This window comes from Erigeron canadensis, chromosome 1, assembly GCF_010389155.1.
Source record: "Erigeron canadensis isolate Cc75 chromosome 1, C_canadensis_v1, whole genome shotgun sequence".
Lineage (NCBI taxonomy): Eukaryota > Viridiplantae > Streptophyta > Magnoliopsida > Asterales > Asteraceae > Erigeron > Erigeron canadensis.
In genome coordinates this window covers 2,719,843-2,791,931 of record NC_057761.1, presented here as the reverse complement: position 1 = coordinate 2,791,931, position 72,089 = coordinate 2,719,843, and the positions used below count along the sequence as shown (strand labels likewise).

Here is a 72,089-nt window from a genome sequence, read left to right as displayed (position 1 = left end):
CAATCCCCGGCAGCGACGCCAAAATTTGATCGCAAGCGAAAGAAGCTTCACAGAAAGTTAATTTATTTAGTGTTAGTTAAGTGGAGGCATACTAAAGGCAAAAATATAACTTGTCGTACTTGATGAAGGATCGTTACTATCAATTATATTTAGATGATTTGATTTTGGGACAAAATTGTTTTAAAGAGAGAGTAATTGTAACATCCTAAATCTTTTGTCGATTATGTTGAATTTGTCTTTATTCAACTTTTAGTTTCTCTATTGAGTTGTTATATGTGTTTATATATGGCTAAGTAATGTGTCATTAATTTGTGTATTATGTGTGATTAAATAAGTGATGTATTCCTTTGGGCACCAAGCGAAGTTAAAAGGTAGTAATGTAGCTCGGTCGCTTGAATATTAGTATTTAAAACTCTCAATAGTTATAGTTAGTGATTAGTGCAGACCAATATCATTTTTCAATTTAGTTAATACATGCAACAAAAACTCTAAAGTTGACATTCTCTCAGTTTAAGTCAAACCGTAAATTATAAACAACCCTTTAACACGATAATGATGAAGTTTTTGAGACAATGTTTAGTTCGGCCCAAAGCTGATATTGAAAGGTCAAAAGGCTGCATTGTGCTTGAGATTGTGCTCAAGGAAAGAATAAGGAGTAAACAGGAAAAAAAAAGAAAAGTAAATTCCTTACTTGCTATTATAATATGATACTGGCAGTACACCCAAGGTTTGTTGTCTTTCAATTCTTGCTTTATTAATATCAAAAATCTAAAATATAGATATATGTAGGGAGTAGTAATAGTATATTATATAGGCTGTTGAATTGTGTAAAGCGAATAAAACTGTGGTTTTATGTGTGAGGCTGCGGAAAAAAAACAAATAAAAGTATAAAACTAGTCAGGTCATGCGTGCTACCTCAACATAAAAAGCAATGTATAGTCCTTTTTATTTGTGATGACAAAAAGAAAATAAGTTTGAGTTGTATCCTTGTTTTCTTAAGTTTTCTACAATGAAATATATATGTATGTATATAAATGTTAGTTCCTTCGTTAATTGTAAAAAGTTTGCGGTCTATAGTTATGGAAAGAAAATACACACACATAATATATATATATATATATCAGATTTCTTAAGGGGAAGTCATTCTTTTAAATAAAATAAGATAGTTGGTTTTGTTGATGGACACTTGTGATTAATATACATGTAGTGACATGAATGATTGTATGAAAAATGAGAAATAATAGTTATACGTCGTAGTGTTGATAAATTGGTTGTTATGTCTAATAACAGTAAGCATACGACATTTTAATCCAATTTGCAAGTGTCATAATTGACTAAATAACTATGTTTATGTGAAAATCCAAAGGCTAATATTATAAAGTGTAGAATATATGATTAAGATATCATATAAGCAATTTTAATTTCGGTTAGCTAGAAAATAGGATTCATTAAGGTGAACGATATAGGAGAGACATTCAGAGTTGTTAGAGACTGTCAGATGGCGTAAGCTAGACTATGGCATGTTTCTTTTGTTGAGGGTATTATGTTGAAAGTTTCGCTATAGAATAACATTATTCATAGCAAGGGCGAGAGACTAAGTATTTGTTTTATTAAAGCGTTAGAGATTTGGAAACGGGCAATCATATTTGGATCTTCCTCCTAAATTAAATTGTGATTATAACACTTTTCATTTATGTTATTTCTGGCAGAAGATATGAGTGTAATTTCTGTGGAAGGCATTAGCATTAGTCCAAACATATAAAAAAAAAAAAAAAACATTGTAGGAAGCAAATTTGGCCTAGTGTTGGTCAAAGGGAGACACAATAAGGGAAGAAGTTTGACGCGAGAGACTTAAGTGGTGATAGGGAATTGTTACCCCTGTTAAATGCTATTAAGTAGATTCTGAGGACAGAATCCTGTTAAGGAGGAGATAATTGTCACACCCAAACTCTTTTATTCATTTCGTTGACTTTGACTGTCAGTCAATGTTGACCTATCGTTAATTGGCTTTGTGTGGGTTTTATGTAAGTAATTACGTGGTTTTTAAGGTAGCTTAAAATGCGTGCCCTTTAGTGGATGTGGTATGTGTTCCTGTATAGTGTGGTTAAAATGTCTATAAATATTTATCATTAATGTTTGTTAATAATGGTATGTATTTTGATGAGCTACCATTTGGTCGAATTAATACTTGATGTTTTAAATGAGATTATTCGAGTTGCAATTTGGTTAATAAGGTTAGAAGGGTGTGAAGTGTAGATTAGATTAAATTCATTTAACCACCGACTATAGTTAAGAATTAACCAAGGCTAATGATGTATTATAAACCTAGTTGAAATATATATATATATATATAACCTATATACCTATCTGCCGTCGAAATAAGAAGAAAAAGAGAGGACATGCTCGTTTGATTCTTAGCCGCAAGTCATCAAAAGAAAACATAAATAATTCATAACAAAAGGGTTTGTTGTTGCATTGTGTTACTCGCTGTCAAGAAGGAAGAAAAAGATTGTTGGCTACAAATTTGTATATACTCAGCTCGTGGTGTTTTCGCAGGCAGCCACAAATGAAAGAAAAGTAAGAAAAAATGATTGTTTCTATCCGTCTACTCCATTGTTTGATACATATATATATATATTATATAAAATTGTGGTGTTGTTTTGCGGATAGCTGTACAGAAAGAAAAAAAGTATTAAACCTGTTTGTTTTCTTGTTACTTTATAATAAATAAAATTGGTTGTGGTATTCTTTTAGCTATAAATAGTACTAGCATCCTAAATTATAAAATGATTTCATAAAAAATCTAGTGTGTGTTGGAAGTCGAATGAATTGTGTTGTATTTTCTTGATGGTGGGGCCGAATTTTATATATACAAAAAAAAGGTGTTGTCCATCTGATGTATAGTGGTCGAAAATAAGCATTACTTTGTAGTTACTGCCATTTTGTGATGTACTAACAAAAGAGGTCATCACTTTTATTGATTTCTTTTTTTGCAATAAAGAAGAACATATTTTCTTATATAATAATATCATACGTTTGGTCAGTTGGTTGTTTGGTTTTGTGAGCTCAGTCAAATTGAAAGGAAAGTGTTATTTTGCTTTAGGTTTCCTTTCGGTCACTAGGCAAAGAAAAGATAAGACCAGCAGTACATGTATTTTAGTTTTGATTTAAGAAGTCTTTAGCATTTGTATTTATTCTTTGATTATTTGTCGTTTATAGGTTGTTGGGAATACATAACAAGCTTGGTAAACTAATAGTATTTTTGAAGCTGCAAAAAGTAAGATAACTTACTTTTGACACCTGGGGACACAACAAAACTTAGTTTTAATAGTTAAACTCCCTTTCTATGTTGTTTCAACTATCTCATGCATATGTTGGGTGTGAGATATATGTGGGAGGTTTATTGGGTGTTGTTAAAGCATGCTTGGGTAGATATGAGTTTAATATTGTATTGTTAATATATGTAGCTTGTTGATTGTATGGTGAATGATTTATGTGGAATTCTACACATAGTACACTAGACATGATTTTGGTTGCCATGTCATGTGCACATTTAAGGGTCCTCAAATATTATGTAGATATTGGTGTGATATATTTTTTTAATATATCTTTTGGTGAAAGTCTCGAGCATTGGTGTAAGAGTTAAGTTTAACCCACATGACGTCTATTTAGGCAGAGTGTGCTATGGCGTCACTTGGGTCCCTGATCATGTTCTCTTGTGAATACAACCTGGTGTTTAGAGTATTTCGGGTGTCGTGGTTGACCACCTGGTGTTAATGGAATACTCATGAATTTGGTTATGCCTATCCATAACGACATAGATGGACCACCGTAAGGTCTACCCATCAAGTCGGGTGTGAGGTTCCATATTTGGCTATTTAGCCGCCTCACACAACCTTTTTATGTAGTTTATTATGGCATAACCTTTGGTGATTTATGCAGCTTAAGTAGTTATGTGGATATTGGTGATTATGGGAGATTGCTAGGCACATTATAGGATTTGATAATCCTTATTATGCAGTTTATGTTGTTTTGTTGTTTGTGTCTTTATATATGCATGAGTTGTTTAATTAAAGTGTTTTAATTGGCAATCCTTTTATTTATACTAACATGTTATCTTACTCAACTTTAATAGCTGACACCTGTTTTGTGAAAATGTGTTGTGCCTTCAGGTTAGGCGTTGATCGGTGGCTGGTAGCTTGCTTGTGAGATGGGTAGCTATTATTGGAGCTTTTTGACGTTGGCTTTAGTTACCCATAGTTGCACTATTTAAGTAGACCTATTTATTTAGCCCTTTTGGCTTTTATTACGTTAACTGTCTTTATTGAGGTTGATTGTGGATCTCTTCTTTTCTTCTAGCACAAGAGCGGATATGAACTCAGCAGAAAGAGCGGTAATTGCTCCAACAGCTTTCATTTACATTATTGTGATGATACTGGTTGGTAACACCTTTTTAAGACATTCATTATGTTTTATTGGTTCCGTTAGGAATCAATTGGGATTTTTAAAAATCGCTTCCGCATTTTATAAACAGTTTTATGTTTAAAGTTGAAATTTTTTTTTGAAATCCACATTTTTATAAAGCAGGGTGTTCCATGTTGGTATCAGAGCAGTAGTTTAAGTGAACCATTGGCCTTAGGTGTAGCTCATGGACTTAAACTAGTACTGTTGTTGCGCATTTGAGTTTAGGTGATTTTACCTTAACCTTAAGTAACTTGCTTTTAGGACGAGTTTGGATTGAGTGTGAGAGTAGTATTAAGTATGTTATGTATTTAATTGTTAATATGTAAGATTTTGTAGATTAACCATATTTCTGATATTTCGTACTTACTCCCTCGCTGAATCATTTGTGTTATTATTTGGTGGCTCCTTTTAAGATATTATGCACAATTTACTTTGTCAAAAGTTGATAAGTGTCTGCTAATTCGGTAGAGTAAAGAAGTAATTAAGTAGGAAGATGGAGTCTTGAAGCTTGATATTTTATGTAGCAATAAAGATGGTGACTGATGAATGAAATTCATAAAATATGGCTCAAGTGGTGGTCATTATGGTCCAGGCCATTGTGTTAGTAATAATAACCGGTAGGGATAAGTGTGGGTGTAAGGTGAATGAGTATATCTGAGGAGTCTCAAAGGAGGAGGTGTAATCGGTGATACAAATGAGGTAACAAACACATATGTGTATTGATACCGTTACAATTATGGTCCAGAACATAATTGCAAATGTATCATGACGCGAACTTGTTTGTGTGTCCATACTTGTGTTAACCGGTGTGAGATGAATTCGAGTCAGTGACATTACTATGTAGTGTTTATAAACTTATGTAGTTAACGGCGTTTAATTATCATGCGCATATTTATATGTGACATGTAATTATATATGCAGTTACATTGTGTAGGGTAATGTAGAGTAATTATATTTATATAGTGTTAAATTATGGTCATTTACAACATGTAGAGTTTTGTGGTAGTCTATATCAATTATAATAATAAAAAGATATGTTGCTGTATATGTAGTTTGTCGAATTCAGAGAGAAGGATGGAATATTAGTTTACAATAAGATGGTTATTGGTCCATGTGCTAGTAATTAGTTTCATGATGGCAAAAAGGGAAAAAAAATGAGTCAAATATGATCTATGCTAGCATTATTAATTGTTCAAATCAAAGGTATTAAAAGGGACGGTTGTTTTGTTATAAGGTTGTAGTCTTTTTATTGAAATAGAAATGAAGAACGACATATATTTCGAAGGTAGTTAGTAGGTCTACTGTTGTCCCATTTATTATGTGGTTGTCGAAAATTTTGAGAAGGGAATGATAAATTTTTGTTGTTATTTTCGTTGGGATAGGCACACACAAAAAAAAAATAATAATAATATATATAATTTTGGTGATTGGAGTTGCCGGTGTTTATCCACTTTATGGTCTTTAATGTTATATCATTATGTGCTTTAAATATAACATGATCAATGTTTCGTTAAATACAAAGTTATTTATAAAAGGTCTAACAAACAAGATTAATTAGTGGTATTCCCGTGTAAGACGTAAGTGTTGATCCAAGTGAGAAAATAGTAGAGAGCCGGTTAAAATTCTTGATCGCAAGCGAAAGAAACTTTATAGAAAGTTAATTTATTTAGTGTTAGTTAAGTGGAGGCATAGTAAAGGCAAAAATATAATTTGTCGTACTTGATGAAGGATCGTTACTATCATTTATATATAGATGATTTGATTTTGGGACATAATCGTTTTAAAGAGAGAGTAATTGTAACATCCTAAATCTTTTGTCGATTATGTTGACTTTGTCTTTATTCAACTTTTAGTTTCTCTATTAAGTTGTTATATTTGTTTACATATGGCTAAGTAATGTGTCGTTAATTTGTGTATTATGTGTGATTAAATAAGTGATGTATTCCTTTGGGCACCAAGCGAAGTTAAAAGGTAGTAATGTAGCTCGGTTGTTTGAATATTAGTATTTAAAATTCTCAATAGCTATAGTTAGTGATTAGTGCAGACCAATATCATTTTTCAATTCAGTTAATACATGCAACAAAAAAAATCTAAAGTTGACATTCTCTCGGTTTGAGTCAAACCGTAAATTATAAACAACCCTTTAACACGATAATGATGAAGTTTTTGAGACAATGTTTAGTCCGGCCCAAAGCTGATGTTGAAAGGTCAAAAGGCTACATTGTGCTTGAGATTGTGCTCAAGGAAAGAATAAGGAGTAAACAGGAAAAAAAAAAAGAAAAGTAAATTCCTTACTTGCTATTATAATATGATACTGGCAGTACACCCAAGGTTTGTTGTCTTTCAATTCTTGCTTTATTAATATCAAAAATCTAAAATATAGATATATGTAGGGAGTAGTAATAGTATATTATATAGGCTGTTGAATTGTGTAAAGCGAATAAAACTGTGGTTTTATGTGTGAGGCTGCGGAAAAAAAACAAATGAAAGTATAAAACTAGTCAGGTCATGCGTGCTACCTCAACATAAAAAGCAATGTATAGTCCTTTTTATTTGTGATAACAAAAAGAAAATAAGTTTGAGTTGTATCCTTGTTTTCTTAAGTTTTCTACAATGAAATATATATGTATGTATATAAATGTTAGTTCCTTCGTTAATTGTAAAAAGTTTGCGGTCTCTAGTTATGGAAAGAAAATACACACACATAATATATATATATATATCAGATTTCTTAAGGGGAAGTCATTCTTTTAAATAAAATAAGATAGCTGGTTTTGTTGATGGACACTTGTGATTAATATACATGTAGTGACATGAATGATTGTATGAAAAATGAGAAATAATAGTTATACGTCGTAGTGTTGATAAATTGGTTGTTATGTCTAATAACAGTAAGCATATGACATTTTAATCCAATTTGCAAGTGTCATAATTGACTAAATAACTATGTTTATGTGAAAATCCAAAGGCTAATAGTATAAAGTGTAGAATATATGATTAAGATATCATATAAGCAATTTTAATTTCGGTTAGCTAGAAAATGGGATTCATTAAGGTGAACGATATAGGAGAGACATTCAGAGTTGTTAGAGACCGTCAGATGGCGTAAGCTAGACTATGGCATGTTTCTTTTGTTGAGGGTATTATGTTGAAAGTTTCGCTATAGAATAACATTATTCATAGTAAGGGCGAGAGACTAAGTATTTGTTTTATTAAAGCGTTAGAGATTTTGAAATGGGCCAATCATATTTGGATCATCCTTCTAAATTAAATGGTGTTTATAACACTTTTCATTTATGTTAGTTCTGGCGGAAGATATGAGTGTAATTTCTTTGGAAGGCATTAGCATTAGTCCAGACATAAAAAAAAAAAAACATTGTAGGAAGCAAATTTGGCCTAGTGTTGGTCAAAGGGAGACACAATAAGGGAAGAAGTTTGACACAAGAGACTTAAGTGGTGATAAGGGATCGTTACCCCTGTTAAATGCTATTAAGTAGATTATGAGGACAGAATCCTGTTAAGGGGGAGATAATTGTCACACCCAAACTATTTTATTCATTTCGTTGACTTTGACCAGAATCCTGTTAAGGGGGAGATAATTGTCACACCCAAACTATTTTATTCATTTCGTTGACTTTGACTGTCAGTCAATGTTGACCTATCGTTAAGTGGCTTTATGTGGGTTTTATGTGAGTTATTACGTGGTTATTAAGGTAGCTTAAAATGTGTGCCCTTTAGTGGATGTGGTATGTATTCCTGTATAGTGTGGTTAAAGTGTCTATAAATATTTACCATTAATGTTTGTTAAGAATGGTATGTATTTTGATGAGCTACCATTTGGTCGAATTAATACTAGATGTTTTAAATGAGATTATTCGAGTTGCAATTTGGTTAATAAGGTTAGAAGGGTGTGAAGTGTAGATTTAATTAAATTCATTTAACCACCGACTATAGTTAAGAATTAACCAAGGCTAATGATGTATTATAAACCTAGTTGAAATATATATATATATATATATATATATATAAATATATATAACCTATATACCTATCTGCCGTCGAAATAAGAAGAAAAAGAGACGACATGCTTGTTTGATTCTTAGCCGCAAGTCATCAAAAGAAAACATAAATAATTCATAACAAAAGGGATTGTTGTTGCATTGTGTTATTCGCTGTTAAGAAGGAAGAAAAAGATTGTTGGCTACAAATTTTGTATATACTCGTGGTGTTTTCTCAGGCACCCAGAAATCAAAGAAAAGTAAGAAAAAATGATTGTTTCTATCCGTCTACTCCATTGGCTGATATATATATATATATATATTATATAAAATTATGGTGTTGTTTTGCGGATAGCTGTACAGAAAGAAAAAAAGTATTACACCTGTTTGCTTTCTTGTTACTTTATAATAAATAAAATTGGTTGTGGTATTCTTTTAGCTATAAATAGTACTACCATCCTAAATTATAAAATGATTTCATAAAAAATCTAGTGTGTGTTGGAAGTTGAATGAATTGTGTTGTATTTTCTTGATGGTGGGGCCGAATTTTATATATACAAAAAAAAGGTGTTGTCCATCTGATGTATAGTGGTCGAAAATAAGCATGACTTTGTAGTTACTGCCATTTTGTGATGTACTAACAAAAGAGGACATCACTTTTATTGATTTCTTTTTTTGCAATAAAGAACATATTTTCTTATATAATAATATCATATGTTTGGTCAGTTGGTTGTTTGGTTTTGTGAGCTCATTCAAATTGAAAGCAAGGTATTATTTTGCTTTAGGTTTCCTTTCGGTCACTAGGCAAAGAAAAGATAAGAGCAGCAGTACGTGTATTTTAGTTTTGATTTAAGAAGTCTTTAGCATTTGTATTTATTTTTTGATTATTTGTCGTTTATAGGTTGTTGGGAATACATAACAAGCTTGGTAAACTAATAGTATTTTTGAAGCTGCAAAAAGTAAGATAACTTACTTTTGACACCTGGGGACACAACAAAACTTAGTTTTAATAGTTAAACTCCCTTTTCTATGTTGTTTCAACTATCTCATGCATATGTTGGGTGTGAGATATATGTGGGAGGTTTATTGGGTGTTGTTAAAGCATGTTGGGTGTGAGATATATGTGGGAGGTTTATGAGTTTAATTGATTGTGTGGTGAATGATTTATGTGGACTTGTACACATAGTACACTAGACATGATTTAAGTTGTCATGTGCACATTTAAGGGCCCTAAAATATTATGTAGATATTGGTGTGATATATTTTTTTAATATATCTTTTGGTGAAAGTCTCGAGCATTGGTGTAAGAGTTAAGCTTAACCCACATGACGTCTATTTAGGCAGAGTGTGTTATGGCGTCACTTGGGACCCTGATCATGTTCTCTTGTGAATACAACCTGGTGTTTAGAGTATTTCGGGTGTCGTGGCTGACCACCTGGTGTTAATGGAATACTCATGGATTTGGTTATGCCTATCCATAACGACATAGATGGACCACCGTAAGGTCTACCCATCAAGTCGGGTGTGAGGTTCCATATTTGGCTATTTAGCCGCCTCACACAACCTTTTTATGTAGTTTATTATGGCATAACCTTTGGTGATTTATGCAGCTTAAGCAGTTATGTGGATATTGGTGATTATGGAGGATTGCTAGGCACATTATAGGATTTGATAATCCTTATTATGCAGTTTATGTTGTTTTGTTGTTTGTGCCGTTATATATGCATGAGTTGTTTTATGAAAGTGTTTTAATTGGGAATCCTTTTATTTATACTAACCTGTTATCTTACTCAACTTTAATAGCTGACACCTGTTTTGTGAAAATGTGTTGTGCCCTCAGGTTTGGCGTTGATCAGTGGCTGGTAGCTTGCTTGTGAGATGGGTAGCTATTATTGGACCTTTTGGACGTTGGTTTTAGTTACCCATAGTTGTACTATTTAAGTAGATCTATTTATTTAGCCTTTTTGGCTTTTATTACGTTGACTGTCTTTATTGAGGTTGATTGTAGATTTCATTTACATTATTGTGATGATACTGGTTGGTAACACCTTTTTAAGACATTCATTATGTTTTATTGGTTCCGTTAGGAATCAATTGGGATTTTTAAAAGTCGCTTCCGCATTTTATAAACAGTGTTATGTTTAAAGTTGAAATTTTTTTTGAAATCCATATTTTTATAAAGCAGAGTGTTCCAAGACATGATAAGTTGCCTAAATGATAAGGCTAAGTTTCCTGTCATGAAAGCATACAACACCACAAGGGTGTTCCAACTAAGAATTGACATGATCAAACGGGGCAATGGCTTCAACAAATTACGCTCTAACTTAAAATTTGCACTTAAAGCGTCTCGAGGAACAACAAAAACTTCAGCCACCATATCAAGCCAATTATCAAGCTTTTCCATCCCCATTAATTTTTTATCACTCAAGAAATCAAAATCCCTCCCTGATTTGGCACCCGTGTCAAACTTAGCGATTCTATCTAATGTAGCAAAAGACATTGTTACATTCTTTTTATTCACAGTGCCAACTAGCTTAGTGGTCACTGGAGGGTGATTATCTAAAGTCATCACTAAAGTACCCATCCACTCAATAATACCATCTAAATACACTTCCGAATCATCCTGATTATTCCAAAGTAATGCTTGTTTCCAACCCATATTTTCAAAAGCTTCAACCATCCCAAACCCCCTAAAATCCTCTAAGACAATTTTTCTTTCACCCAATAATTGGCTCACAACATTATTGGCCTGAGCCATCTTTTCCTTAAACAAATTAATCAAATGCCATTTAGCAGGTAAAGTGTGTAATAGTGTACCTTGTCTCCAATCCGGTTTTTCGACTTCCACATCCACCTCCATCTCCTCACTTCTCAGAGGTGAGTTGTCTTCTTCTTCATCTCGAATAACCATTTTTCTCTTTTTCTTTTGTTGCCTTAAAGAGTGTTCGGTTGACTTAGTCAAGCTTTTTATCAAATTTCCTGCTTTTTTCTTCATCCTATCAACAAAACTAACCAACAAAAATAAACATTAGTAATGGTTAGTAATTAAAAGCAAAATCAAGAAGAAAACTTGAAAAAATTCGATTTTGCACTCACATCAATCTCGAATGATAGACTGAAATTAGAAAATCAATTACGGAGGTTTTGTAGCCCTTGAAAAGTTATTCAATTTAGCTTCAAGAGTTATTAAAATTGATGGAGAATCGAAGAAGATATGGTGGATTGAATTGTTAGGGTTTTTAAGAAATTGAATGGGAGGAAGAAAAGAACGTGAGAGAGAGATTGAGAAAACTGATATAAAAAAATTAAATGAGTAATGGATCGGTCATTGGCTGCGATTAAAAAGAGTTTATGATTTTTGAATTTTATTAAAATAAAATAAAAGATAATGAATTTTTGGTTGGCCCCGACCCCACCGTAACATACGCCTGAAACGACATAACCTACGCTACCTCCTAAAAGGTGTTTTTGGCGTTTCCTTGGTTCCAAATCAACGTAGATCAAGGGTTCTTGGCGTAAGGCCAAGTTGGCTGTTCCAGTCTGGCGTAAGCCACGCCACGTGCAGCGTAACCCACGCCCCTTTGACTTGAGTGAGTGTAACCTATGCTGATATTACCGTACCTTACGCCTCTCTACACTTCACGTTTTTGGCGTTTTGTTCATGAATATCAGCGTGGGCCAGGATTTATTAGCTTAAGGACAAAATGGCATGTTCCCTTGACTGTAACAGACGCCTGGACTGCAGTAGGCTACTCCAACACCTGATTTTTTTTTTTTATTATTTTATTTTATTTTTTAACTACAACCACAATTCATTTAAAACTTTAAAAACAAATGCCATTCATATTTAAACTTTAAAAACAATTGACACTTGATTTAAAACAAATTGCTTGCAATTATATAAAAATGAACCCCTTCCCCAACTTAGAGGTACATTGTCCCTAATGTACACTTCAAACTAGAGATAAGTTAACGGCTCAATTAATTGCAAAAGACGTTTTCTTTCTCACCCAAACGACCTTCCCCAACTTAATTCTCAAGCATGGATGCCGAGAATTATCCAACTTGTGTAACTATACGACAAAACAACAAAACAACTAAATAAAATTGCACAAAAGCGAAAACATACCGAAACCGAAGATAGGACACAAACAAACAACGGGTTGCCTCCCGTTTAGCGCTAAGTTTATTGTCCTCAGCTGGACATTACCTCAAATGATTCATGCAACCTCATATGATGGTGGACTTGAGATAAAATTCACCATTTCTTTTGTTGCTCCATTGATGTCGGTTGCATCCAAATACGGCTTCAAACGGTGTCAGTTGACCATTTACTTCACCCCATCTTTCGGATCTTCAATTTCAATCTCACCAAATTTCTCAACTTTTGTAATAACATATGGACCCATCCATTTGCTCTTGAGCTTTCCAGGAAAGACTTTCAATCTTGAATTGTAAAGACAAACCTTTTGGCCAACTTCAAACACCTTTTTCTTCAATTTAGCATCATGAACCGCTTTCATTTTGTCTTTGTAGGTTTATGCGCATTCATATGTTTCATTCCTCAATTCTTCCCATTCGCACAATTGCAACTTTCTTTCTTTGCCTGCATTCGCAAAATCCATGTTAACTGCCTTAACGCCCCACGATGCTCTATGTGCAAGCTCAATTGGAAGATGACAACCTTTTCCACAAACCAACCGATATGGTGTGGTTCCAATAGGCGTTTTGAAAGCGGTACGGTAGGCCCATAAAGCATCATTGGGTTTGGTAGACCAATCTTTTCTATCGGGCCTAACCGTTTTTTGCAAAATTTCTTTGATTTGCCTATTGGAGACCTCAACTTGACCACTCGTTTGTGGGTGGTAAGGAGTAGCAATTCAGTGATTTATGCCATACCGTTTGAGAAGTTTGCCAAATTGAAAGTTTTTGAAATGAGAAGCCCTATCACTTATGATCACTCGGGGAATTCCAAACCTTGAGAAAATATTGCTTTGCACAAACTTATAAACAACGGTATGGTCATTTGTTCTAGTGGCAATGGCTTCAACCCATTTTGAAACGTAATCAACGACCACTAGAATGTAGTAATTACCAAAGGAATTAGAGAAGGGACCCATAAAGTCAATCCCCCAAACGTCAAAAATATTAACAACTAAAATTGGTTGCATGGGCATTTCATTTCTTTTGGTAATACTACCTAGTTGTTGACACCTAACACACTTTTTAACAAATTCAACGGCATCTTTAAAGATACTAGGCCAAAACAAACCACACATCAAAACCTTATAACCCGTCTTTTGACCGCTGAAGTGACCTCCACATGCAAATGAGTGTGCATGAGTTAACACATCCTGAATTTCTTCTTCCGGAACACATCTTCTCACCAATTGATCCGGGCCAACTTTGAACAAATCCGGCTCATCCCAAATGTATTGCTTTGCTTGTTCCAAAAATTGTTGTTTCTTCCTCTTAGCCCAATGTTCCGGTATCTTACCTGCGGACAAAAAGTTAACAATATTTGCATACCAAGGGACAACAGAAATGGTTAGTATTTGCTCATCCGGAAAAGTCTCCATAATCTCTTTGGTAGAGTCATCCTCGAAAACTTGAATTCTTGACAAGTGGTCCGCCACCACGTTCTCACTTCCTTTCTTGTCTCCGATCTCCAAGTGAAACTCTTGTAATATCAACACCCATCGAATTAGCCTTGGCTTTGCATCCTTCTTCTCCATCAAATGCTTAACCGCGCTATGATCTGTATACACTATAACCTTGCTACCACAAATGTAAGAACGAAACTTGTCAAGTACATAAACAACTGCAAGCAATTCTTTTTCGGTGGTCTTATAATTCAGTTGGGCATCCCATAAAGTTTTGCTTGCATAATAAATCACAACGGGTTTGTTGTCCACCCGTTGTCCCAAAACAGCCCCGATTGCAAAGTCACTTCCATCACACATAATTTCAAATGGCATAGACCAATTAGGTGATTGCAAAATGGGGGCTTCAACAAATTTTCCTTCAAAGTTCTAAAAGCTTTTAAGCACTCATCATCAAAAACAAAAGATACATCTTTTAGTAACAAGTTACACAAAGGTTTTGTTATGACACTAAATCCCATGATGAACCTTTTATAGATTGTGACGTGTCCAAGAAAAGACCGGACACCCTTAACATTGGTTGGAGGGGGTAAAGTAGAAATCACTTTGATTTTGGCCCAGTCAACTTCCATGCCTTTGTTTGAAATTACATGACCCAAAACCGTCCCCTCTTGAACCATGAAGTGGCTCTTTTCCCAACTTAAAACCAAATTTGTCTCAACACATCTTTTTAAAACTTTGGTTAGTTCATTGAGACAATTACCAAAAGTTTGACCAAAAATTGAAAAATCATCCGTAAAGATTTCTAGTTAGTCACCGACCATATCGGAAAAGATACTCATCATGCACCTTTGGAAGGTAGCGGGAGCATTACATAGCCCGAATGGCATTCACCTAAAGGCAAAAGTCCCATATGGGCATGTAAATGTGGTCTTGTGTTGGTCATCGGGATGAATAGCAATCTAATTATAACCCAAATACCCATCCAGAAAGCAATAAAACTTCTGACTTGAAAGTTTTTTGATGATTTGATCAATGAATGGCAGTGGGAAATGATCTTTTGAAGTAGCGGTGTTCAAATTCCGGTAGTCAATGCACACCCTCCACCCGGTGATGGGTCGGGTTGCAATTTGCTCACCACTATCTCCTTTCACCACTTGAATTCCAGCTTTTTTAAGGTACCGTTTGTGTTGGACTTACCAATGTACTATCCGAAATTGGGTAAATAATCCCAGCATCCAACCACTTTAGCACCTCTTTCTTCACAACTTCACGCATATGAGGATTCAATCTCCTTTGAGCATCACGTGAAGGCTTTGCTTCAGAATCGGTGATTATCTTATGCATCACAATTGATGGACTAATGCCTTTCAAATCGGCAATTTTCCACCCAATGGCCGCCTTGTATTCCTTGAGCACTTTTAACAATGCCCTTTCTTGCATTTCTTCCAAATTTGATGCAATGATCACCGGCAAAGTTTGTTCATCTCCCAAAAATGCATGCTTCAAATGAGATGGGAGCTCTTTCAATTCAACTTGTGGTGGACTTTCAATTGATGGCTTGAGATGAGTATCAATATGATCCAGTAGACTTTCCACCAAATGAGTCCATGGTGGTCTACCTTCTTGAATGGCCATGATTTCCCATTCTTTCTCCTCCTTTTTCAATGTCTCACTATGCTCCAAGATCAACCTGTCAACCAAAACACAATTCTCCCGTGTGTCTTCCTCATTTTCTTGAGGAATACACTCATCAATGACGTCCGCCATAAAGCATTCGTTACTAACAACGGGGTTAGGAACACTAGCCAGAACATTTAGCCTTACCTTACGGTTGCCAATGGTCATTTCAACCATACCCCTTCTACAATCAATTAATGCATTAGCGGTGGCCAAAAAGGGTCTACCCATAATAACATTGGGCTGCCTAACATTACCACTTGGTGCAAAATCAAGTACCAAAAAGTCTACGGGGTAATAGAAGTCCTCCACTTTCACAATGACATCTTGGACAATTCCTCTTAGAAGTTTAAGTGACAAATCAGCCATCACCAAAGTGGTGTTGACTTTTTCCAATAGTCCAAAGTCATATTGATCATACAACATACCCGGTAGGATACTCACACCCGCCCCCATATCCAAAAGTGCCTTATTCATTTTGAAATCACCAACTTAAATTGTAATTAAAGGCACTCCAGGATCTTGGAGTTTAGGTGGGAGTATACCCATCACAACGGTACTAACTTCCTCATTTAAAACAATTTTCTTTAGAAGTTTATGGTGTCGTTTTTGGGTACACAACTCCTTGAGATATTTAGCAAAAGTCGGAACTTGTTTAATAATGTCAATTAGAGGTATGTTGATTTTCATTTGCTTAAAATTTTCCCACATTTCTTCCTCATGGGGACCTCTTTTCTTAAGTGTAGGCCTAAGTTTTGGATCAATCAAAGCCAAAGGAAAAGCAATGGTATTACCCTCCATCTCATTTCCTTGTTTTTCAGAAAATTTACCATTAGACCTATTATTTTCTACCTCTTTAAAAGACACTTTTTTAGTTGATTTAGGTAGAACAAGTTCCGGTTCATGTTTACTATCTTGGTCATCATCAACGTCCTCCACCACACCATCAACAAGTGATGATGGAGGTTCAACTTTATTATCATACATCTTACCACTACGGAGAAGACTTACATTGTTGATTTCAACATTCTTGACATTCTTTGAGTTGCCACTTTGATGTTGTGGATTGACCTTTGTATCACTTGGTAGCTTCCCCGGATTCTTCCTCAACGCTGATACATCCTCCGCCAATTTTCCCACTTGCTTTTGCAAAGATTTAACCGTCTTGTCTCAAATCTCATTTTTCCTATCCATCTCTTTCAAGTACTCCATGATTTCACTGATTGACACCTCATTACTTCCCGAAGCCCCACCTTGGTTGTTACCTTGTTGATAATTCCTTGGGTAGCCTCTAATGAATACTCCCTTATTTTGGCCACCTTGGTAATTCCCTTCGTTGTAATTCCAACCTTGGAATGATTGAGATGATCCTCCACCGGTTTGGTTGTTTCCTTGAAAATTTGGATTGAGTTGATTTGAAGAATTTCCATACCGAAGATTGGGATGGTTTCTCATTCCCGGATGATAAGTGTTGGAGTTCATGTCAAATCGCCTCTTTTCTCCATACACTTGATTCACTTCTTCAACATGTTCCGGTACTAATGGACATTGCACAGGCGTATGTCCAAGCTCATCACAACTTTCACAAATCGGGTATTCTTGAGAAATTTGAGCAACACCCTGATTTTCCAGGTTTCCCCAACTTAGCAAACATTCGTTCCAATGCTTCAAGTCGATCTTTGGTGGCTTGATCACTTGATGATGAAGAAGCTATTGGATGTCTTGCCCTCCTATTGGATTGTGCTTGCCTTTTCGAATTCACACTCATTTTCTCCAAGAATTCCCAATCAACATCTTCGGGATTAGTCAAGAAAGTTCCATTGCTAATAGAATTCACATCTCTTTTCTCTTCCGGTAGCAAACCATCATAGAAAGCCATGATCAACTCCCATGCATTTAGCAATTCCATGGTGAGGACATGTTCTTAACAACTCATTAAACCTCTTGAAAGCTTCATAGAATGTTTCTCCTGATTGTTGCTGAAAAGTTCAAATGGAAGTCCTTGCATCACTAGTCTTTTGCATGGTATAATACTCATCCAAAAATTGTTGTTACATTTATGCCCATGTAAAGATACTACCCGATGGTAATGCTAAGAACCATTGCTTTGCTTTATCTTTCAATGTGAACTGAAATAAGACTAGTTTAACTTCATCCAGTGAAAACCCTTGACCTCCAATATTTCCACAAATAGCCTCAAACTCCGACAAATGCAAATAAGGCTCCTCCGTTGCTTTCCCATAAAAACTTGGCAAAATGCTCAAACATTGAGGTCTAACTTCAACAGCTCTACCCCTCAACACCTGTGGCACAATAGGTGAAGCATTTATGGCTATAGCGGGTCGAAAATGACTATCAACTCCTTGTGGTGGAGGTTGATAGTTCATGTTAGGCATGACACGGTTTGGTGGTTGATAAATTGGGTGATTTCCACGATGGTTTCGGTTTTGTGGTGGACTATGAGGAATTCTTGGTCCTTGGTTGACATATTGAGGGTGGTTATATTGAGGATATTGAAGGTTTTGTTGCTGCCCATAATCATCCCCATCATTTCAATCGTACCCATCATCATGATCATCAAACCTCCCATCATTCCAATTATTAACCCTTTCATACACCAACTCCGCTGTATACCGTGATCCATCTCCAACATAGGTTCGTGTTCCATATCGGTAACAACTCCTTACGGATCGGGGTGGTTGTTGGTATTGGTTTAGAAGTTGGTTGTTTGGGTCAAGGTTGGTTTCTTGTTGAATTCCGGCTGGTTGGATGATTGGTGGTAGATTTCCGATAGGTGGAATGTTTCTTTGTGAATTACCGGGATCACTCTTGGTTGCATGGTGAAGTACTTGGTTTCTCCTAGCTGTTTTCTCAATTTCCGGATCAAACAACAAAGGGGATTTCTTCTTTGAATATCTCGTATGCATAAACAACCTGTAATCTACACAAATATCACACCTAGCGTAAATCTGAATTACAAGAATAAAAAGTAAATAAACAACTACTAACTAAAATTAAACTAATTCTTTTTGTATTTTTCTGAAAATTTTAACAAATTGAAAGCAAACTTTAACACTTTGCACACCGATTCCCCGACAGCGGCGCCAAAACTTGATCATTGTCGTTGGACCGATCAAAAATATAAACCTATACTAGTATGGATAAGTCGAGTATCGTTTCCATAGGGAATCAAAGGAAAGTGTCAAATAAGTTACAAGAGTTCATTAATCTTGACATAAACTTAAAACCGATTGTCTTATTGATTTGATTAACAACTCAAATGGATTATGAACTTAACAAAATAATTCAATTAAATAAAAAGGGATCATTCTCATGCTTCAAATTATGTTTTCAAAAGTATAACCTAACTTATGTTCGTTGGAAATCACATAGACATGATTCGTTATAAGATTGGATTGAATGAACGTTAAGAACTAAATTAATCGGTTGTGATTAATTACGATAACGAAAAACCGAGGAATTGACACAACTAGATTTTCAATTCATTAAAATAGAATTACAAGTTCATGAGAGATTCTTTCAATAATCCATGATAAACAATAATTTGAAATTAAAAGATAGATGAATTTCATTCAAAGTCATAAACACGTAATCATTCAAACAATCCAAACAACATTAGATGCAAAACACAATTAAGAATTAAACATCTAATCCAAAATGAATATAAGGAAGATTGAATACAATTGTCTTATGGTGGCTCAGAAAAACATTTTTCCAGATCTGACTTCCTTTTACTCGTTCTTGATCCTTTTAGCTCCAAATCACAACTTACGACCTGAAACATTTAACAAACATAACACGCCCTAATTCTTCTATTAATCTTCACAAAACATGTCACTTTCATATCTTAAAATTATACGAATTAGGCGTTTATCAATTATAAAGCATTTCCTCCCTTTAAAATTTCAACTTTACATATGTGAAAACCCCAAAGTACCCCTATCATTTATTTATAATACCCATAAAATACCTCTATCATTTATTCACTCTTTTCTCTCTACTCAAATCTCAACCAATAATTTATTTTCTCTCTCTTCCATAAATCATTTATTCCTCCAATTCATTCAAAATCGTTTATCTTAAAAACCGTAAATCGATAAATTATAAAAGTATATGGGTTTTCCTAATTTCGTGCTATTTCATTAGAAATGTCATTCGATATATTTTCGACGAATTTTTAAATCCGAGGGTGGAGCCCGTACGGCTAAGACATTTGACTATCACACTCTAAACATATCACAACCTATAACCTATCATCCTACCATCTTACCGCCGCAACGCGTGGGTACTTACACTCGTATTATAAAGCAAATTTTCTCTTTTTAACATTTAACTTGAAATTTTCAATATTGATTTTAAGTACTTCCCCAAAATGTCCCTCCTATCTATTCTATATTTACCTAAAATAACTATAATATCCTTTCTCTCTCCTCAAATCTCAACCAATCATCTTTTTTTCCTCTCCTTCATAAATAATTTATTACTCCAATTTATTCAAAATCTTTTATCTCAAAAACCGTACATCGATAAATTATAAAAATTGTATGGGTGTTCTTAAAATTTCATGCTCTTTCATTAGAGATGTCATTCGATATATTTTCGACAAATTTTTAAATCCGTGGGCGGAGCCCGTACGATTAAGACATTTGACTATCATACTTTATGACATATCAACTCTTATAACCTATTACACTCTATGACCTAGGCATCACCACCACCGTCTCGCCATCGCAACGCGCGGATGCTTTCTTTCGTTTTTATTAAAGCTGACTTTATGTTTTGTTTTTTTAACAAAGTAATAATAATTTGATCGACGACTAATAATATTTGCAGCTTTTAATACTTAGCGATGGTCTGTACAATAAGTTGAATTTGATACTACGAGTGCAAAAATAAAATAATCCTATTCGCTTTTATTTAATCATGGTTAAGCAGAAATGTCATACTTTAAGGTCCGAGTACTTTTTAATCATGATTAACTAGAAATGTCAATGCTTCAAGGTACGAGTATTACTTTAGTCATGAACCCGGGTTTTGACTGTGAAAGGCAGCAACTTCCCCACGTACCTAACCAATTTTATCATGTTGCAACTTTTCTATTCCCCACTATTTAAAGTTCTACTTACGAAAATGTTAAATCTAGACCTACCACTACTAAAAAATCTTTTTTGATTTTAATTTAAAAATTAAAATCTTTTTAATTTTACCTATAAAGTTGATAGAACTTTTTAAATGTTTTTAATGTTTTTGTTCATAACTTTAGATGATTTTATTTTTATTTTTATTTTCCCTCACATAAAACTTCCTCCGTACTTTCCCCTATTTTCTCCATATGATACTAATACGAGTAATATTTTTCATATATGAACAATTATTCAATATTATTTATCACTATATATAGCAAACAGAAATTACATACAAAAGTAGGCGTTGCGCTATATAGCAGCTTACATATACATGACCTGCATCCTTATAAAAATCACACAAACACATATATAATTAGCACACGGCGCGCATACGTTAATTAGTATCATATTAATTCGTAATTTGGAACCACCTTGGAATTATAATGAACGTCGTAGGAGTTTATGCCAGTGAAGATGCCATCATCTTTGCGAGTGGAAACCGTCTCCCCAGAAGGAAGAAGATCAGTCTGAATGTACGAGAAAGGGACATCACAAGAAGCCTTTGTACAGAGCATAGTCACCTTCATTGTAGTTGATTTTGGAACCGGAACACTGTAGGACGATCCTCTAGTACACGTGTCTACCACACATCCTCCCCACCCATAGTTATTACCAACTTCAGTCGACAATTCAACCTTCCCAGACGCAATACAAGGTATTTTCTCTGTTTCGAATCCTATCTTTGAACCACATTTTATTGACAAGGCATTGCTCCAGCTAGTGGTTTTGGAATTAGTAAAGGAAAAATTGACGGTGACAGTAGTCTTTTCGTCTGGGCTGTCGTTGGTTGCAAAAGCATGGTCGCATTCTACGATGTGCTCCCCATAAATCCTGGAATCAGATAGCCGGTATTTGAGTTCTGTGATTGTTCTTTGAAGGACAACCTCCTCGATCACCAGCCTTGTCTGCTTTGTCAAAGTAGGATAATGGGCGTTCAAACAGTCCGTTTCCCCCTCCGCAGTGAGTGGACCACAGAAGTAGTTATTCTCCAAATTTTTAAGAGCAATGACATTGTCGTCTAACTTGACAACCGAAAACAAGGTTTCATTAGAGTAATTGTCGGATTCACCGTCACCCCATATCCAGTTGTCGTCAGCTCTAAACCAGTAAGGTTTACTACGCCTCCAAAACTTGTCAAAGTACAAGTCCTTTATACGATAGTATCCGTCAGCAGTGGGGAAGAGCTGCTTGGCCACCTCTGGATCACCGATATCGTGGCCTACCTCGAACTTCTGATACGGCCAGCCTTCCTGCCATGAAAAACTTCTCAGTTTACGGGCGCATAGGTATTTTGCTTCTTTATCCTCTGTTTTGAATGAGACTAGAGGGGGAAGCACTATCAGACTCTTGGAATCAATTGCACGGAAACCGGATCCAACACTTTTAGTAGATAATAATTGCATGCCTTGCTGGGTGTGGCTTGCATAAATCTGGGTCTGAACATGGCGTAAACACACAGTTGTTAGTTCGGACGAGGAATGAGGCTCGAACAAGGTGCATGAGGCTTTTATGCTGTCTTCCTCAGGCTTTTTGGCAGAAGCAACAATCCATAAATGGTTCCCGATTTGTTGTGTCACCAAATACTTGTTGTTGTAACAGGATCTGATGTGCACCAATGCGCCACCCCCAGTTTCTGCTGGCTCAACCGCAAACTTGACCCGGGGACTCCAAATATCTTCTTCATTGAATTTCAGGAACCCTGAGTTACTGTTCTCTGTTACGTTCAAATATTTCCCACCGGATTTCAGCACGAAAAAGCTTGGGAGCAATGTCATGGGAATGGCTCAACACAAAAGTTCATCAGAGAGCTACCATAGACGCACTATGTTATTATATATAAGACCATCACACCGGCATCTCCCAACCAACAATTTGCCCAGTATTTTAACCTCAACGAATAATGATGGTTGGTACTTTAACATATAATTGGTTAACGAGTAAGTATTTTAATCATATACTTGTCCAATGAGGCAATGACTAGATCCAAAGAAATAAAAACGCGTACGTAGAAGTATTTTAATAACTACGTACTGCTGTATTTTATTCTCCATAGTTTTTTAATAAAAGTTTTTGATTGACGACTAATAATATTTGAGGGGATTCCCTCAAATCGACTAACTTAGTTATGCTAGCCAAATCTTAACCATTGAATTAGAATGAAGGGTCAAAATTTAAAGTTTATTTTTAAATATTGACTTTTAATTTCAATCCAATGGTTAAGATGCTTCCAATTTAATTGATTAAGTTAGAAACAACTTCAGAAAATCATTTCCCTAATATTTGCCGTTTCATTATTTTAAATGATGGTTTCAGCAATAAGTTGTACAATATTTGATAAAAATAAAGTAGAGTAACACTATTTGTATTTCTATAATCATAATTAGACAGAAATGTCAATGCTGCAAACTCATACTTTTCTACTTTGATCTTCATTGAATAATTAAATAAGAAAGCTCTCTCTAAAAAAAAAAAAAAGAAAAAACTAGAGGTCTAACACATAGTTTTAACCGGGTTCAAACTAGAAAGCTCTCTCAAATTAAAAATGTCTGTTTCATATATCAATAAGGAAAAACTCTCAACTAATCCGTCCGAAGACACGACATATAATAGGGATAAACCCTGTCCCTCAGAATTAAAACTAGGTAATATCCAAGCCAAGCTATCCTAAAAAGATTTCTTATTTCCACCCCCAAGTTTTAAACACAAAACCTCTTAAATTGGGGATTTCCTTTCAACTAGTGAACTAATGCTCACCAAACTCGTTTCAAAGGTACTTGTTATGATGGATTCAATATATAGAATGTATTTCTTAAATAAAGTTATATTTAATGTTCATTAAGTCAATGTGATATTTACATTATATATTTACTGAAAATTTGATTTTATTAGATGAACCATAACTAGTGTCTAATAAGCATTAGTTATCAAATCCCTAATTAAATATATTATAGATAATGATAAGTCAACTAAAAAATTTCCTAATTATTTTAGAGTGAGGATCGTTGGGATGACTTGTCGTTGCTGATGTTAGCAATTCTTCGGCGAGTCACCTCAATAATAGTTAACGATAAGTTTGTTGACTATCACCTATTTTATAAATCAAATATAGACGGGAAAGTATAAATTTTTAACAGTTAATTAACTTTTAAAGTTTACCAGCAATTAGAGTAATTCGACAACCGAAAACAAAGTTTCATTGGAGTAACTGTTAGATTCACTGTCACCTTATATGCAGTTGGCATGAAGATGGAATCAAATATCATTTGTCGATGTTTTATTGGACATGATGATCAAATCCTTAACCATCTTCAAAGGAAAGGACTTTAACCACTAGATTTAATTTAGTTGGTTGACTTGAATAATGTATTCGCTTACTTGAATAAAACGAACCTTTGTAAATTGGCAACATACATGATACAAATGACAAACTTCTATGACAGTATTGGTCTTGAAACTCAAGATGAAGACAACATTTTCATGGGCGGATGGAAGTGGAAATCTTCTACTTATAGTGGTAATAAAAAACGACACAATGTAGTCGAATTGCATTTCTCTCATCTAGTCTCGTTCTTTGTTTAGGGCTGCAACAAATCACTAGAAGACCGACAATTTTGATTGAAGACAATTAAGTTACTACCACATTCATTCTATAAAAATCAATTTTGAACTTCGGTATACTATTTCTGGCGTGTTAAAAGAAGATGATAACTATACCAAACAAATACCAAGAAAAACCCAAGGTATTGGAGGCGAAGGGGTTCACTAGCGCACACCAAATTAAAACAATGTATGTTAGATCTTTCGTTGCGAGTTGTCCACACCTTTAAAAAAAAATGACTTCATCTTGTACTCTTTCTTGCTAAACCATATCAATATTTAATATGATAAATGCTCTACATTTATAAAAATATCTAACAAAACCTCCCTCTTAGGATTGTTTTTTTTTTTTTATAGAAAAATTTGGCTTGAAACTTCGTATGGCGGTTCGACAGTGGGAGATCTAGCATACGTTGTTTTAACTGTGTCCACGCTAGAGAGTTCCCTCAAAGTAAAAATGTCTATTTCAAATACCCGATGGCCCGAAGGCACGACGATTAATAGTAATAAACGGTGTCCCCTCATACTTGAACCTGAGTATACCCAAGAGAAGTGCTCATAAAAGAAACTTTGTATATTCACCCTAATGCTTAACACAAAACCTCTTGAATATGGGGAATGTCCTTCACCCACTAAACTAATACTCAAAGACTTAATACTGTTTATAGGAAGCTAATCCTAGTGGCAATGGCGGGTCAGAGAGTGAACCGTTTACAATCTGATTAAAGACCCATTCATTAGCTACTTGAGTGTAGTGCACCCCATCCCAATTGATCAAAACCTTTGGATCTTCACATGCTTTACCAATTAGGATATCTTTCCCATTGACTTTGACTTTTCCACCACATCCCATATGCAAATTGAAGTTGCATTTTCTTCCATGAGCACAATAAGCTCTTAATGGATGCACAAAGCCTACAATTTGAACAACTTTATTAAGCTTTTAACTTGACTGAATAGACATCAACATAGGTGATTGCAGCCTTGGGTAGTTCATCTCGCAGTTGGTTAACACTTTCATTTAACCGGTTAAAAAACTAAGCGATCGAGTTCATTATGCCCACGCATCCGTAATTGTCTATTTCTCCAGCCGTGACTAGTTCATGAGCCATCACGTATATGGTAGACATCCAAATGGGCCTGTATTGTGTATCCAAAAGAATCGTCCTCTTTCATCGTACACACTCTGATCAACAAAACTCGAGTTTATTAAAGGAAAACATATAACGTTGCTGCTGTATATAAGCCACCTAATTAGAGTAAGTCAAACAAATTTGTCTCTATTGCTAATTTGTCTCTATTGCGACCAGCCATCTAATTATGTGGATATACTCATATGAAAAAAGAGTTAAATAATCAGCACTTCATAAAACACATGGTAATCCAAAAATAATATTGAAAGGTTAAAATGTATATAGATATTTCTCTAAATAACAAATACAACTTGCAGCTCAATCACTCAAGGAATTAAACTATATAAAACAATAAATGTGCTCAAAGCACATACGAAAATTGCCAACCAAAGTGATGGTAATAGCACAACATAAAAGCCAGTGACAAATGCAATTAACATAGAAAGTAGGGCAACTCCTGTAAGAAAATACATAAACACAATTCTGCCATCTATGTACTTTCGTTCGGTCTCTCCTGCTACATCATAACGATTACGATGGATTAGTAACACAATGTGTGCAAGCAGAACAGAGCAAGAACAAGAGAATGCTATAGCATTACTGATAACAAATACTTGGAATGCAGCTTTTCTAAGTAGATAGGGTGTGCCTTGTTTAGAGCCATCATCACTATCGAAACCACCTGGCACTGTAAAAGCAGCTGCAAAGGATGCTGTGGCTATAAGAGTAACCACCAAAACCAGATTGTCCACCATCTTTAAATGTGCTTTCGCTTTTTTTTGTTTACCTTCTAATTCTTTTTCATACAAGTCACTCATGCTTATGTTAGAAGATGATGAGCTTGTCTTATTACCCATGTCTGTACCCTTAGCTATGGCCTGCAAATATATGTCAATAAGCAACATATATCTATTGAACTTGAAAATCTACATATGAAAGTGTTTTGAGGTAGTAAATCTTTTACTGTTCATAATTTATTGGGATAAGTATCCTGCAATGTAACAAACTTTGGATGAATGTCTATAGTAGGAAATAACTAAAGTTTTGTGTATTGTATGTAAACAACTTTAAAAAATGTTTATTGTATGTAAGAAAACATACGTGACAACCATATAGAGGTGCCACTTGTCTGATTTTAATTGGTTGAATATATTTTCTTACATACAATAAACATTAATTTCGAGTTGTTTACATACAATACACGTACACAACTTTAGTTATTTCCTACTATAGACATTCGTTCAAAGTTTGTTACATTACAAGATACTTATCCCTAATTTATTTACGAAATCTTCATACTAGTTTACAATGTCAAGTATCCTGTTTTTGATCAAATCAGAGAAGTGTCAAATCCATATTATTTCAAACGAAAAGAAACACTTCACTTTTTAAGTACTATGAGAGATGTAAACTAAAAGTTCATTTTGTAACTAAACATATAGTCATTTAATTTAAGAATTTCATGTATCAAGTTGAATAAAAACAATGGAAATTAGTTTTCTCAATTTAAATAAGAGAAATGATTAGTCCACCTAAAAAATTAGTCTAAAAATCCTCCAAATTAACTATAAGATGATAACAAGTGGTAAAATCAAGATTTAAGATTAGGAAAAAGAATTTGTGGAATCCACATCTCAACATCTTATGGTTTTAAAAGGATTTTTTAGTCTATTTTTAGGAGGGCCCAATATATAACCTACAGAGGCAATAAGCCCGTTGGACATTATGATTAGTTCGAGAGTTAAGAAGAAAAATAAGCACCTTAATCAATCTCTTTTTGTTTTCATTCGAAGCTATCATATCCAAAGGAGTGTGTTTTTCATTGTTGAGGGAACGAATGTTGACCCTAGAATCTATTACCTTCTCCATCATTTCAAAGTTCCATACTGCCAACAGATGAGCAGGCGTGTTCCCATTGCTGTCTTTTTGATTGATAAGGCTTGTTAACGATTCATCTTGAAAGATGAATTCAATTGCTTCAGTTTGCTCGCTTTCAATAGCAACATGAAGAATGTTTCTTCCTTTGCTATCAATGAAGTCTGAGCTTCTTGGACATTTGCTCATAATAACCTTCATTGTTACTAAATGGCCTTCACTAGCTGCAATGTGAAGTGCTGAAGTGACTATATCATCTTGTGTGACTAACTGATATCCAATAGAGTTGTCTGCATTTAGCAGTTCTTTCATTGCTAACGAACTGTTATAATGAACAGCATAATGCCAAGGGGTCCAGTCATTCTCATCTTTTTCATTAATCAGATAAGGGCTTACTTGTAGCAAGTAGTCAACGCATTCTAAAACGCAAGAAAGAATTCAAGTTAGTTTCAATGTCTAAAGAAAGGTGGATCCATCATTAAAACTTTACATTAGTAAAGTCGACCCAGACTTAGTTGAGCCTAACTTGAGCTCGAGCAACTTGATTAGACATGTAATTCAAGCTTCAATATCATAATACCTTACTCTGAAAAGTTTGTGAGCCTAATTAATCAGACTTGTGGTATTTTACAATTTTACACTTGAATATATATATATATATATATATATATAGGGTAGAGATCCAGAGAGAAGGTTCTTAAGAAGAGAAGGGAGAGAAGGTCCGTTTTTTATTTTTTTTAGCTTGTTTTTTTGATATTTTTTCATTTTTCCACTTTATTCATTCTTGTTTTAACTAATTCAATCCATAAAAAAAATTTTAAAAAAATAAAAAAAATTCTAACCCGAGTTAGTGAGTTGTACATGTAATGATACAGTACGGGCTTCGCCCTTAAGGATATTAATAAGGGGTAGCTGGTAGGAGTGATAGGTCATAGAGGCTGATAGGTCATAGGGGGTGATCGATGATGGGCTGATCTACCTACGGGTTTCGCCCTTAGCTATTATGGCTCCGCCATAGTTTGAGAGGCTTCACTTATAGCATACGAGCTACGCCTTTTGAAAAAAAAAATTTTTTTTAAATTCTTAAAATTTTTATATGAAATTGGTTAATTAAAGAGAGAATGAAAAAAGTGAAAAAAGGAAAAAAAAAAGTTCAAAAAAACAAGTTAAAGATAATAAAAAACTAACCTTCTCTCCCTTCTCTCCTTAAATGACCTTCTCATTTGATCTCTATCCTATACATATAGATATATATGTTTTGTATAACTGCCAGTCGAGCTCCAAAAAGTGTAGAGCCTTGCATGAAACTATCGAGTTCATACTACTATTTTTTGTTATATATTACTTAACACCTTAATCGAGTTGAATCGACATGAGTTTGATAGAATCGAATAATCAACTGAGCTGGAGTCAATTAAGGTAGGTTTGGTAATCAAGTCAAACTTAAGCCTGGTAGTGTATTAAGTAGATTTGGCTCGAGTACAACCTCATTCTTGATTGGGATTAGTATCTCATAATTTAAATAACTTTACATGATTTGTAATATATCGAACTTCAATCTCATTCATTATATTCAATTAATTTTCAAATCCTACTTGACAGATACTTACGAACTGACCACCTGGAATTGAACGTGCAACTAATGTGGTTGTCAATAACCAGGATTTTAAATTTTATAATATAAAATGTACATGAAGTTTGATATACACCATGATAAATATCCAGTAAAGGTAAATTCTTTTTGATATCATGGGATTTTATGAGAATAAAAGAAAGGCTTATGAGGCCAATAATACGACAGGGGTCGAGTATTTAAACTATTCGGAGTTAGAGGGCTTTGAGCCTGGCGCCGCCCAGTTAAGCCACAATTCCGCTCGTGGGGCGGCAAAGTCCAAAAATATTTTTAGACAGAAGAAATATATCGCCTTAAACATTTGTTTCTCCCAAAAAAAAGTAGCGGTTGAACGGCTCTTTCCCCTTCCCCATATATTTTAATGTATATATATATATATATTTCTTACAAAAAGTCTCATTAATTTACATTTTTTTGCTTTCCATATATAATTTATCTTTTTTAGCCTTGAATACTTAATTTATATTTACTTTTAGCCATCAACTTGAGAAAATTTTAATCATTTCATTAATTAATTCCTTGAGTCTTTATTCTTCATCCTAATTAATCCTCTATTTTTTTTTATATTTTATTAAAAATTTCTAGGCCAACCTATATTTAATTAGATAACAAAACAAATATTTTTATCTTTAAAACTCTCCAAAAAGTTATTATATATATAGACAACCTAATAAATAAACCTTCACGAATTCTCAACAAAAAAAGGTTCGACTACCTCATGAGTTCTCAAGAGGAAAAAAAAAAGTTCGAGTTACTCAACAAATAAAAGCGATTTTATTTATATATTTTGTTCATGTTTAATCATTTTTATTTGACATTGAATTCTTATGTTATGATCATTATTCATTTCTTATACTTTAGTTTGTTATCCATTATAGGTTTATTATGGCTTCTTCATCAACTACAAAAACTAAGATTACATTAGTTTATCTTGAAGATCTTAGCCCAACACATGTTAACCATCATCTACGACTCCGTGTTGTGCATGTATGGACTGTTTCGGATTGGAACAACCCGAAGAAAATGAAAGCATTCGAGATGGTCTTTGTTAATGAATTGGTATGTATTTTTATATTCAAAAGTTTCCACTATATTTGCATATTTGTTTTTAGGTTTATTTCCCTAAACATGTCGCGTATTAGTTTTTCGACTTATTTTCTTCTTTGGACACACATATAGATATGTAACCTAATAAAAAGGGGTAAAAATTTGTATTTGGTTATAACTTCAAGAGATTGAAAGATCCAACTACTTTTCTTCACCTTTTTCATCATTTGACATCCTTCTTTATTTCTTTCTTCAAACTGCAAAATTTTTATTTAACTAATTTGCTGATAAAAAATAAGTTGAAAAAAATGAATTAACTGGAATCGATATTGATATGTAGTTAATTTTCTTATGTTTTGTTATTTAATTGTTACTTTATGTATTTTAATTTATTTATTTTCTATTTAACATACTTTAATATTTTTATATAATACTTTGGTTTATATATTTTTAAACTATCTGTCCAATGGACGAGACTGAATAGTAGTATTTTTTTAAGGTCGGCCTATAATACTTTAATTAAGAAAATATAGAAAGATAGAGGATTAATTAGGAGGTAGAATTAGGCTCAAGGAGGGGAAAAAGGGGTGTCAAGTGTACCCCCAACCTCATCTTTTAGTTATATCTACCAATAAACTAAAACAGAATTGAGATATTTTTTGAAACCCTAATCGACATGTGTTTTTTAATTTATTTATTGAATTAAATTAGTTTTTTTTTAATTTTATATAGGTTCAATTTCCTTATTAGACTTGGAGTTAAACACTAACTCTTTGGCTTATTAATGCAAAATATATTATAACTTTATCTATTTGATCGTTTACGAACCGAAATCACAATGCTATTTGTCATCATCCACTATGCTTACAAGTTCTGATTTTGATATAATTCTAAAAATCTAAGCTAAATTCATAAATCTAACTAAACATATATTATAATTTATCTTTACTGTTGTACAACTTGACTGGTAAGAAAGAGCTTCCGTAAGAACCGGAAGACTCTTGTATGTACGGTAAACCTATCTTCTGCTACTGGTGGACTCTTGTACATAAAGGCCGACAAAAGCAATCTTTTAATTTACTTTAACCACAATTTATTTCATATTTAAGAATCATGTATGAGACATATTTGAATTTCTTTATGATATATTTTATACAGCTACTATACATCTTACGGGTATTATGACTAGTTATAGATATATAGAACTTGAGCTCGATTCAAGCTACAATTGTTTATAAAATACAATTATACTTTTAAGTATTCAATCTTTATGTCATTATTTTTTTTTTATTTCTATTTTTTTATAACGGCATTCTATCTTACTCCTACTCTTAAATTACATGTACGTATTTTTGGAAACTAGGACTCTCGAAAAATTCTTATTAATCCACCCCACAAATATGGGAAGTGAGACTCGAACCAGGTGGATACTTACACGGTTAAAGATCTTACCAATGGCTCAAGTAAGTCCAAACTCGACTTTAAGTCGTGGAAAGGCTCGACTAATCTTTGTGACACTATGTTTTATCAACTAACAAGGCCGGCTGTGAGCATAGGCAATAAGGGCATTAGGGCCCAATACTGGTAGGGGCCCACAAATGTGTGACAATTGGAAGGTTTACGGAGAAAAAAAAAAGAATCTGCCGATGGTAGCGTACAAAGGAGGAAGAAGACGTACAGGAAGGGAGAGATAACCTAAAAGGGATGGTTTTTAGTATAATTTATTAATTTTCAACTTCAACCTTAAAGTTTCATGTATATTTTAAAAACAACCCTTACATATTATCTATATGAGTATATTGCACTCCATTTTTTTCAATTTATGTGTTTTGTATTTTTATAAAGTTTATAATTTTGGGGGGCTATTTTTCTTTTTTGTCTTGGGCCTAGTTTTTTTTTTTTTTGACATTTTTCAGACGGCCCTCAGTGGGATAATCCTCCACAAATTAAGCATGTAAGAGATGATAATCGATGAGAATATTCTAAGGGATCAAAATCACCTGCCGAATTTGAAATTATTGCTGCATGTAATGCTGTTTTGCCATTTGGTCCTTTGAAAGATATTTCTCCACACTCGTTCAGAATTAGTTTCACAATTTCAAAATAGCTTCTCTCAGCGGCAAGGTAAAGAGGGCTTTCTTTCAATACGTTATTGTGATTTGCGAGTTCAGGAAAATTTTTTAGTAACCAAAATACTACTGGTGCATGATGATTTTGTATGGCAATATGCAATGCGTTGTTTTTGTCCTCGGGCCTTATGAGAAGCGATTCAATGTCCTCTTGTTTTCCTTCTAAATGATCAAGCATGGTTTGAAGAACATCAACATGTCCTTCCTTTGCAGCAACATATACAGGTGTCTCCCCTTCTGAATTATGACGTGATATCAGTGAAGGATCCTTTATAAGAATATCTTTTACATAATTCACAACTCCAAACTTGGATACAATGTGAAGAATGGTGTACTCAAGTGGATTCCATCTATGCAGACTGAGTATAAGCTCATCCAAATTCAAATAACTTCGTCCTGTAAGGAAAAAACAAACATTTAAAAAAGAAAAAACACACACATGATATAGCCATCATTCCCATTTAGTTCATGTTACATAAACAAAACGGTCCTTCCACTTGCGGTTGAGGGTTGGACATAAGACAATAGTCTATTTGTGATAGGTGAGGTCTGAGGATCAAACCTTAAAAGGGCAGGATTTTATCTCTAATTAGTGTCGTGCCTTCGGGTGGCTAGTTGTGGGATTTTTCCTCCTATCGGGTATCAGAGGGTGAGAATGTATGTAAAACTAGCTTAAGCTAGAGCCTTCTGATAGGTTTACGGAGAAAACCTACAAACTCCCAAGATAAAACCCGTAGAGTGGGTGAGACTCCAAGAACAAGAGACATAAGAGAAAAGACTAATCTTTCATAATTTCATTCATAATCCAAAAATGCAAATACAAGGCTTAAATAAACATGAAAATAACTTCCTACTACTACACGTCCCATCTTTCATGGACTTCATGACCACTACTTAATATGCTAAACAGAAACATGTGCTAAATGACTTAATTAACAAAACTAATGTGATCTAATAAATTAGTAAATAAACATAATGCATGAAAATGGACATAGTAGTCCACGTTCTTAACAAGCACGTATCACCTTCACTGCAATGACTAATTCACGCCTTTTTAAAAAAAAAAATAACATAAACAAAACATACTCGTAGGATTCACACATTCAAAGGAAATTTCATGAAATTCATTAAATTTGGAATTCAAATTCGTTCCATTTCATGTTTGTTTGGATATTTTGATGGAATTGAAAATTAAAACATTTCAGCAAATTTCTTTAAACATAGGATTCACACATTTAAAGGAAAGTTTTTAATTCTTTTGGAATTTACATGTTTTTTAAATTATCATTATCATTATTACTATTATTATGATAATTATATTTAGTAATTTATTATATAATTATTATTAATTATTATTTGTATTTTTTTAACTACATATTTTTTAATATTCTTTTTATTTACCGATTACCTAATAACAATTTAAAAATATTTTATTATTATTATTATTATTATTATTATATTTATTATTATTATTTTTTATTTTTCTTACTTTTTTATTATGATTTTATTTAATTATTTTTTTATTTACTATTAATATTTCTTATTATTTTTTATTTTTATTAACTTTTTATTATGATATAATTTTGTTATTATGCTATCATTATGATTATGATAACTATTATTATTATTATTTTATGTATTGTTGTTTCTAAATTTTTAATATTACTTTTATTTAAGTATTGTTATTTAACTTTTTTTTATTGTTATAATTAACAATATTTATTTATTTTTAATTTAACTTTATTACATTTTTATTATAATTTATTGTAAAAGTTTAACAAATAGTAATTTTATCATCCGACATAATTTGAATTTAGGTTCCTTAGTTGAATTCTATCAACCAAACACATGACATATTTCAAAGCTTTATAATTCTAATTCTTTCAAATTTCAATTCCTTTTACAGATTTTAATTCTTTTAAAAATATTCTGCGAACCAAACAACTCATGAGTCTAACAGATATGAGAACCAACATTATCTATTCACACAACACATTTTACATCATATTCACACAACACATACATACTCAACACATACCGTGAATGGATAAGAAGACACACACTAAACCAAACCCAACCTACACATAGAAGGAAGTAATAGAAACATCAATGTATGCCAGTTCAAACCAAAGCGCGATGTCGTGGTCTTAAACATCGATATTATCTTTTTAATATGAATATGATATATTTTTTTTAAATTTGAGAGAGTTTATCTGAGTGTCACTTTCATTATCCACATTTATGAGAGTTAATTAATAAGGAGTTTTTTGAAAGATCTATGTTCGATTTTAGACATTCGTGTAATGTAAAAGTAAGAGTATAATAATATGTTGTTAAAAAAATATGCTAAAACAAGATTGAAATATCGTTTAATTGATACGTGACATAGTATTTAAGAGATTCGTGTTATTTAGTTAATATTAATAAACTAATTTAACTTTAGAATTATATACAATAGAAGTATTACAAATTTTTTTAAAAGGTGGGGATCAAATATCACAACGGAGAGTCTAGACTATGTTGTTGTATTTTTAACAACAATGGTGATTGGACTCAGCAGCATGCCTCTTCATCGTCCGGTAGAGATCAACCACGTCACCAGGACAGTTAATCTGAGGGCAAGATTAGCGGTGAAAGTCTGACTATCGTTTTGGAAGAAACCAGCTAAATGTTAGAGAAAACATTCATGCCCCACCTTATTGGCAAGGACTTCCCAATATGTCTTTCAAAGGTTTCCAACCCGTGATGTCAAAGATTTGGCAGAAAGACATAAAGGGCATTAAATGTCTAGCTCAGCTAAATCCCAATGATGGGATGATGGGTTTAGACTATGTTGTCTTAAACGAATCGATCCACGCTAGAGAGCCTAATACCTAGTAAGAAATAAAACCGTCTAATAATCCAACTAAAAACACCAGAACATATTAAAGAAAAACCTTACACACAAGATGAACATAAATTTCCTCAATTATATATCTATATCTATACTATATTATAAAAAAAATAGCCCCATGTTGAAAATTACATAAGGGAAAATGTTTAAAATACCCTTAATAATATATTACACTATTAGTTTTTAATCTTTTAGAATATTTCAATTAAATCTTTACATCAATTATTTATATCACTCGCCTCTACCACCAACAATCGTCGCCCACTAATACCGTCGCCGTCACGAACACCGCCGCATAGCGCGGGTATCGTCTTAGTTTGTTAGAAATATATATACATCATATAAATACAGCAAATAAAAAACTTTATTAGTAAAGTGAATTTTTAACTTTAAAGGATATTGATCCGATCCATGTGAATAACTGTGTGGTGTATGAGTAAGTTTAGGGAAAATATTACCTTGTTGATTATGGAGCGGCATATATATTGGTAGAGCAAAGTGCGCTCTTATTGTGTCTTTTTCCAACATTCGAAAAATGAAGCCGTCATATTTAGGGTCATGTAACAGGGGAAATAGAATCTTTCCTTTAGAATTCCATTCGGATTCTAAATCCCCGTAAGATGCATTGCTCAACAATAGCTTAGCCACCTCCACATGATTATCGGAAATCGCCATATCCAGTGCTGTCTTTCCGTCGCGGTTCCGGAGCCATAAGAAGTCTTGTGACAGTCCTCTTCTTTGGGTGTGAAGATTTGTACGTGTTTCTTTTGAACATTCGATAAAACCCCACACCATGTCTGCAAGTCCTAGGATTGATGCTACCATTAACGGTGTTTTTGTGCTGTTTCTGTTCTGCAGTTCCAACTGACATATTCTGTAGATGGATTTAACCTGAGCAATAAGTTGAGGACTCATTGGGATCATCCTCCCTCTACATAACTCGTTCCCATTTCGTAGATCGTCGTATACCATCGGCTCATCGATTTTGTCGAGTACTCGATTCCTTAATATTCTTCCCACTCCACTTATGACTCCTACTTGTACTGCCTCACTCAACTCATTACCGTCCATATCATCATCCGACGACATGATGTGCAAGCTTTTATTATTGGTTGTACGCTTTCTTACCAAACAATGAATGAATTAAATTGTGATTTTTTTTCTTACATGAATATTTGTTATTTTTATAGAGGGCACATTAGAATGCTTCCCCTATATATATATCACCTATACAGAGTCTAGATTCAATAAACGCATAGAAATTGAAGGAAACCACGTGATGTTCTATTTTATTAAACCTTATAATTATAATAGCTGACTATAAGGCTCTCTTTTTAAATAACTAATCGATGACAATTTGCAGTTTTTTAAACTTAACGAACAATTTTTATATATTTCATACATCAAGTTGATTAATGATTTGCAGTTTCTAATAATTGATCGACGACGACCAATTAATAAGTTGCATTTTTCTTTCTTTATGTTATTAAATCAATTGAGTCGGTGTTAGGAAGCTTCTCATATAATAAATACTCGATTTAAACAATTTGAAGAAACCCCATCGCAATAGGGTATTTTTACACATCCTAGCTTCCATATGTTATTGTTTTTCATTCCTTGATTATAACATCGAATTATGTTCGTTCTTTGTTTGTTTATAAGGTATTTATCCATAGTTAAGGACATGTTTTGGATAACTTTAGGGCGTGTTAAGTTTACAGATTTTGATGAAAACTGATGGAATTGGAATTGAATTCCATTCCGTGGTACCTTTGGTTGTCAAAAGATGATGAGATTTCATTCTATCAAATTTCATTCATTCGGAATCTAATTCCGTTGGCCGATTCCATTCTTTACAAAAACATTATGTGAACCAAATGCGACCTTAAAATATTCATAGTATTCATTTTGAAAAATGATTAATCCTCCTAAAAATTAGCCTAAAAATCCCCCTAAAACATTAAGAAGGTAACATGTGGTATCTACTAATTCTCTCTTCTAATTTTGCCCCCTGATTTTTCCACATCTTTTCATCTCATGGTTAGGAGGATGATATATTAGGCTATTTAGTTTGGAGGATTGATAATTTCCCACTCATTTTTATTTTGTATATGAAGGATATGTAAGGATATGATGTACCAGCTAAAAAATTTACTAAATCCGTCCTTAGCATTGGAGATAACCTAAGATCTCTGGAACCTTGATAAATATGTCTATATTCAAAAGGAGTGTTTTTATACATTCTTCTATATCCTTACTTGTCATATATTCTTTAATTTGTTCAGAGCATTAAAGTACATACGTCCTTGTTTGTCCATAGGGTATTTGTTCATAGTTACGGAAATGTTTTTAAATTCCCTTTGGATGTCCATACACTGCAACAAAAATGTCATTACTCACACTTATTCTTCACACTAGTTAAAAATGTGAATTTTTTTTTATTATATTCATATATAAAATTGAGTAAAGAAAACTTACACTTAAAAGGATGAAAATTTTTAAAAAATCATACTTTTTTCACAATTATAAATATATAAATAAAATATTCGCACTTAAAAGTATAAGAGCTAATTTGTCACACTTAATTTCCTCACACTTCTCTTGTGTGAAGAAATTTGGTGTCACAAATTACTTTAACACTTTTACGTGTAAACAATTATATGTGTACTCACACACTTGAAAATATGAATTTTTTGTTTTTACATATATAAGTGTGAAAAGATTTTGATTCTTTAAATTTATTGATACTTTCAAATATGAGTTTTTTTTACACATTTATAAGTGTAAACAAACTAATAAAATTTTTAACAATTTTTACAAGTGTGAAGAAATTATTGTTAATAAATAACATATTCGCAATAGTGATATTATTAATTTGTTGATTTAATATGAAATAAAAATATGTAAGTGTAATACGCCAACAAGTCGGAATCATGGGGTATCACAAGAAAAGCACTAGCACGACATGAAAATTATGTAGACTAAAACTAAATGTATAAAAGGATCAAGAAAATCTATACGAACCATTCAGTAGTGCAAGTAATCGGATCACATCTAAGCATAAACCCTAATCGGCAAATAATGAATCACGGATCCAAGAAGTCCAAGTCCAAATCTAGCCTAATCAAGCAATCAATCATCCAGTACATCTTTGAGCTAACCTGTCACCTGAAAAGTGTACTGTCACGGATCAACATAAAGTTGGTGAGTTCGTAGAGACAAGTAATAGGAAACAAGTGTGTCGGGATAACAACCGTTAACGTTATAAAAGGATTAGAATACTTAGTCATGTTCCAAGGAAACCCTAAAGGGTTTCACGTTAGCACAATATCAATACGATCAACGTTTAACTACAACGATTCATATAACGATTAATAACGTTCAATAACGTGGGCTCAACAACCCATAACGTGGATATAGAAATACCCATAACGTGGATTCAACAATCCATAACATGGATATAAAGATACCCATAACGTGGATTCAACAATCCATAACGTGGATATAGAGATACCCATAACGTGGATTCAACAATCCATAATGTGGATATAAAGATACCCATAACGTGGATTCAACAATCCATAACATGGATATAGAGATACCCATAACGTGGATATAGAAATACCCATAACGTGGATTCAACAATCCATAACGTGGATATAAAGATATCCATAACGTTGCGACTTATATAATGAATAATGCGCCATATAACGTTGCGACTTATATAATGAATAATGCTCCATATAAGAAATCTTTGATGCTTTTATATAGGGTCACCCGCAGCCTTCCCACCACATCTTCAACTCATTAAATGTATCATCGTCTTCCATATATGTACAACTATCCTAATCACATCACATAATCCAACATCGTATGCATATTCAACCAAATGACATATAAGTATACGTTGCACAACAATTACGTATAATGAATGAACACGAGTAATGTCAATATCAACCCATGTACCATATGTTTACGAATGTCATAATGCATATCATAAGTTTGGCCATCAAGTCATCAACCGTCAGGTAATCAATCAAAACCATATCTCAATCAAACGATCAATCATACAATCAATAAGTCGTCAATCAAATCAACCAAACAGTCAAAACAAACACGTATGTGTACACTTTTCAGCCCGAATCTCAATTGAGTAGGGAGAGGTTTACGAAACTCACCTTAGCCTTAGATGTTGTTAGAATGAGCTTGAGCGGGGAGCACAACGATCACAACCTACTTCACAAGCATCAAGTCAACACAAATACCCTAAACAATAAGGCCTAGCTAGTTTACGTCATGCCATAACCTCTAAGAACGTTTGAGTAAGTTCCCGTAACCCATTGGCTCCCACAAATCAAGTACGGAAGTTAAACGAAGCAAAGCGTTAGACTCCAGATAGTGAGCCTCACCAAAAACTTGGTGGAGCGCACTAGGATGATACCTGATCAGAACCAGCAGCTAGTGAGCCTCACTAGAATTTTGGTGGGGCGCACTAGAATATTTCTGACCACAAAAATGAACCAGTGGGTAGCACTAGACACCAGTGAGCCCCACTGACCCAGATTCCAAACCAAAAACGGGTTTTGACATCAAAATCAACCAACGTAGGAGCTAAATCGAGTTTCCAAACTTTAACATAACCAAATTCAAGTATAAACAAGTGGAATAATCAACTCTTAAACAAAACCCACTTCCTAAATCTCAAGATCTAAACCAAAACCCGGTTTTAAGCAAATACAACCATTTTACATTCGAATCGACCGCAAATCGCTTAGATCTATAACAAGGAAGTATTCTACTAGTTAAGGGGAACATTTTGAGCTAAAGAACACTTACCAAATTGACCCGAAGTTAAAAATCCGGTTTTGAAGCTGTTGGAGAAAATGAACACTCACATAACCCATAAACCTTAAAGTTTTGCATGAGGTTATTATTATAGAATGATTAATTAACAATATGATGCCACAAAACCCTAAATTTTCGGATTCAAGAAGAAGGAAGAAGAAATTGGTGCTTGTGTGTGTGTTCTTATGTTTTAGAGAAAAAAAGATAGAGTGTGTGTGTTTTGTGTGTGAAGAGATAAGAGAAATGAGAGGTGGGGAGGGCGTTTGGGGGGGTTTGTTCCATCCAAAGCAATCTCGCAGCTAGTTCCAGTTTCACCCGACAATTGATTCATTTAGTTAAAACTATTAACTCGAGTATTGTTCAAATATTTCATCGACACAATATTACATATTTTAAATTACGCTCCTAATGACTATTCACATGCCTACCTTTTCATTACAAGAGTTTATTTACTTAAATTTGACTAATTTCTATTTTATCAGTTTGCTAGCGTTGACCGGTCAAAATGGCGGGTGTTACATCATTCCCTAGTTAAAAGAATTTCGTCCTCGAAATTGCAACGGTTCCCACTCTCATCAAGGTTCAAATCTCGTTAAGGTTTTCCACTCTCATCACTTATAGCACATGGCTCCGTTTAGTATCATAGGATATCCCGGGTTTCCATTCACATGCCGTTCACATCCTGATGTTTCCGTTTCACACATTCCATGCTTGATTCCCTAGTTAAGAAGGAATCTTCCCGGACCGAGATATTATCTTGATGTCCTAGGGAATTCACAGTTAAAAGAATTCCCTCTCGCTTCTGAATTTATTTTACTAATCTGATTTGCCAGTATTCACTAGTTTTTAGGTTTTCTGTTCGTTCTTAGTTGTTATCACATTGTTTTGTTCAAACGTGGATCGTTTAACTTTTTTATTTTATCACTCTTAACTTAACATTTGTCCCCTGTATAAGCTATAATTGATTCTCATATAAAATCGAGAATCCTTAAGCTTTTGGAATAGAATGTAATTAATAAAATCTTTCCATAAGTTGCAATTCGTTACACAGTTTGATTTTGAAATTCACTAAAGACATTTACCAAAAATTGATTGGTTTTTTTCATTTAAAATTCATCACATATGTCTCGAAAACATCTTACTATTATATTAGTAAAATTCATACGATAATAGGAGCCGTATTATGTAACATGTTTGTAGTTTATAACTTGTTGGATTAATAAAACCGGGTGATGTCGTACGCATCCTTCATACCAAGTGTTAAAATCTTTCGCCATGACTCATCGATCTTCGGGTTATAGTTCAATTTTCTCAAAAAAATTTATTGCCAACTTCCAGTAGTTTATCACTTGTTATTATCATACATATACACATCGCGGTTAACATTAAGTGCACTTAGTTATAAATAGGTAACACTTATTATGACGATTTGACTTATAGTCAGCGCACTCGTGACGTGTTTCACCCATTGGTCGGCGGCTCATTCGCTGAAATCACGTGTTTGCTCCCACTTCTGGCCATCTCGCTGACAATGGCAAGGTTCATGTCCACGACATCCAATCCTGACAACACCTCATTCGTGTGATAGGCAACGATCTAACGATCCGTTTAAGGTCGAGAAGATTTGAGAATCGCACTCTATAAGTACTCGAGCTTCTCACATCTCACAAGTGACTCGCACTATGGCACTCAACTAGCTCAACAAGCTCATCGTTCCCATGTTTATGAACTCTCGATTCCACGTTAAGCTAGACGTTCAATTAGATCAACTTCCACCAATCGTATTCGTGTATACATACCACCGAATATCATTTACACCTCAACTCCATTCCTGCGACATTCGTGTTTGCGCATATTTTACATGTTGGGTAGCCCTTTAAGTTTTTAATTTATTTGTTCAAATATATGGTTAGGCTAACTAAGGTCGTTTCTTCTCACTCAGTAAAGTTCAAAGTTGTTTAACGACTCAAAATAAAATCATTATGTCCCATTGTCGCCATTGATATTGACTTCGCAGTTAACTCTCTTTATATTCATTCATTCTCATCAACTCACCCTAGTTAGCTCAGGGCGTTGTCCTAAGGTTCAATCCTAATGGCTTATAACACAACGAGATTCTCATAATCATAATACAACTATACTTGAAATCTTTACGCTACTCACTAAGTCTTAAACTAAACAAGGGAGGATAACTTAGCCAAGAATTTTTTTTTTATTATTTATTATTTATCTTTTTATTATTTATTATTTTTTTTTTTTTTCTAATCGTCATACCAATTATACATACAATTGCTCACGTGACCATTTATACCTACACATGCATCTTGAATTCCTAACCATGTATTCAATAAGCAAGTTCGGAAACAAGATGTCGAGATATTCAAATAACTAAGCTAACATGGCAACCTATATACACCATTGTCCAAGATTTCAACTACCTTTACACAAGTATTATTAAGTTCTAACGATTTACCTCACCAGATTAGTTAGGCAACAAAATGCAAGCATATTTACCAATTAAGACATCATGACAACCATACTTATTCCACCGCATATTCTAACAATTCATCCAAATAATCAAGTAGGAGGTAAGATTTTCGCATGTTCTACCAACTAATCCTGTAAACCAAGTCATACTTACGGTATCTCATACGTTAAATACAACTATGCATGATTTTCCAATTATTACCGATTTGTTCCTATAACTAAGTTAGGAAATAAAGTTTGGGCATATTCAAATTTTAAACATGTCTACCGATCTTATTCATATAATTGTCAATTGATTAAATATTTATACATACATCACCGTATTCGCTTATCTCATGTATACAATTTAGCCTAACAACATACTTTATACATGCCAAACTATCAAACTAGTAAACCAACCCTTTCATGAAAGTGTTCGTTTATTAAACACATTATGCCACATATCACTAACAACTGACCGGTCACCCACCTGAGCCTTTACCTGAAACCATCCATTAATATCAGCTTGGATACCAAAATGTTGGGCTGCAGTTGGGTGGAGATACCTGGGAGGGCACACAACTTGTTTGTACAAAGAATACAACTTATTGAGGTAGATGTTTTTGTGTGGCTGTTTCACCCTCGTAAATTCAAGCCACATATGTTTTTCGTTCAGTTGGCCAGGCCAAAATGTGAGCGCAGGTTGCTCAACCCTCTTTTTAGCTACCTTAGCGGGTACCTCGGCGGTCCCACTTGATTGCCCAACTTCGGGGTTCTTTCGTTTATCGGCACCGGAAACATCCTACAATCACAAACCATAAGATAAACAACTATGTTAAACAAGGAATGCAAACGAGAATCATGTAAAATAAACGAACAAAATTGGCAGGAAAGGTCCCCCACTGCGGCGCAGTGAGCATGAACACCTCCTCACTACGGCGCAGTGAGGCCAAGTCAAATCGGGTCAAGGATTACCACTATGGCGCAGTGGCCTGAAGCAACCCTCACTGCGGCGTAGTGAGGTTCTAAGCACGTGCGGGTCACAAGCCACCCACTGTGGTGAGCTAGACCCCTCACCACTTTGGCACAGTGGGACGGTTTTTCTGGGTATATTCTTGGTGTTCATCACAAATTTCCAGATTAAGGGGGTGCAACAAACCAACTTAATAGCAATCTTTCAGCAATTTAACACTACAAATTCTTCCATTAACCTCCCCCACACTTGTTCATCAAGAAGCCCTAATTTTTCGAAACCCTAAGTTTGATTTCGACTCAAATCCGGATGAACAAGTGTTAGATTCGTGAAATTAAACATCACATTAGCATCTATACCCCTTAATTGACGAAACCCACCAAACAATTTAACAATTACAACCTAAAAATTGAAAAACAAAAATTAAAGAAAAGAAAAAGAAATAAGTCAAGAAATCTTACTCCTCTTCCCATGATAGCTATGAAAAGATGATAATCTAGAAGATAGAGAAGAAAAGTGCAAGATCTTTGTAGATTAGAGGATGATTTTCTGATGCAAAAGGGGGGTTCTTGAAGAGCTTTTTGAGTTTTCCTTTTCAGAGAAAAAGATAAGAGGGTTTGAAAAATTTTTTGTGGTGAATATCTATCCAATCTTTCCTTTTTTACTTTAAACCCCCGCTCCCCTTGAGACCGGTCAACTTGCTCACTGCGGCACAGTGGGCTAAGGCCTACCCTCACTGCGGCGCAGTGAGGTCTTATGCATCCGAGTGCCGAGCAAAAGGACTGCGGCGCAGTCAGCTCTTCACACCCCCACTGCGGTGCAGTAGGGTGATGGTTAAATCTGGACGAGGAAATGGACTGCGACGCAGTCGAGATCACCAATTTTTTTTTCGTTTTTGCGACGAACTTACCTCAATTCGCTTCACAACAAATTTGAACCTGCACATTCTTGACAACACAAAAATCAAATCTAACTAACAAAATGAAAATAAAATGCACTAAATTAGACATGGGTTGCCTCCCGATAAGCGCTTAATTTATTTACGAGTCTAGAGCTAGACTCGACCATCCTTCAAATTTCCGGTTCAAAAATGGGGACTTCCTCAATTGTCCCCTCCTCATGCTCTTCTTCCAAATACAACTTCAAATGATGACCATTAACAATAAAAGAACCATTTCCATCCCATTTAAACAACTCAACATAACCGGACTGATACACATGCTTAATCACAAAAGGACCTATCCACCTAGAAGTTAACTTTGGTTGTTTGATTTTAAAATTTGATAAGAACAACAAAACTTTAGCACCAACCTTAAACTCCTTTCTACGAATCCTTTTGTCATGGTAAATTTTGGTCTTTACTTTGTAAAGCCGTGAATTCTCATAAGCTCCCAATCTAAGCTCATCGAGCTCATGGAGTTGTAACATCCTAAGTTCTCCGGCTTCCATCATGTCTAAGTTCAAAATTTTCAAAGCCCCATACGCCTTGTGCTCTAATTCAACCGGCAAATGACAAGTCTTGCCATAGAGCAACCGGTATGGCGTGGTGCCAATCGGTGTCTTAAAGGCGGTCCTAAATGCCCACAAGGCATCATCAAGCTTCTTAGACCAAATCTTGGGGTTATCCTCGACTGTTTTCTCCAAAATTCATTTTAATGCCCTATTGGTGTTTTCCACTTGACCACTTGTCTGTGGGTGATAAGAAGTAGAAAAATAATGAACAACACCATATCTTTTTAAGACCTTAGCTAGTTGATGATTTGCAAAATGTGTTCCACGATCACTAATTAAGGCTCTAGGGAAATCAAAACGACAAAACAGCTGTTTCAAGAAATCAATGACTACCCGAGCATCATTTGTAGGCAAAGCCTTGGCTTCAGCCCACTTTGACACGTAGTCAACAACAACTAATATATATTGAAACTTATTAGACGGTGGGAATGGTCCCATGAAGTCTATACCCCTATATCAAACACTTAACATACCTGAATTCCTTGTTGAGGCATTTCATCCCGTCTAGTGATGTTCCCTTGTCGTTGGCACACGTCACAAGTTTCTACCAAAGTCCGGGCCTCCTGAAAAATTGTAGGCCAATAGAAACCTGCATCAAAGACTTTCTTACCGTAGTGACCTCCGGTTGGACCATAATGACAAGCGTCCAAAATCTCCCTGGTTTCAGCTTCAGCTACACATCTCCTAACCATGCCATCTGCACAAATACGAAACAAGTATGGTGACTCCTAGAAGTAGTGCCTAGCATCGGTCTTGAGCTTCTTCTTCTGCTGCTTTGAAAAATCATCTGGTATCATCTGCAAACCAAGGACCATCATTAGTATTATAGATCACATTTACCAACTCATCGGGGAAACGATCATTGATCTCCCCCACTTGAAGTTCCTCCCGGTGAGGATCTTCCAAACGACTCAAATGGTCGGCTGCCAAATTCTCGGCCCCTTTCTTATCCTTTATTTCTATGTCAAATTCTTGCAATAACAAAATCCAATGGATAAGTCTGGGTTTAGCATCTTGTTTCGAGAACAAGTACTTTAAGGCCGAATGATCAGTAAATACAACAGTCTTGCTTAAAACTAAATATGATCTAAACTTATCAAAAACATAAACAACAGCAAGTAACTCTTTCTCAGTAGTGGTGTAGTTCTGCTGAGCTGGGTTCAAGGTTTTACTACCAAAGTAAATCTGCTTGAAATGCTTATCAACCCTTTACCCAATCACTGCTCCTACGGCATAGTCACTTGCGTCACACATCAACTCAAATGGCAAATTCCAGTCCGGTCCAATCATGATGGGTGAATTGGTCAGCTTCTCCTTCAAAACCTGAAACGCACTTAAACAAGCATCATCAAATATAAAAGGAGCGTCCTTCTCCAACAAGTGGGTCATAGGACGAGTAATCTTGGAGAAATCTTTAATAAACCTAAGGTAAAATCCAGCATGTCCAAGAAAACTTCTCACCCCTATCACATTGGAAGACGGGGGTAGCATGGCTATAACATCAATCTTAGCCCTATCAACCTCTATCCCGGCCTTTGACACTTTGTGCCCCAACACTATTCCCTCGGTGACCATGAAATGACACTTCTCCCAATTTAACACAAGGTGCGCCCTTTCACACTGTGTCAACATTTCATCTATATTATGCAGGCAAGACCGAAACGAATCCCCAAATACCGAGAAATCATCCATGAAAACCTCCATTGAGGTCTCAAGCATGTCCTGGAATATAGCTATCATGCACCTTTGGAAGGTGCCCGGGGCATTACACAAACCAAACGGCATTCGTCGGTAGGCAAAAGTACCGAAAGGGCATGTGAAAGTGGTCTTCTCTTGGTCTTTGGGGTCGATGGGTATTTGGAAATACCTGGAGAACCCGTCCAAGAAACAGGAATATTCATTACCTGCCAATCTTTCCAACAAACCCGCCAACCCGTGACAGTTCTATACAAACCCGCCAACCCGTGACAGTTCTAGTAGCCAACAATTCCTTATTCTCATTTTCAATAACGGTCATGCCCCCCTTTTTGGGCACACAATGAATTGGACTTACCCATGAACTATCGGCAATAGGAAAAATTATTCCTGCATCTAACAATTTAACTACCTTTTTTTTAACTACCTCCTTCATATTCGGATTAAGCCGCCTTTGTCGCTTGACAACGGGCTTCACATCATCCACAAAATCAATCTTGTGTTGGCAAAAGTCGGGACTAATACCTGGAATGTCAGTAATCTTCCAAGCAAAAGCCCGCTTATGGGCTTTAAGAACCGCCAAAATAAGCTTTTTCTCATCACTTGTAAGTGAGGACGAGATAACAATAGGTAAAGAGGACTTACCTGCCAAGTATGCATATTCTAAATGTGAAGGTAACGGCTTAAGCTCCAAATCTGTAGGGGGTACATCAACCGAATTCGGTACCCTTGAGCTTCTATGAGCTAATACTTTCTCAAAGCTCTCATCTTTCGGAGGCGTATCATCCAAGCTGAGCGCCATCACCTCTGCAAACAATTCTTCATCATCAATAATACCCGAACCTAAATCAGATATCTCTTCATTTTCCAAGTCAGCTTCCATCAACTCCTGAAATTCCTGATCCAAAGCATCATCAACAACATCAATCCTGAAACAAGATTCGTCAGTAGAATACGAATGCTTAATGGACCTTTCAACATTAAACACAGTCCTATCGATACCCACACCCAACGAAATTTCCTTATCTTTTACCCGAATAACAGCATCCGCGGTATTCAGGAATGGTCTACCTAGAATCAAGGGTACCTTGGTGTCTTCTTCCATTTCCAAAGTCACAAAATCTACCAAAAACACAATGTGGCCTACCCGGACAGTCATATTTTCAGCAATCCCAATGGGGTACTGAAAAGAATGGTCTGCTAACCTTATGCTCATACGGGTAGGTCTCAAGGCTCCTAACGCCAATTTACTCCAGACTGAGTAAGGCATCAAATTGATACTAGCACCTAAATCGGCAAGTTCCTTACAAGTCAAAGTACGAATAGAACAAGTGATGAGAAAACTCCCTGGGTCTTCCAACTTAGGTGGAATGTGGTTCTGAACAATAGCAGAACACTCGGCATTGAGAAATGTAGCTTTAACCTCATCCAGCTTTCCTTTATCCGTCATAAGTTCTTTGATAACTTGGCATAATTTGGCATACCCTTAATCAAGTCAACGAAAGGAACATTAATGTGAACATTTTCAATCATATTGACAAATTTATCATACTGTTCCTTTAGCTTAGCTTTCCTGAACCAATGTGGAAATGGAACCTTAGGCTTATATGGCTTAGCCTCAGGTGTCACAGCCGGTTTCGGTTGAGTAACCGGAGTCTTCACAGTCAGTTGATCTTCCATCCCAATTTCCTCATCAGCATCAGCATCTCCATCATTTCCAGTATCCTGCACATCTGAAACAATATCATTAGGATTAGGAGGAGGGGCATAGGATCTACTTGTACGAGTAGTAATGGCTTTCGCTTGCTCCTGACGAACATGCGGTGGAGTGTACTTCTGTCCATTGTTAGGACCTTGATTCTGCTTTGGATTCTGCTAAGTGTTACTAGGCAAAGCACCCTAGGGCCTAGTGATAGCAGCCATCCTACTTTCAAGATCCTTAAAATTGATAACCTAATTTTTAGCATTCATTTCCACTTTACCATTAATCCATCCAGCCTCTCACTCAACTGCCTAGTATCCTTCCTTATATTCTGGATACTTGTGTTTGTTTCAATTTGATTGCTCATCATCTTCTTCATCATTTCTCTCAACTCGGCATTAGGATCGGTAGTAGAAGAAGAAGAACCCGATCCTTGGCTTTGTTGAGTCTCCTGCTGCTGTGGCTGACTTTGATAATTGTTCCTTTGCCACCTGTTACCGGAAAAACGAGAAGTATTAGCAGGAAAGAAGAGTTATAAGAATTGTTACCTGATGACCGGTTCTGAAAACCAGTGTTTTTCTGAAATCCTCCTTGTTGATTCTGCACAAAGTTCACATCTTCAGGTCCCCGGTTGGGTCATTCTTCAAAATAGTGTGTCTCTCCACAGTGATCACACCCATTAGCAAGGACCTTAACATCACGTTCAAGATAACCAAAACGAGATTCTTGAGCTGCAAATCCCTTATCTATACGTGCAAACAAAGCTTGAATCTCATCAATTACAATAGAGTTGTTACTACTATCGGCTCTTGCAACTTTACTTTGCTTAAATCGGCCCTCGTTCTTCAAAAATCTTTTATCATCCATGGCCGCATTATCTTTCACCATACGCTCCAAAATGTGATAACCTTCATTTGGAGTGATCTTGTTAAAACTTCCACCGAAAGCATACCCCATCTCTCTTTTAGACCCCTTATTCAAGCCATCGAAGAATAATTCAACATATTTTTCCTTAGTCAACTCATGTCCCGGACAATTTCTCAACATCTCCTTGAATCGGATCCATACATCAACAACATCTTCCCCATCTTCTTGCACAAAAGACCTTATCAAGTTCTCCAATTGCCTTTGAGTTCTAACCGAATTAAACTCTCCAATGAAAGCTTCCTTAAGTTGATCCCAAGTAGTAATCGAATTTTTGGGAAAATCATTGAACCAATCTTCGGCATCTCCGGTGAGAGTAATAGGAAAAGTCTCAAGTTTGACGGCATTCATTTGGTTTTGGCCCTATTGATAAAGCCGTGCTAACTTCTCAAACCTCTCTAAATGCTTATAAGGGTCCCATTTCTTCTTACCATCAAATTTCTGATCTTTAATGCTTTTAAGATGGTTTGGCTTCAAATTGAAATTTTGATCAACGCCCGGTGGTTTAATGGCGGAACCACGAGCTGTAGGAATGGTTCGGGTTCGGTCACCATACCGGATGTCATTTGGGTCTCTTGGTGGATTGTCACCCATTTCGTCTTTAACAAGTGCAAGATCAAAGAATTCCTCTAGATAGAAGCCTTCTTCGTCTGAATCTTGTGGTGTTGTAAAGTTGATCCTGCGTCTTGGTGGAGTTTTTAATGGACTAAAAAGAGGTCGCCCCGAAGAACGCAAAATCATCAACTATGAAACAATCCTGCAAAACACAACTAAGACCACACGTCAAATGCACCTGTGATAATACAAGAAAATAAATCTAAACTAATAAAGCAAATAACTTCCTCACGCGTGAGGAAGGGTCAAACCACTAAATTAACAACTAAATCGGCACACAATTCCCCGTCAGTGGCATCAAAAACTTGATGTGCAAAATCGAGTCTTAAATTTATAAAACTAGTTTCACCTAAAAACTGACTACTACGCACTCACGGGCAGTGGCCCCGATCGTTTGTAATATAAGTAAGAGGTAAGACCGTGTTCGTTCGCAGGGATTGGTTTGAATCAATTGTTTAGTAAAGTAGTTTGGAAAACCGCGTGTTACTCAAATCTCCTTTTTGACAGAAAATAAAATTTGTTTTAAACAAGAACATAAAATGAAAAGAACTTCAGACAATATAATTAAAAGTTATCCACCTTGACTTCCCTCGACTTCAAATGTGATTGCAATTAATTAAGACCAAATTCACTAGATTTTAAAGATAATCGTGACAAGATTAAGGTGCTCACGTGGTACCACCAACCGTGAACAAAATATCGAATCACCTAACTGCTAGTTAAATTACCCAAGCCGGTACCACCAAAGCAAAGACAATTCTTCCAACAATCAGTTTTATTGACTATCAAATTATCAATTGAACCTAAGTGACAATAACATGGTACCACCAACCGATATCAATCACGTTGACAATATTAATCTTTTCTTAAAATGATATTCACTATCATACCATGAACTAGTGATAATTACTCATAGACAAGTAACCGTTTTAAAATCACTTATACATTCAACTGGTACCACCAACGAAGAAATATATGCAACCAATATAAAAATTAATTAATAAATAGAATTAAAGTCATCAAGATCTCAGAACAACGATAATTAAATAAACTCTTTTGAATTAAAATATTGCAATCACATTATCCGTCTCGTTTCATCAAGGTGGATGATTGAATGTTTAGCCACTCATGATCATTCCACAATAATAATTAAAATAGAAGAGAAACATGATGTACCAATCGTTTGAAGAAAAAATAAATTGCAAGACAGTAAGTAGATACGATCTAGATGGGTGCCCGTGAATCTTCAACGAATCCGCCTAAGATATTATCTTGATTGGAGATTGAAGAACCCGTGTAGAACAGCTCATAGAAAGATTTTTGATAACCCTATTTTCGACCTAGGGTTTTGTTTATATACCCTCCCCAAATCTGATGCAAAACCGACTCCATCTTTTGTTTTCTCGTGCACCCACTATGGTGCAGTGGGGTTGATCCTTCCCTCACTGCGGCACAGTGAGGCGAGTTTGACTTTGACTTAATGGTCACTGTGGCGCAGTGACTTAAGTGGCCACTACTGTGGCGCAACCCGAATCTGAGTCCTCCTTTTCTTCTTTCTTGACTGCGGCGCAGTCCTTCTGTTGCCATCCCCACTGCGGCGCAGTGGGGCAAATCCCAATTATTTCCGTGAGAAATGGCTGCGGCGCAGTGGACATGTCCGTCCTCCACTGCGGCGCAGTCATAGCCTGTACCAAGCGAACTTCTTTCGATCTCGAAACTTGCTATCTCTTCCACTTAAAACGACTCTCGATATCATACATTACTTCTGGGCCAATAAGTCTTCCGAAAATGTACCAAATAAACGCGTAAGATGTTTCTAGCCTGTAAACACTAACAAACACCATAAACGCGCCAAATGTATACAAAAACGACTTAAAACATATAGTAAAATGGCCAATAACGATCTGGGTAATGGGTGTAATTTAGTCACATCAACATTCAACACATTAAAAGTGTATATATACAGGGTGTACCAGCGGCTAACCCTCCACACTGTTAGTATATTGAATGGACGTCGGGATTCGGTTCCATTATGCTCTCTAAGTATCGGTCGGGTATGTATATAGAGTGTACCAGCAACTAACCCTCCACCTAACCAACACTCATTAAGCATACCGGGTTACCTACTATACTTCATCCACAATGCGCAATCCACGAGGCCACTTACTTTATTTGACATAGGATAACCTTAAATTTGTTGATCAGGTGCCTCTAGGGTTACCGAATGTCATACTCCGTTAATACTCTCATTTCACTTTGCTAGGGTTAAACAATAAACTATAAGAATATATGTTAACGTTCGTTCGGTAGTCACGGTGTATCCCGACACTAACACATACGTCCATTAAGCCATCACATAACAATCAAGTCAACAATCATGGAAAACCTACAAACTCCGTTTAAACAAGTTTTATACGTCATACAATTCACCTTGCACACAAAATTTCCTATCATGCATGCTAATATGAAAAAATGTGGGTGCAATGGCTATAGGCTAGGTCAATCCACCTAATTCTCTACAACCTGGCTCTGATACCATTCTGTAACACCCCAACAAGGCGGAATCATGGGGTATCACAAGAAAAGCACAGCACGACATGGAATTTATGTAGAGTAAAACTAAATGCATAAAAGGATCAAGAAAATCCATAAGAACCATTCAGTAGTACAAGTAACCGGATCACATCTAAGCATAAACCCTAATTGGCAAATAACGAATCACGGATCCAAGAAGTCCAAGTTCAAATCCAAATCTAGCATAATCAAGCAATCAATCATCTAGTACATCTTTGAGCTAACCTGTCACCTGAAAAGTGTACTATAACGGATCAACATAAAGTTGGTGAGTTCGTAGGGACAAGTAATAGGAAACAAGTGTGTCTGGATAACAACCGTTAATGTTATAAGAGGATTAGAATACTTAGTCACGTTCCAAGGAAACCCAAAAGGGTTTCACGTTAGCACAATTTCAATACGATCAACGTTTAACTACAACGATTCATATAACGATTAATAACGTTCAATAATATGGGCTCAACACCCCATAACGTGGATATAAAGATACCCATAACGTGGATATAGAAATACCCATAACGTGGATATAGAGATACCCATAACGTGGATACAACAATCCATAACGTGGATATAAAGATACCCATAACGTGGATTCAACAATCCATAACGTGAATATAGAGATACCCATAACGTGGATATAGAAATACCCATAACGTGGATATAGAGATACCCATAACGTGGATTCAACAATCCATAACGTGGATATAGAGATACCCATAACGTGGATTCAGCAATTCATAACGTGGGTATAAAGATACCCATAACGTTGCGACTTATATAATGAATAATGCGCCATATAACGTTGCGACTTATATAATGAATAATGCTCCATATAACGTTCACAAATCCATCATACCACAAATCATCCAAACTACCATGCACATACATTTCATACGACTTTACATTTAAGGAATCTTTGATACTTATATATAGGGTCACCCGCAGCCTTCCCACCACATCTCCAACTCATTAAATGTATCATCGTCTTCCAGGTATGTACAACTATCCTAATCACATCACATAATCCAACATCGTATGCGTCTTCAACCAAATGACATATAAGTATACGTTGCACAACAATTACGTGTAATGAATGAACACGAGTAATGTCAATATCAACCCATGTACCATATGTTTACGAATGTAATAATGCATATCATAAGTTTGGCCATCAAGTCATCAACCGTCAGGTAATCAATCAAAACCATATCTCAATCAAACGATCAATCATACAATCAATAAGTCGTCAATCAAATCAACCAAACAGTCAAAACAAACACGTCTGCGTACACTTTCAGCCCGAATCTCAATTGAGTAGGGAGAGGTTTACGAAACTCACCTTAGCCTTACATGTTGTTAGAATGAGCTCTTGCGGGGAGCACAATGATCACAACCTACTTCACAAGCATCAAGTCAACACAAATACCTTAAACAATAAGGCCTAGCTAGTTATGTCATGCCATAACCCCTAAGAACGTTTGAGTAAGTTCCCGTAACCCATTGGCTCCTACAAATCAAGTACGGAAGTTAAATGAAGAAAAACGTTAGACTCAAGATATTGAGCCTCACCAAAAACTTGGTAGAGCGCACTAGGATGATACCTGATCAGAACCAGCAGCTAGTGAGCCTCACTAGAATTTTGGTGGGGCGCACTAGAATATTTCTGACCACAAAAATGAACCAGTGGGTAACACTAGAGACCAGTGAGCCCCACTGACCCAAATTCCAAACCAAAAACGGGTTTTGACATCAAAATCAACCAATGTAGGAGCCAAATCGAGTTTCCAAACTTTAACATAACCACATTCAAGTATAAACAAGTGTAATAATCAACTCTTAAACAAAACCCACTTCCTAAATCTCAAGATCTAAACCAAAACCTGTTTTTAAGCAAATACAACCATTTTACATTCGAATCGACCGCAAATCGCTTAGATCTATAACAAGGAAGTATTCTACTAGTTAAGGGGAACATTTTGAGCTAAAGAACACTTACCAAATTGACCTGAAGTTAAAAAAACCGGTTTTGAAGCTCTTGGAGAAGATGAACACTCACATAACCCATAAATCTTGAAGTTTTGCATGAGGTTATTATTATACAATGATTAATTAACAATATGATGCCACAAAACGCTAAATTTTCGGATTCAAGAAAAAGGAAGAAGAAATTGGTGCTTGTGTGTGTGTTCTTGTGTTTTAGAGAGAAAAAGAGAGTGTGTGTGTGTTTTGTGTGTGAAGAGATAAGAGAAATGAGAGGTGGGGAGGGCGTTTGGGGGGAGGGGGGGTTGTTCCATCCAAAGCAATCTCGCAGCTAGTTCCAGTTTCACCCGACAATTGATTCGTTTAGTTAAAACTATTAACTCGAGTATTGTTCAAATATTTCATCGACACAATATTACATATTTTTAAATTACTATTCACATGCCTACCTTTTCATTACAAGAGTTTATTTACTTAAATTTGACTAATTTCTATTTTATCAGTTTGCTAGCGTTGACCGGTTAAAATGACGGATGTTACAGTAAGGATGTCTGTAAGATTAAAAACAATTTAATGAATTTTAAGGATTAATAAAAATTTTATAAATTCATAGAGATATGATATGACAATTAAAACTTAAAATAAACTACTTATTTTGTGTATCAAATTGATCAATAATTTACAATTTCTTAAATAATCGATGACTAACTAATAATTATTTGCCGTTTTTAACTTTAATAGGCAACGAGGGTTTAAATGCCCGTGTTATGCACGTCGTGTTTTAAATATATTGTTTGCATGTATTTGGTTGTCGGTTTTTTAAACAGCTAATGAAAGTTGTTTCATAAAATCATATTATTCATCAGCTTATAGATAAAAAAAACATAATAATAAGCAAAAAAAAAATAACACTACAAACAATATTGCATTTGTCCACACTCCACTAAAAGTGTGGACAAATGCAATATTGTTTGTAGTGTTATTTCTTTTTTGTGTGTAGTTAGCGTAGACAAATGAGGTGTTATAAAATAATTATCAAAGTTCACACTAAAAAGTGTGAAAACTTTTTTGTTCTACACACTTTTTATTGTGGAGAAATTCATACACACTTTCATTTTATATATTTTTACACACAAAAAAGAATGCAAATTTTTTAATTTGTACACACTCCACTAAAAGTGTGGACAAATACAATATTTTTTGTAGTGTAAAAAGTTTCGAGCCAAATGACTTGATTGTTCCACAAAGATTCGGAATTCCCTAAAATTAAGATAATGAAGTATTTTCATTATTCTAATACCATTAGCATTCAAAACAATTCATTAGGCAAGATCTTTACTTCTAAATGCGTGTTTTATTTTATCCTACATCTGCTACTTTCAATAAGTTCCAATGGTATCACAAAACAGCTGCGTGCGGTTCTATCTCCCGGCAGGTGCAAAGTAGCTATTCCTGACACGTTAATGATTGAACTTTTATTAGACTGCATAATCAGTTACATATAATTATTTTATCCATAACATAATGACTTACATTATATATTGAATAACAATATATATAATAGCATAAATAGTATTAGTTAAACTGCTATGAAAATCATGTCTTTAAATAGTTGTAATTAATACACTCAAATTATCGAAGTTAGTTTTAAAAGAAGTATATAAATTTTACCGGATGATGCAACTGCCATGAAGATCATATCTTCGGATCTTAGTCGTGTAATGATTCCCCCGCCCCCCGTCCTCTTTTATTGTCAACAGATGACAAATCACTCTGTATATATAACTATATAAGCCAAACTCTTTATTTAGAAACATAAATGTATTTGTTGCATGTATAATGTTATCAGTTTTTTAAATCGTTAATTAAACTTAAAGCTTGAAACATTGATATTATTGATATTATAAAAAGTAACATATATTTAAGGAAATAATAATAGATGTTGTAAAATTCATGTCTATAATAGTTCATATATAGTCCAATGATCAAATTTGCGCACCTTAATTATGTAAAACAGAATCAATTGCCATTAAGTATATAAAGGGTTTACATTGCACGATATGAAATTTTCATGATATAATTATAAAATAAAGTAAACAATAAATTTTTTTGGTTCGGTTCGCTTTTTATTATTTGGTTTTTCATTAAATACCAAAAACGAAACATAACTTTCGGTTTTTAAAAAATAAAACCAGTGATTTTTTGTTTTTTCAGTTTTCATGATATTTTCGGTTCGATTTTTTCTCACCTCTATTACAAATGTATGAGGCTAGATATTCTTAAGTTCCCACAAAAATGGTTGTAACGTGAGACTCCTGTCAAATTATGGCTTGAGTATATATTGTTGTTAAACCTGACTTGTGTTATTGAAGTGTACCTTGTCTTATAGTTGTCGCCTATCATGGATATACGTTGACTACATGTTATATGTTTTAATGTTTTATATTTGCCATTATGCCATCAGACGTCATAGATGGAGTTTCATTCTAACCTGTAGCATAGGTGTTTTCTCTCAAAGCTTTGTGATCCGTTATAGCATCTAGTGCATTGTAAGGGTATGTATTACGAGTAATTTATAGTCATATAAAAGTTGGTATAATCTAGATAGAAAACATAAACAAAAGCTTCTAACTAAAAATGTGCATGAAGAGTTTTGATGGAAATCACATTGGTTTGACTGTGTTAGACTTACACATCAATGTCCCACACTATCTAACAAAAAGATGACGCATATAAATTTTAACAATAGTCAGTTTCATCGAATTAATTACACTATGCCTCACCATATTCGTTAGTAGGCTCGAACCTTGTCTTAAATTTCGAACGTCGACCAACCACATAACAGGTAAGCGACGGTAAAGTTTTAGTGTTTGCAGTTAACGAATACCTGACAGCTTTTTAAACCACACACCAAGAGGTTGTATACTTCAAACATATTAGCGTGAGTCAAAAACTGTTGAGTCATGGATTCGCTGAGAGACTCAGTGAGACACTTCATCAACGAGCTCCCAGCGACTTATATTATCTTCGAGTTAAAGGATAAGTTCAATGACTCACCGTCATATTTTGTAAGTCAAATATGGGCGGAAAAATGAAGATAAGAAGGATGGTCCCAAGGACACGTGGTGCACGATCAAGATGAAGCCATGTGACCTTGTACAATTTAGTACTAAGGAGTTTCTCTTTCATGCTGTTTGGAAAACAAACAAGATGAAGAAAGAAGAACTCTGCAGATCTGAATCATCCTCCAATAGATGGTTGACAACCTTTATGTGTCAAAATCTATTGGGTTGTCATGTGATTCTCATCTCTGCCTATATAAGGAATCACTTGACCTAGCCGCAACCCTTGTTGGTTTTGTTCTACAATTGTCACTTTGTGTATTGTTTCATTTATTGTAGAACAGTTAAGTTTATGTATGTTCAAAAACTTAACAAGTATTTTTTTTCTCTTCTTCTTCTTTGTAAACCGACAATGTATTCACTGTTTAATTAATAAATACATATGATTAAACGTGTTTACTTTCTTGTCTTACATTTCTAGTTTAATCTGTTTTAATTATTTTATCATACAATCGTTGCAAACTTGGGACTTTCAGTTGGTATCAGAGCGGTGGTTAGATACACCGAATCTGATCTGAGTAAAAGTTTGCAAGATTTTTTTTCTGTACTTTTGTTCTTCTACATCCAAAGTTTTTCTTTCTTTTTCTAAAATCTTTCTCTATGACTGCAATCCCTACTCTGGTTAATACCAGAGACTTCGGGTATGTCTCCATCCCACCAAGATTCGAATCTCATGACTTTGGATCCTGGAAGGAGAGAATGATTCTGCACATTCTAGGAGTTGAACCTTACTTAATGAGTATCTTAACTAGAGGACCTTATGTACTGATTCTGGTCACCAGGACACCAGGAGCCACAACTGATGCTCCTGAGATTGTCACTGAGCTTATTAAACCAGAAGTACAATGGACAAATAACGAGCGCAGGCTTGTTAATCTAGATGCTAGACTAAGAAACCTCATTATCAATATCCTTCTTGATGACATTATGAAATCTGTCATCAAACTTTCTTCTGCTAAAAAGGTATGGGACAATCTCTGTACCAGATTTGATGGTACGGAAGATGTTCTTGCTACTAAAAAGATAGATCTGAAGCGTGCCTATGAAGGATTCTTTTCTCTTCCAAATGAGAATCTGGATGGCACTTATAATCGCTTCAAGTGTCTTTTGAATGATATGACAAATGCTGGCATAGAGCATGATATGTTTGAAGTATGCCACAAGTTCATTGACAGCCTTCCAATTAAGTGGCAAGGTTTAAGACAGATACTCCGTACTACCAAGCAGTTAAAGATGCATGACTTGGAATCGCTTTATGGCACTCTTCAATTTGAAGAGAAAGCCCTTGCTCAAAACTTGAGAGCAGAAGCTGAATCCAAGAGGCATGCTAGTTCATCTTCTTCATCTCTATCTAACGTTTCTTATTCTCATGACCCTCTTGCCCTGGTCTCTGCTGAAGTTGACACCATCTATGTTAACAGCAGCTCTTCCACCCCATCTCATATACAAGATCTTGTCAATGACCTCGATTTTTAGGAGAGACAAGAAATGTTCTCAGACTTCATGCAATTTGCTCTTATCGCTGGTAAAAGATATTCCAAAAAATGGAATAGTCGTAAATCGACTTTCTCTCAAAAATCAGTGGTTGACAAGTCGCAGGAAGAATGTTGGAGATGTGGTCGGAAAGGTCACTTTCAAAAAGGTATGCAGTTTCTCTTCTGCTTCTGAAGAAAGTAAGTCGGAAATTTTTGAATTCCTTGCTTGTGACATTCAGTTTGTTAAATCAATTTGTGCTGATCTTCCGTCCAAGCTTAACTTAGTCAGTGCTGAGCTAAGTGATAAAACTGACAAGCTCAAGGACCTGAGAAATGTCCATGTTGAGCTTGAGTCTCAAAAACTTCTTAATCATAATCTTCAAATATCTAATGAAGAGCTAAAAAATAAGGTCGCTGACCTTGAGAAAATTGTCATCTCATGGTTTAAAGCCTCCAAGCTTCATGACCAAATCTTCAGCAAGCTGATGCCTACTCAAATCAAAGCCATCATTAGTGAACATTACGAGACTGCCACCCTAGTTACCAATCACTTTGGTGACAGTCCTGCTGCTGAAGAAAGAATTCCTCCAAGTGTTGTTGCTTCTCCTGAAGAAATGATGAAGTATTACTTCACCAAAGGAATGAATGATTATCACTCCGAACTTGATAATGTTTCATCCTTACCCAGTACTTCTTCCTCTTCTACCAAAACTGAAACAAGTTCTTCTTCTAGTTTTGCTAAAACAATCTTCCCTGATCATCCCATCATTGATATGATGCCAAATGAAGGCAGAATTCAATATTCTTCTTCTCAAACCTTTGAAGGAAATCCTTCAAGTGATGGTTACAGACCCGTTGCTCCTCAGCTTTTAACTGTTCAGTAACAAGCATTTGAACCGTTCAAAAGGAGCAAGGTTGCTGTTCCATATGACTACAGTACTCCTCAGCGAGTTGTACTTGCCAGTCAACCTGCTGATTCTTCCATTCCCACTACGGTTGTTGAACGCCCTACGTCTCAGCTCTCACCCTCCTCTTCAAATTCTTCTCATGCTGGCAGAAAGGCTGCCATGCATGATCATTTAATGAATAGGAGAACTAGGTTCGCTGATGCTCGCTATTAGCAATTCAATTCTGTTTATATCCCTAACGGAACCCATTTCTCTCAGCACTTTAGACCTGTTCAGCAGGTCAGACCTTCTCAGCAAGAAGGACAACAAGCTGGACAATTTCTTCAGGAGACTCAGCATTTCAGACCTGCTCAGCAGGTTAGACCTTCTCAACAAGGAGGTCAGCTGATTGTACTAACAATAACTCCAGGAACTCTCATGAAATTGTCATCCAGCCAAATCCTCCATCATCTTCTGCTGTTTCTACCTCTGCTGTTGTTGTGCAAGCTCCTCTTGCTGAATCCAATATCAGTTTGAGCAATAATCTTGTTCTCAATGAAAGCAATATTGCTGAATTCATTGCCTCTCAACGTATCTCCCTTCCTTTCTCTCAAGAAATTATCTCCAATGGTACTGACAGTATCCTTGTAGAATATGGAAATTATAATCAAGTCAGCAACTTGGTTATTCTTAACACAGGAAACACTGTCACCCTTTCCTCAAATAATCAAGGACATACACTTGAGGCCACTAGTGACATGCTTCCTGCTCACCAACTGGTTGAAACACTTTCAGTTGATGAAAATGCTAATCTTTCAGCCACTCTTCCTCTTTCTACAGATGATGATTCTTCTCTTCTCTCTCATTCATCCTCTGCTGATAATGACATCAGCAGGGATTCTTATAATTCTACCTAAATCCTTCTATTGTTATCCATGTAGGCCTCACTACGAAAAGAAGTGTGGTATTTGGATAGTGGATGTTCAAAACACATGACCGGATCCAAGGACTTGCTGGATAACTTTGTAGAGACTGATGGTCCCACAGTCGTGTTTGGTGACAATTCTACTGGCCAAACTGAAGGATATGGGTCTCTTTCAAATGGACTGATCAAGTTCACTAAAGTTGCTTATGTGTATGGACTAAAACACAATCTGATCAGCATCAGTCAATTGTGTGATGCTGACTACAAGGTCATACTTGACAAGCATCAAGGCACAGTCTTAAATATCAATAAAGAAGTAGTCTTGGTTGCCCCAAGAAAAAGAGATATCTACTTGGTAGATTTCACTCCTGTCAAAACTGACAGCGAGACTTGCTTCTTTCAAAAGTTGCTTCTCAAATCAATTGGTTATGGCACAAGCGTATGTCGCATGTGAATTTTAAAACAATCAATTCTCTTGCCAACGAAAATCTTGTTCGAGGCCTTCCTCCTCTCTCTTATGAGAAGGACAGGCTCTGTGGTGCCTGTGAAAAAGGTAAAACCCACCGAGCCACTTTCAAAACCAAACAGGCAAACTTGATTAATGCCTGCTTTCATCTTCTTCACATGGATCTCTTTGGTCTTGTAAATGTCCAAAGTCTAAGGGGTAGCAGATACACCTTAGTTATCGTGGATGAATATTCACGATATACTTGGACAATTTTTCTCCATTCTAAGGGTGATGCTGCTGAGAAAATAATTAATTTCATTAAAAAGATGGAAAAATCTCAACAGCATACGTGTTAAAGAACTCAGATTTGACCATGGAACTGAGTTCAGAAACCACACTCTTGAGACTTTTTTTTCTGATCAAGCGATTAGACAGGACTTCTCTTAGGTTCGTACACCTGAGCAAAATGGAGTAGCTGAAAGGAGAAATAGAACTCTCATTGGAGTTGCTAGAACTATGCTCAGTGAGTCTTCTCTTCCAAGCAAATTCTGGGTTGAAGCAGTTAGCACTGCTTTCCATACTCAAAATAGGTATCTCATTGTCAAACAACATGATAAGACTGCCTATGAGGTTCTCAAAGACAATAAACCTCAAATTGGATACTTCCATGTTTTTGGTTGTCCAGTCTTCATCCAAAATGATAAGGATCATTTAGGCAAATTTGATCCCAAAGCTGATGATGGTTACTTTCTGGGATATTCTTCCATTAGTAAAGCATTCAGAGTTTTCAACACTCGTACTCAAAGAGTAGAAGAATGAATCCATGTCACCTTCGATGAAAGCTGTTCAGCTCTTGGTGATCTTTCAAATGAGTCATCTGCTGAAGTGATTCTCAGCGATATATCTGGTCCTTCTGAAGTACCAGCAACACATCATGTCGTTACTGACCGACCTATCGCTGAATCTCCAAATTCTTCAACTAATGTTGACTACATAACTGCTCACATATATTCTATTGATCCAGTTGAGCCTCTTCTTAGGACAGTTTATGCCACTTCCATTAACTCTTCTCACTCAACTGAACCTCAAGTGACTGACACTATCGCTGAGGAAATCTTTTATGATGCCTCAGCAAACTCTCTTTTAGGAAATGTTGCTGATGATACATCTCAGCAAGAGGTACTCACTGTTTTCAGTGACCCTCCTGTCAGCAACTCTGAACCTGTACTAACCATTGATCTCTCTATCTACTCGCTATCACTAAATGAACCTACCACCACCTTATCCGCTGTCTCTCATTCTTCTTCTATTCTCTCTCCAGCACTTCAATGGACTGCTGATCACCCTCTCGACCATGTGATTGGTAATCTACACAATGGTGTCCAAACTTGCTCAGCTACAAGTAATACTTGTCTCTATGTCAATTTCCTGTCTCAAATTGTGCCCAGCAATATTGGTGAAGCAATGGCTGATCCTTCTTGGGTGGAAGCCATGCAAGAAGAACTGACACAATTTAAAAGACAACATGTTTGGATCCTTGTACCTCCTCCATATAAGGAACCCATTGGCACTAGATGGGTTTATAAGAATAAGATGGATGAAGCTGGTGTAGTCATTAGGAACAAGGCTAGACTGGTTGCACAAGGATATACTCAAGCTGAAGGCATTGATTATGATGAAACCTTTGCTCCAGTTGCTCGTCTTGAAGCTATTCATCTCTTTCTCGCTCACGCTGCTTACAAAGCCTTCATCGTCTATCAAATGGACGTCAAGAGTGCCTTTCTTAATGGTGCTCTTGATGAAGAAGTCTATGTCAAGCAGCCTCCTGGTTTTGAGGATCCAAAGCATCCTCATTATGTCTACAAGCTCAATAAAGCCCTTTATGGTCTCAAACAGGCTCCCAGAGCTTGGTATGATACCCTTTCTACCTTTCTTTCAGATAATGGCTTTCATAGAGGAACCATTTATAGCACTCTCTTCATCTACAAAGAGAAGGCTCATGCGTTGTATGTTCAGATATATGTAGACGACATTATCTTTGGTTCATTGTCTACCAGACCTCGTCGAAAATTCAGTGCTCTCATGTCCAGCACTTTTGAAATAAGTATGATGGGTGAACTAACCTTCTTTCTGGGGTTACAAATTTAGCAGCTTCCCACTAGAATATTTATCAACCAAGAAAAATATATTCGGGATATGCTGCATAAGTTTGATTTCACCCATGTTACTCCCAAAAGAACTCCTATATCCCCTCCCAACAATCTCCATGCTTGTAAGCAAGTTAGGAATGCTAGATGGGGAATCAGCTACATGATTTGTCATGTATGTTACCTCAACGAGTGTAAGTTTGTCTTACTCGCTGAAACAAAAAGCAATGAAGAGCTTAGAGTCTTCATCTAGTCCAGTATCAAACGGTTACTGGTAAAGACTTCTAAAATCCGTTGATCCCTGTTGCTTTGGGTAAAAGCAAAATAAAGGTAATGGAAAGTCAAAAGTTTCCATCTAGTCCAATAGCAAACGGTTATTGGTAAAGACTTCTAAAATCCGTTAATCCTTGTTGCTTTAGGAAAAAGCAAAATAAAAGCAATGAAGAGCTAAAAGTCTTCATCTAGTCCATCAGCAAACGGCTGTTGGTAAAGACTTATAAAATCCGTTGATGGCTAACAGTTTGCCAAAAGTTGTTTTATCAGCGACCTTGTGTTAGTCATGAGATCGCTGACCCTCATCCTTTAAATACTTGTCTCAGCACCAATTAAATCCTTCCCTTAAAAAGAGGTGTTGAAGCATTTTATATATAAAATAATATTAAACATATCTTTTCAATATTAAATAAAACATAGAACTACATCTGAAACTAACTATTTCGGATGTAACTATGCTGGTGACGTGGCACTCTTTTGAACCATATGTTCTATAATTCAAACTGAAAAAGGTCACCCATTTGTTTCCTTGATCACGTCACCTGTCTGCGCACAACTGTTGATTGACAGTTTTTACGGCGCATACCCAAGTATTTTTAAATAAAACCTTTTCCATTTTTTAAATATACGTTACTCACATAGTAATTTTATATATTTAATGTGTACATATTTTTCTTGATGAGAGAGAAAACCTTTAGTATTCTTGCGTGAAAAATCTGGCCTACCACAATACCCGATATATTCAATATATCTTCACACATTTCCTCTTACGCCTCCATATTTTTCTTTCCTTCATTCACTTAACTTGCTCAAATCTCTCAAACTGTCTTTCTTCTCTAAATCAAAACTTCAAATCTCTTCAATGGCTTCTTCATCAGAAATCCCTCAACAACAAGAAAACGTTGAAATTCCATCTACTTTCGCTGCCACTGAACAAATTCCTAAATCATATCTAAACTCTCCTACTTACACCCCTTCTTCTAATGTAATTAAATCTTCCAAAATCTCCTTCTCTGCTTCGGATATGGTTGTAAAACCCAACAATCATATCGGCTCGTCTGACGTGCCAAAAGGCGCAAAAGGATATAAGTCGATGTTGGATTTCATCCACGCATCTCCTGCCAGTTATTGCATAATGGCAGATCCAGAGAAGATTTTTGTTCATCTTCTACGAGAGTTCTGGTGGACATGTAATTTTGATGAGTCCAACCAGACGATCACTGGTACTGTTCATCAGGGGACGAAGACCATTACCATCACTCCGGCATCCTTACGTCAAACTCTTCGCTTCCTATAAGAAACCAATAATGATTCATTTGTGGAAGCTGCTAGTGACGATGAACAATCTGAGGAACCCTCCAACGATCCCAAGCAATCCTCTGAAACAAAATCTTCCTTGGATCTGGAGAGTTCTCTTTACCCATGTGATCATACAATCCGGCATCTACAACTTCGATGCCCATAATCCATGCTCTCGCTGAAGGGAGATTTGTGGATTATGCCTTGATGATCTTCAATGATATGAAACACAAGATCAACTTGAATAACAGATCTTACACTGTGCCTTTTGTAAGATTTCTCTCTCTTATCTTCAAAGAGGCATTGGGTACTGAATATGAGTTGCCGAATTCTGCCACGATTCTGTGAGTCCCTCGATAGCTACAGATCGCTCTTGAGATCGTCTATGATTATGTCGTGAGTGCGGAATCCTCACGAGATAACTAGTTTGATTAGTAAACGGGTATATCGCTAATTATCAAGTAAATAATCAGCCGTATGATGCTATATTCGTTTCTATAAGCTATAGAACGAACTTAGGTGTCTGGAGTGCGTGTCTGTCGAATGTGATACCTTATTTTAGGGTATTCATTCGTATATATATGTTTCAGGTCGAACTGGGCTTGCTGGGCTTTGTTCTTACGAACTTAGCTGCCCAGCCCATGTAACGAAGTTAATCTTCGTTTGTACCAAACGAAGTTTATCTTCGTTTGCCTCTAACGAAGATATACCTTATCTTCGTTAGATATAAGACTTAGTTATATTCCTAAGTGTTTCATATTAAGGAATCCTAACACATATTATGTTTCTACTTGTATATCACACATCAAACATCATACATAACACATATATATAACACCAAAACATGTAATCGATCATTACCAAAACATAAAGTCCATAATCTATCAATTACATATATAGATACGACATAAATTAACATAATGTCTCAATCTAAACGACATATCAAATCTAAGTTGCTGTTGTCACATCAACGTGCATCAACAAACTCCCCCTTGACAGCTGCACCTTCGATTTCTTAGTCTTCAAAATCTGATCATTCATCAAACAACAATCTTTTGCTATTTGCATGAATATCTTCATGTAAGCAAAGTTGAAGTATCTTACGATATCTACTTTCTTCATGCTTCCAAAATGGCAAAAACGAACACTCTGTATCGTACAACTTTCTCAGATCATTTCTTGAGAAGTTCACCAGCTGCATCGGATCATAAACTCTTCTCAACAAAATCTTCTTCTTTGAATCTGCATACATCTTGGCTTCACCAGAATTTCGATCAATTTCCCAATTATCCATCTTGTCCAAGACATCTTGTGCCCATTTCTTGGCAGGGACCTTGATCATGCACTTAATATCATGTTGAACAAACTCAACTGTTTTTATCTGGCTTAACCACTCTTTTCTTCGATCTTGGCTCAATCTTAAACTGTGGTTTATCAGAATCTTTCATGTTCTTCCTTAACCAGAAATCTTTTCTGAGATTCTTACCAACAACATCAGCTAAGCCATCATCGCTTGGATTGATAATCCAGTTATTTCCAAGCTCATGTAAATCTTTTTCACATAAACTTCTAAAATGTCTCTCACACCACGCTAAGTACTGACAACATTCTGGTCTTTTAAGCACAAACAGCTTCAATTCATCATCATAAAACCAACTCCAGATGATTGTCTTGTACTTTGCAGCATCTTTATCCGAGATATGAGTCCAATACAGATTTGGTTTCCACGTTTCCCTATGTACTATCCAATCATTCACTCTTTTCTCGGGAACACGTTGATCAACAATATGTAATGAATCATCATATCTGAGAGGAACTGGAAAATCATTTGAATTGAATGGCCTTGTCACATTAACCTCATAGTCAGATGGAATCGATACATCACCATTCTTAGCATACACAACAAAATGTAAAACTTGAGTTAGGCTGCTGAATGGGACTTGAAGCATTCTTTCCCTAACATCTAATCTCTTCTGATCTAACACTCTATTCTCTTCAATCAACGGATCTTCAGGAATTGAGTCCCATACTTCATCAAACCCATAAGGCTTCTTGAATATATCTAGATTTGGTTCAGGGACAAATTCGCCTTCCTCGAGCTCATCACCATCAAAGAATAAATCTGTATAATCTGGATCATCTATTTAAATTTACACAAAATGAACACCAGAATAGAAAGAATAATCATGACAATTATAATAAAGATGAAATGTACTTGTATTGAAATAAGATAGATTACATTTTCATTACACAAAATGTCATAACTTATTACACACAATCAATTATACATTCTATCTAAAAATATTTATCATAATCAAAATTAGAAACCTGAATCACGAGGAGCACCAGAAGGACCAGCACCAGAACCAGAAGCACCTTGCTGAGAAGTATCACCTCCTGTCTCCCCCTCGATCGCTGCACCCTTTCCTCTATCTTCAACTGGGCGAGAAACATTCCTTTCACCAGCGTTATCAGCATCATCATCGTCATTCTGACGTCTTGGTTGAACCGCTGACAATCTGCAGACCTCTTCAGGAACTTCTCCCCCTTGATTCTTGACCCAGTTGATCAAAAAGGTTAAGGCAGTGCGAGTATCAGTGAGATCAGACTCCAAAGTGCGAACTCTGGTCTCCAAAAGATCAACACGACGACCAAGAACAGGAGCAACAGCAGCAGTTGGTCTTGGAGGATCAGGCATTGCTACAGAAGAAGCTTCAACAATACGTCGACGCTTAATTCTGGTATATTGAAGATCAATACTCCCGTGCCTCTTCGCCGGACTAACCGAACTTGCTCTGTTTACAGGATCTTCCATATCCTCAAAAATCTCACGTAATTCAGAATCATGCTGAGCTGCAACATCAGGATCAATCTCAGCAGCAGCAGCAGGAGTGGAGTTAGCTGAATCTGAAAGAGCAGGAATAGCATGACAAGTCTTGCTTCTACGTTCTCTATGGAACGCAACACCCTCTTGATCAAACGACTGATGCGAATGATCACTTGCAGAAGCAGCCGCGACGTCATGAATCATCTTAGTTCGACGTTCAGCAGCAGAAGCATCTGTGTCTGTCGCATTTGTAGCCGCAGAACCGTCGGAACTATCAACATCATCTCCATCATGTCCATTATCCGAACCAGCAGACTCATCCCCTGAATCATCATCAGAACCATCAACAGAACTCTCAGAAGAACTAGAATCAGAATCGGCATCAACATCATCCACAAACATATCATTCTCAAGACAAGATCGATAGTTTGGATTAATCAGGTGACCAAAAAGTGGTGGATCATGGAGACCAGCCACATTACTCGTATTGGCTTCAAGATCAGCAAAAAGACGCGAAGGCCAAGCATGAAGAACGTAGCGAGGACCTTGGTCATATTCTAAGTCCGGTCAAAAATGTCTAACTATAGCCATCACAAAGCGAGGATACAAAAGAAATTGCTTTCTCCCCCTAGCGTTAATCTGATCAATAAACTCTTGATAAAAATATCGGGAGAAAGGATAAGGTCGATTATATACCAAAGCAACCATCTGCGATGCAATCTGAGCAGACAGTTGATCAAATCCAGCCTTGCGATTGCTCAAACAGACGAGCAATGCATATGCTAGATAACGCCATCGTCCTTGAAACCCACTTTTGTCAAAAGGAAGCTTGACATGTCCAACAAATCCCATCCTTTGAAAGCAACGAAGAAGAAGTGCGAACTCGTATGTCATCTCAACGTCTTCCTCTTCTTCGACGTCTGGTTCTACTCCTAGATGTAAAATAGTGCGGAGCGATTCAGCATTGAAATCAAAAGTTGTGCCTGCGACAGTAGCACGTACAAAACTCTGTCCTTCAACCATGACTTCATGAGCAGTGGACCAGAAGGAATCAATATACTGCCTAACCAGTCTTGGCGAATCACAAAAAGCAAAAGATAATCGCGAGCGAGCAATATAGTTGAACATGTCATGAAAATGCTCGCAATTGTACTGATCGGGATCGAGATTCAGTGCAAGATTATGCTTTTTCACAAACTGACGTGGAGCGAGAGCCATATCTGCAAAACCAAGCACAATATCGAAACAAAGATAAATAATCACGATAGATGGATTGCAGAATTGAAAAACCCTAATTTGAAAACCCTAATCCTTAATTTCGCAAAATAAGACTGAACGAAGATAAACAATAAGTTCGTTAAGTATACAGAACGAAGATAGAAGTTAAATTCGTAAGCAATGTCCAAACGAAAATAGATCTTAAGTTCGTAAGAATTAAATCTAAATTTACACCTAACGAAATTTAAGTTCGTAAAGTCTAAACTGTACAGGCAAGTTCGTAAGTTATAACTTATCTTCTAAGTTCGTAACTTATAAACGAAGTCTAAGTTCGTTTGAATAAACCGAAGGGTGTTAAACTTTGCTAAGTTCGTTCCTTATCAACTTAGGTCTAAGTTCGTAACTTATCATCTAAAGTTAACTTCGTTTCTACCCAAGTTAAATTCGTTCAATTCAAAATCTAAGTCCATGTGCACACATCTAAATTCGTTTTGAACTAAAGTCTAAATTCGTTCACACAAGTCTAAATTCGTTTGAGTAAACCAGGTGAATGATTACAAGAATTTATAAACATAATCAAAACAAATCAAATCGAAGATACATGGAAAACCTAAATCGTTTTCGTGAATGAAAAGAACATCAAACACTTACTTAGATCACAGTTGGCACAACGAATCAAGAAAACGAATTAAAGTGAGAGAAAAGAAAAGAGTTTGGGTTTTAGGGTTTTGCTTGAAAATAAAAGTAATTTTCGTTTGATGAAGTAACAACGAAGAAAAACCCGTTTATATAGTGAAATAACAATGGGCCAACAATGGGTCGGGCTTAACTTCACAAACGAAGTTAGCCAAACGAAAATATTCTTCGTTTGAACAAAATTGTTTCAAACGAAGATAGCAGTTATCTTCGTAAGAACAAATCAGAAAATATTTCAGATTTCAGCAAGTTTCTGAAAAATTTTTAGATTTTCATCCAAGCAATCTTCCAAAACACAACCCTTTATCACAATCTGTACATAGCAAAAACTCGTTAGAAAGCAACCTGTTCATGCCTTGTACTAAAAACGTGCTTAGCACCCAAATTCATAATCATAATGTAAGTAGATAACCGAACATTATAATCTTGAATGAAAACCCATGGTTTAAACGCTATCCATAAACAAACCTGAAAATAATCAATTTAAATATGAACCTCATTACCAATTTGATTATGACACCGAGAATTTCCTTGGATCATAGATATGCATGACAGCAAACCATCTTGAAACACTTAAGTCCCATACTAGATGCCGTCTACAAAACTAACAATGAACAATCCAACACAAATTCACTGAAGAACTTAGGAAAATATCCAAAAGGTTGTCATAAATCACAACATGAAATTCAAAAGAAACTAATGTCAAAGTTGATTATTTTCATTAAATACATGAATCATAAATAAATAACTATTCCAAAAACAAAAACCAGTTCATGTATTCATCCTTCACATGCTCAAATCTGCATCACAAATATTATCACTACACACCAAGGATCTTATCGTAATGATATCATCCGTGTAAATAACAATGTAGTAACAGAAATCAGCATTCCAACGTTATCTTCTTAACCTGAACACTGCACACTTACCACAGAACTCATCAACGCATTGAGAACAAATAGTATAATGCAGAAAATTCAAGTTACAATCACACTCAATCAGGGTTAACAAATATGAAATAACTAAAAAATGTAACAAAAGATCAAGGGAGGTCATTTCTTGCAAACCCTAAAATGTCACCACACAAATTTAAACAAACCCGATTAATAATTTGGTGACAAGTGAAAATCATGAGATTTCAAATGACTTTGACATTTCACATTACACTTGAAAAGATCATTTTCTAAACTTTAAACAAATTAATGTCCATATTAGAAAATCTTCTTTGTAAACAATCTACACAACCTCATTAAAAATTCACATGAAGGAATTCAGCAAAACATATACTCAGAATTTGAATAGGATCTCTCGTGCAATAAGAACTTATAAAAATACTATTTTGACTCAATTAAAAAGAAAAATAACACAGAATAAAAATTGCAGAATAATAAACTAATCTAAGTTCTAATTAACCAGACTTTATACATTATTCACATTAAGCGTGATTACTGCTGATTAGATCAGGTTAGCATGTTACAAAAGCCTGTGGGTGAGAAATAATTCTCTTATTATACGTTATGAACCGTGACCCAATAGCGATTACCGGTATGTTTGTCCTCTTAAACACTCGATACGTCCAGTTTCTTTTGAGTTATGACACTTTCGACATACCTTGGCCAAGGACAGTCACCATGTAACCCGAGTAGCCTAATATGTCACTTGAATAGTTTGCGAACTTATGTAACCCACATTCAGATATACTTTCGTAATCGATACAAGCACTAAAATAAAAAGTATTCAATATATTCAAGAACATCCTTAACCAATCATGAAACACTTGTGGATTACTGTATTGAATTACTTTGTGATGTCACATATTTGCTTCTGCATTTCATGATTTATAAGGAACCCGTGATTTTCTATGAGATCCATGTAGCGAACTTTCCGACAACCTATCCCAAGTTGGAAGCTTTAGGTAGGCTAGGTATACAAAGATACCCCGAGGACATACTTGTCCGAATCTCAAAGACCACATTAGCCCCTTAATTTGCATTTAATTGATTTGCATAACAATATCACATTTACTTTTATGCTCATGATTGGTAGAGGTTCGTGCCTATTCATTGAACAAATCTTATAGTAATGCTAGATCTTTCACAAAATTTAAGGACTAGATCAATTCATTACTGAAAAGCAAGCAATCTCAGCCATATATCTGAATATGTTTCCCACAAGAACATTATATAATTTAAGTTCAGATTGAAGGAAACCTTGGTATTTGTGTCTA

At 35.5% G+C, this 72,089-nt stretch overlaps 2 protein-coding genes across 2 annotated transcripts; both read right to left on the bottom strand.

Moving 5' to 3' along the window:
* Positions 1 to 16,237: 16,237 nt before the first annotated feature.
* On the bottom strand, positions 16,238 to 17,200 carry LOC122588726. The gene is made up of 2 exons (XM_043760940.1): positions 16,976 to 17,200; positions 16,238 to 16,888 (listed from the first exon to the last, which is right to left on the bottom strand). The coding sequence occupies exons 1-2, from the start codon at positions 17,198 to 17,200 to the stop codon at positions 16,238 to 16,240; spliced, it is 876 nt and encodes a 291-aa protein (XP_043616875.1).
* Positions 17,201 to 25,201: 8,001 nt separating this feature from the next.
* On the bottom strand, positions 25,202 to 36,348 carry LOC122588630 (protein ACCELERATED CELL DEATH 6-like). The gene is made up of 5 exons (XM_043760823.1): positions 35,718 to 36,348; positions 32,238 to 32,762; positions 27,444 to 27,976; positions 26,053 to 26,560; positions 25,202 to 25,464 (listed from the first exon to the last, which is right to left on the bottom strand). The coding sequence occupies exons 1-5, from the start codon at positions 36,346 to 36,348 to the stop codon at positions 25,202 to 25,204; spliced, it is 2,460 nt and encodes an 819-aa protein (XP_043616758.1).
* Between the last annotated feature and the right edge of the window lie 35,741 nt (positions 36,349 to 72,089).

What these genes read in the sequence shown, in the direction of transcription:
- LOC122588726 (XM_043760940.1), bottom strand. Translation starts at nt 17,200, where the DNA reads ATGAGAAACCATCCCAATCTTCGGTATGGAAATTCTTCAAATCAACTC. An exon ending in GGGCTTCGGGAAGTAATGAG is followed by an intron (nt 16,889 to 16,975) that starts GTGTCAATCAGT and finishes TCTTTGCAAAAG; the next exon opens with CAAGTGGGAAAATTGGCGGA.
- LOC122588630 (XM_043760823.1), bottom strand. Translation starts at nt 36,348, where the DNA reads ATGTCGTCGGATGATGATATGGACGGTAATGAGTTGAGTGAGGCAGTA. An exon ending in ACAAAAAGAGATTGATTAAG is followed by an intron (nt 26,561 to 27,443) that starts GTGCTTATTTTT and finishes ATATATTTGCAG; the next exon opens with GCCATAGCTAAGGGTACAGA. An exon ending in TTGGTTGGCAATTTTCGTAT is followed by an intron (nt 25,465 to 26,052) that starts GTGCTTTGAGCA and finishes TTCAAATTGTAG; the next exon opens with GCTTTGTGCATCCATTAAGA.